This window comes from Pistacia vera, unplaced genomic scaffold (genome assembly GCF_008641045.1).
Source record: "Pistacia vera cultivar Batoury unplaced genomic scaffold, PisVer_v2 Contig653, whole genome shotgun sequence".
In the NCBI taxonomy this organism is placed as follows: Eukaryota; Viridiplantae; Streptophyta; class Magnoliopsida; order Sapindales; family Anacardiaceae; genus Pistacia; species Pistacia vera.
Genome location: NW_022196505.1, coordinates 504004 through 576092, shown reverse-complemented (window position 1 = coordinate 576092; position 72089 = coordinate 504004). Strand labels below are relative to the sequence as shown.

General features: G+C 35.1%; 2 protein-coding genes and 2 long non-coding RNA genes across 4 annotated transcripts; 2 read left to right on the top strand and 2 right to left on the bottom strand.

Annotated features, from left to right (window-relative positions):
• Positions 1-27969: 27969 nt before the first annotated feature.
• On the bottom strand, positions 27970-29808 carry LOC116111880. The gene is made up of 3 exons (XR_004125138.1): positions 29723-29808; positions 28161-28237; positions 27970-28076 (listed from the first exon to the last, which is right to left on the bottom strand). It is a non-coding gene; the product is annotated as an uncharacterized LOC116111880 (long non-coding RNA).
• Positions 29809-33645: 3837 nt separating this feature from the next.
• On the top strand, positions 33646-36876 carry LOC116111890 (serine carboxypeptidase-like 18). The gene is made up of 10 exons (XM_031398050.1): positions 33646-33895; positions 33983-34119; positions 35352-35428; positions 35524-35646; positions 35766-35868; positions 35971-36008; positions 36118-36219; positions 36357-36449; positions 36558-36710; positions 36781-36876. The coding sequence occupies exons 1-10, from the start codon at positions 33750-33752 to the stop codon at positions 36874-36876; spliced, it is 1068 nt and encodes a 355-aa protein (XP_031253910.1). The 5' UTR covers positions 33646-33749.
• A 109-nt stretch (positions 36877-36985) lies between these two features.
• Positions 36986-37731, top strand: LOC116111908. The gene is made up of 4 exons (XR_004125140.1): positions 36986-37000; positions 37112-37225; positions 37340-37394; positions 37489-37731. It is a non-coding gene; the product is annotated as an uncharacterized LOC116111908 (long non-coding RNA).
• A 17006-nt stretch (positions 37732-54737) lies between these two features.
• Positions 54738-55390, bottom strand: LOC116111889 (uncharacterized mitochondrial protein AtMg00810-like). The gene is made up of 2 exons (XM_031398049.1): positions 55291-55390; positions 54738-55078 (listed from the first exon to the last, which is right to left on the bottom strand). Exons 1-2 carry the CDS (start codon positions 55388-55390, stop codon positions 54738-54740), a joined length of 441 nt encoding a protein of 146 aa, XP_031253909.1.
• Positions 55391-72089: the final 16699 nt, after the last annotated feature.

Sequence of the window (72089 nt, the reverse complement as noted above, 5' to 3'; positions counted from 1 at the left end):
ACACACACAAGAAAACAAGTGTGAAGCGAACGGAAAACATCGGGGTGGTGTTTGCCGTAGGCACGCCGATGCTCAAGTTAAGAAGGCTAAATGAGGCTAATTTAGTTAGGATTAGGGAAAGAGAAGGTTACCAGAAGTCTAGTCGGAGACTACAACTACGACAGTGATACGAGGTTCCCAAGAGTGAGAACTATAGGTGTAATATTTCCCCCCTTGTAAGAGGGTTGACCTTTGTTTAAATAGCAACTGTAGGATCTTCGAGTCCTAGTACAACTATGAGTCCTTTGGAGGTTGAGGTTTAGTGAATATGAAGGCTTTTGATTCCCTCACCTTAGTAGGAGAGGAAGTCCTAGTTAGTCTAAGATACAGATCTTAGACAAGTTAGGATAGTAATGGATCTCTTCGGTAGAATCTGAATAGTACCGAAATAAGAAATAGGCAACCTTAGGGTCTAAATAAGCCCTAGGTCCAATAGGTGATCTTGGATCAAAGGGCCTGGGCCCAAACAAGTTGATGATGAGGCATAAACAAATCGGGGCCTTTACTGATTGGGCTCAAGCAGTGAGAAACAGGGTAGATGTGCTGAGCGGACCTAATATGCAAACTCTATTGCGAGCCCAATCAAAATTGGGTCATGGCTCCGAGCTTTATTGAAGGTGTCTTTGTCTTTGGGCCTATTTGGGCCGAGGATATTTTTTGGCCCTAACAGTTTGCCACCCACTCTCTAAGTTAAGGAATGCTTAGCTTAGAGAGTAGATGTTGCGTGGAGGTGTGCTTAGTCATCTTTCGTGACCGACTGGTTGAATATGTGAATGTGCTGCTTCTCTGTTCGCATAACCAAATAGCATAGTTTTTACTATAGGTGATGCACTCAGTATACCAGGCCGAGTGGGTGGGTGGAGGTGAAACACAAACATGCCTTTACTCGGTGTATCTAACCGAGTGAGAAAGTGGAGTTGACCTTGAAGACCTCGCCTGGTGCATCAGCTTATGGGACAGCATGAAAGAATCTGCTAGAGGTCCTCACTCGGTATGTCGAACCAGGTGAGAGGATATGCAAAACTTCCCATGAAGGTGTTCTCACTCAGTATATCAAACCGAGTGAAAGGATGTGCGAGCTATCCCATGAATGTGTCCTCACTCGGTGTATCGAACCAAGTGAGAGTATGTGCGAACTATCCCATGAAGGTGTTAGTACTCGGTGGAATACGTTAGGGTCATTTTGGTGGTGGTGCCTTCGGCTGATTGGTTGAATCCGAATAAGTAGGTGTATGCGCACTCCCAAGCAAGTGGCTAGTTCACTCAGTCGAGATGACCGAGAGGGTGGAGGTTGTGTTTTGCTTTGGCGATATTTGTCACGAGGTTGGAGAGCCAAGGTTACATAGTCAGTATGTCCGATGATGACTCCACTTGGTCGGGCGAACCGAGTGAGTGGTTAGCATCTCCATGGTGTATGCATGACGTGGCAATCGCGAACCCTAAATAGGTAACGTGAAGCTGAATAATTCATCTCTCAACACGTGTACGACAGAGATCTCTCTTCTAAGTTTGGGTGGGAAAATGGAATCACACTATTCGATGACCAATCGGAGGTTGCCACACGTAAGCTTTGATAGCTTTCGTCAATAAAAGTGTTGAGGCGACTGTTCGTTTCATTTCATTCTCCATTTCTCTCTTCTGTCTTCATGTTTTCTTCTTGTTTCAGTTTTTCTCTACAACAGTGAACAGATTCCAGGAACTTTGGCCATTTTCACAGTAAATACTCGCTTCCTTGTATTGTTTTTCGTTTCCTTTCTTCCTTTCTTTGTGTTTGTGGTACTTTTGAAGGGATTTGGGTAAGGTTCGGTAGATTTTTTAGGGGAGTTTGAAAAGGAGAAGGTGTTGCGTTTGTTTGGCTTGAACAGGGTAGGCTTGCTGGCAATTTTGATTCTTTGGTTTAGTGTTTAGGAGATTTTGTGTGTTTAGGAGATTTTGTGTGTTTAGGATAGATTTGGTGTGGTCTACATTTGGAGATTCTGGATTTTCTGGGTTTTTTGGGTTTAGGGAGGTCAAAAGATGGAATTGATTTATGTAGGCTTCCCATTCGGCTCATCTTGGTCTACTTGACCGGGTCGAGTGAGGTGGTTTGAGTGAAGAAGTTTGGCTTTGGTAAAGGCTAAGTCACGTAGATCGCCCCGTCTCCTAGGTCGAGTGGAGAAAGATCTGAACAGGGGGTCTTGAGGTAGTAAGTATTCGATCGTCCTGATTGAGCTGAAAGTTTCTTAAAGGCAAAGAGTTAGCTTGATTTCAGAGTCTGTCAGTCGATCGCTCTAGGCAAGTGGAGCTTTTGGAACTGAGGATACGATTTGGTATTGAAAACCCAATCGGTCGCCCGAGTTGAGTAGATAAGGAGTTGAATGTCATAGTCAGAGTCAGGCGATTCGAGTGGGGCAGAGATGGAAAGTTGGGAATGAATATGAGGTGGCCCCAACGATGGTAATGATGCCAAAGGGTGGAGGTGTTTCGGTCGGCATACCGAAGGGGGTGAAAGTGGCTATTCTTGGGCCGAGCGGTGCTGCTCTAAGTGACAACGATTCATATAGGCAAGGGATGAGTAGGGAAGACTCCAATGACGCCGATGATTCTGAAAGTTTTTCCTCCATCAGTAGTGGCTCCGAGGACAAGCCGAGTCAGCTTGGTAGCGGGATATTGAGTAAGGACTATTCGCCCTTGCTGAAGGAGAGTGATGTGTGGTGGATCAGGATAATATACCACATTCTGTAGTTCGTCGAAATTAGGGTGCCTAAGTCGTACAAGAGGGTTGATTGGGAGACAAAAGGTTGGGTGAGTGCCTACAAGAAGTGGTTCCATGACGGGCTAAGGCTTCATATTCCCCATCTTTTCTGGGAGGTCCTGAACCATTTTATGATTGCGTCGACTTAGATTATGCCGAATGGGTAGAGATTGTTGATGGCTTTAGAGGACCTCTGTATGCGAAATCAAGTGATGTTTGGGCTACACGAGTTGTTATACTCATATTTTCTGAAGGAGAATGACAAGGACAAGGGTCGGTACACGATCACTCTCTAGCACGACGGGCTCATCTCGTGACCGACCTCTAATTGAGTGACAAAAACTAGAAGGAACGCTTCATCTTTATAAGAGGTGAATCGGTCTTCGGAGAGAGAGGCCAGGGCGAGATCCCCTATACTTGGTGAGCGATTGGTAAGGAACTTAGTCTTTATTTATGCTTTGATTACTAAAGTCTTATTTTATTTCTCCTTTGCAAATCTTGAGTTCAATCGTGCCGGGCAGAGTGGGGACGGCTTGGACGTGCAAACTAGAAAGGTTCTTGCCATTCCTAGGGTGTAGAGGGATTGGTGAGTAGTGTTGGAGGAGGCAAATCCGAGGACGAGTCACCTGTGGGCTGGAGTTGGTGCGATTCAGCGAGGTATCCTTTTCCCTTCACTGAAGCAGACTTGGAGTATGTTGCTCATTCACTACTGCAATCATATTTTGTTTGGTAAGTTAAGGTTGTACCCACTAACTGTAGAGGAATTTACGATTGTAAAGAGGCTTATGAAGAAATTAATTGTCCCGAGCGTGAGTGAGTCCATCGTGAGACGTCGCGAGAAGCGAAAGAAGAACTCTTTAACTAAAAATGAGAGGAATGTGGAGGATGTGGTTGTGACTTTACCCGGACAATCGCCTGCACCCGGGGCTGGGTCATCCAAGACGGTGGTCTTGGATAAGGAGACTAAGATGCTTACTTTTAGTATCCCAACTTCTGCGTCAACCTATTCAGATGCCGCTTCCATGAGCAAGCTGGCCAATTCATTCCTGTTCCCAGCGAATAAAAGCTGACTGAATCAGATAAGCGCGGTTGCGGCTGTTGACTGGGGGGTTTCTTACGCTTTCCAAGTATGAGCTGGATTTTTATCTTACTATACATGTAGTGACTAAACACTGATCAAGTGGTTTTATCATGCAGGCTTTCACAAGTAGCCTGCATCTCAGGAAATCCATCATGTCGTAGGAGAAGAAGATACAGGACGTTTCTAAATCCAACACCAATCTATGACACAAAAAGGCTTTTATGTCGCAGCTCTTGTGCGGATTGTATGGAGGAGCATGTCAATGACCAGGTATTTGACCTCCTAGTCAGCCAAGACAGTTAGTTACAGAGGATGCCGATGACCAGGCTATAGGGACGACTGCTGGGGCTAGTGATAAGGTGACTGAGTCGGAGATGGGTGAGACGACTCGTACTAATGATGTGGGGCATGATTGTTGGGATTCATGCATTTTGGACATGGAAATGGAGAGAAAATGATGATCAAGATGATGGACATAAGGTAGAATACAAACCATTATAACATTACCATATTAATGTAAGAACATGATAGAAAATTACCAACTCCTTTTGCTATTAAAAGCTTGATGTTGAAACTTGGAGTCTAGATTCTTCAAAAGAGAATGAAGAAACTCAAAATGAAGTCCGCCCAAGCCAAAGATGAGAGAGCCAAGAGAGTGAGAGAGAAAGTGAGAGATTGGTTTTTGTTTCAATTGATTCAATTGAATTAAAATGGTATAAAACTTAATTTATATACCTTGAGCACAAAGTGTAATTTTAAATTGTTTTGGGAAGGCCTCAAACAATTTAAAATTAACTTGAGAATAATATTTATGTCAAGTCCTTGGTTTTATGGTTAATTCATAATTAGACCAAATTTTAATTCCATTAAATATTCTAACCCTTTAGAATAAAACCAATGCAATTTTGCCCCCATCATTGAATCCAATTCAATAATAATATTTAATAAATCCTTATTACCCTTGCTTAGTGGTAGCTATCCATAGATAATCATTTCTCACCAATACATTAATTTGGATGCAACCATTTACATACGAACATCATTAATCTAATTAATGATATGTATTACTCTCTCTCCTTGAGCTTGATTTTATGTGTGATCATTTTGGTTCACTGTGATCTAGCTGTGGGCCCAATATCTAATTTTGATATGTTTCGTTATAATTCTTTATAATCGAAACTCCTATTGATTATGGTAGACGTCTAGCAATGTTCTATAATCCCTAAACCACAATGAAGTGTAAACTCCAATGAACCTATTCTGATCGTACGTACCATGTAGTCAAATCCCTCCGTTATCTAATCTCGATTAAGAATGGTTCATGGTATGTCAAAACCTTTAACTTAATCTTTAATCGAATTGTCAATCAATACAATTGAACTCGTCAACATGGAGCTACTTTTCATCTGACATTCATTATACTCTAGCCAGAGATTTCCTTTTTCCAATGTTTATTGACATTCGTCTGGGAACTCGAGATTGGACTATTTTGAGTTAACGGATCCCATCTTGACCATCACTTGTCCTCGCACATGAATAACATATGAACAAACTGGCTTATTACACAAGACATGACTAGTCTCGTGCTTATACACCATATGAACCATATGCATCCTATGTTGAATCCAACCTTGATGTCTCAGGTCTAAGGATCAATGGTACACTAACACGATTCTACGATGCATCATTGACCATATCCATGTGATTCATCGTAATCGGTTATATTCGATAAACAGTTCACTAACCGTTTATCCATGCTAATGCCTTAGTGACATACCTCTTATAATCACCCACACTAATACCATCACATGATATTCAATGGAGACATTCAGCATGCCTACTATGCAATGTTATTGCCCAATTAACATTACTTGCATAGGGAATTCTTTCATGATTTGATCTTTTAAAGATCCGTGTCATTCGGACATTTCACATGCAATATTAAATATAATATAATATAAATGAAGCAGAAAATCAACATGTGAAATAAGAACACTTTCTTTTATTCATAATAAATTTACAAGATATAATGTCCTGAAACCAACAATACGATTGGTTCCTAGGACATACACTAACATGAATAACATATGACCAAACCGGCTTATTACACAAGACATGACTAGTCTCGTGCTTATACACCATATGAACCATATGCATCCTATGTTGAATCCAACTGTGATGTCTCAGGTCGAAGGATCAGTGGTGCACTAGCATGATCTTATGATTCATCATTGACCATATCCATGTGATTCATCGTAATCGGTCGTATTTGATACATAGTTCACTAACCGTTTATCCATGCTAATGCCTTAGTGACATACCTCTTATAATCACCCACACTAATACCATCACAGGATATTCAATGGAGACATTCAGCATGCCTACTATGCAATGTTATTGCCCAATTAACATTACTTGCGTAGGGAATTCTTTGATGATTTGATCTTCTGAAGATCCGTGTCATCTGGACATTTCATATGCAATATTAAATATAATATAATATAAATGAAGCAGAAAATCAACATGTGAAATATGAACACTTTCTTTTATTGATAATACATGTATAAGATATAATGTCCTGAAACCGACAACACGATTGGTTCCTAGGGCATACACTAACAATGATGCCTCTGAAGCTTATATTTATTTTTTTTCCTCCTGTATTTCTGGGGCCTGCGATGCCTTTTCATGGCGTATGTGCCTTTTTTGTACCTGATACTTAGCTGTTTAGGGCTTTTTTGTTTATCTGATACTTAACTGTTTGGGGCTTTTATGTTTCTGCTTGTGTTTCCATTTTATTGTTCTCTTCGTGGATGGATGGATTGATTGTTTGCAGATGTGTGGGGGTTGAACCCTCTTTCCTAGGTAATCGCCTCGTAGATGTATCATGTCTAGGCGAAACATTGTAGTTGAGACAACGTGGTCCGGTTCGAGTGCGTGAACCGATGCAGCCAGTTTGAGCTGACTGATTGTGTTTGTGATGTGGACGAAGCCAAGTGGCTAAGTTGCTAATGTCACTCGAAAGTGATTTTTATAGGAACATGTCAGTGTAAGTTATTGAGTTGTTTTTGGTCGAGCTGGGCCGACCAAAGGTGTAAATTTGTGTGAATTGTTAAGTCGGTCTGGGCCTATTGAAGGTGTAAGTTGATGAATCGGTCTAAGTCGATTGAAGGTGTGAGTTTCTGTAAATTGCTAAGTCAGTCTTAGCCAACTGAATGTGTAATTCGATGAATCAGTTTGAGCCGATTAAAGGTGTGAGCTTCTGTGAATTGCTAAGTCAGTCTTGGCCGACTGAAGGTGTAAGTTGATGAATCGGTCTAAGCCGATTGAAGGTGTGAGTTTGCATGAATTGTTAAGATAGTCTTGGCCAACTGAAGGTGTAAATCGATGAATTAGTCTGAGTCGATTGAAGGTGTGAGTTTGCGTGAATTGTTAAGTCAGTCTTGGTCGACTGAAGGAGTAAGTCGATGAATCGGCCTGAGCCAATTTAAGGTATGAGTTTGCATGAATTGTTAAGTCAGTCTTGGTCGACTGAAAGAGTAAGTCGATGAATCGGCCTGAGCCAATTTAAGGTATGAGTTTGCATGAATTGTTAAGTCAGTCTTGGCCGACTGAAGGTGTAAGTCGATGAATCGGTCTAAGCCAATTGAAGGTGTGAGTTTGCGTGAATTTGTTAAGTCGGTCTAGGCTGACTGAAGGTGTAATTTTGCTGATCATAATTTATTGGTTAGGGGCGTGAGGCCGAGTGAAGGTAAATTAGTCGGTAGTGTGGCCGAGTCGCTGTAAACTGAAGGTGAATGCTGCTATGTCATTGAATAGTTCTTTTATTGAATTCAGGCCACAAGGCCAATTGAAGGTGAGGGAGGTGGACATGCCCATTCATCATTTTTAAAACAAAAACAAGAATAAAGAATTGACGTTGAGACAAATCTTACTAAAAATAGTAGTGTTTGAGGTAAATTGCATTTCAACTATTGCTGATGTCCTTGTCCTCAGGGGTTTGAAGTCTGTAGGCACATTTTCCTACTTCTTTGGCGATCTTGTAAGGTATTTCCTAGGTAGGGCCAAGGTTGCCAGAGTTGATCTCCTTAGTATTTTGAAAGACTTTGCGGAGGACCCAGTCGCCTTGTTTGAAAGTTCTTACTCTAACATTACGGTTGTAGTGTCAAGCAGTCCACTGTTGGTAGATGGCATTGCGGATGTTTACTCACTTGCATAGTTCGTCGAATGTGTTCAAGTTGTGACAAAGGTTCAGGCTATTGGTTTCTTCATCTGACCATTGGAGTCTGGTTGAGGGGACCAATACTTCGGTTGGGATGACTGCCTCAGATCCATATGTGAGGGAGAAAAGGGTTTCACCAGTGGACGAGCAGGCTGTTGTTCGATAGGACTAGAGGACCCTTGGTAGTTCGTCTGCCCATGCGCCTTTAGCTTTCTAGAGGTGCTTCTTTAAAGTCTGCATGATTGTTTTATTTGATGATTCAGCTTGGCCGTTTGATTGGGGGTTGTGAGGGGTAGAGAAGTTGAGCTTGATCCCCCACATGTCACAAAAGTCTCTAAAGCCTAAGCTGATGAATTGGGATCCATTGTCGGTGACTATTTCCTTTGGTATTCCAAATTTGCAGATGACATGTTTCCAGATGAAGACTTTTACCTCTCAGTCTTTGACTTGGGCTAGTGCTTCAGCTTCGATCCACTTAGTAAAATAGTCGGTGACCGCCAACATGAAGACGTGTTGCCTGGGTGTGGTCAGGAGTTTTCCAACTATGTTCATCCCCCACTTCATGAATTGCCAAGGTGTGAGGGTAGAGTTGAGTCGCTCAGGTGGGAGGTGTGAGACATGGGCAAACCTTTGACAGCTATCGTATTTCTTCACATATGATGCTAAGTCAGTGCGTATAGTTGGCTAATAGTAACCAACAGTGATCACCTGATGAGCAAGGTTATGTCCTCCTGCATGGTTCCCGGATTTGCCTTCATGGAATTTGGCAAGAACGTACTTGGCTTCCTCTGACTTATGCATTTGAGGTAGGGGCCAAAGAATGACTTCCTAAGGAGTTGGCCCTCAATATGGTGAATCTTGCAACTTTTGCTCTTAGGTGGCTTGCTTCATTCTTGTCGGTTGGAAGATCATCCTGTTCCAAGTATCTGATTATTGGGGTCATCCAAGTGTTGGCTGGTTTGACATCTATTACTTCTTTAGGCTCTTTCGGGTTAGGCAACTTGCTCATTTGATGTTCTTTCCAGTCGGCTGGCCATTGGAGGAATAATAGTGGGATGGATGACTGGGAGGAGCCTTGAAGGGCTGAGCCGAGGTTGGCAAAGGCATCAGCATGGGTGTTCTTTACTTTAGGGACTTGGGTGATAGAGAATTCTTCGAAGGCTGATTGTATTTCTTTTACCAAGTTCTAGGAAGTTGTCATCTTTGAGTCTCGAGCTTGGTAAGTGCTTTGTAGCTGGTTGACTATGAGTTAGAATCAGACTTTACCTCCAGCTTTCTTACTCCAATCTCTTTGGCCAGAGAAAGGTCCAACGACAAGGGCTTTGTATTTGGCTTTGTTGTTTGTGCACTTGAACCCATACCATATGGCCCGCTGGATGATATCCCCTTCTGGTGTAATAAGTACAATGTCGAGCCACTTCCATTCACATTGTGTGAGCCATCCACTGAGAGAGTCCACTTTGAAGATGACACACTATTCATGCACAGTAACTCTTTTTCCGCCTAGACGATAGTGTTAGGAGTGAAATCAGTAATGAAGTTTGCTAACACTTAGGATTTGATGGCAGTGCGTGGTTAGAAGGATATATCAAACTCACTAAGCTCTACTGTCCATTGGTTGAGTCGGCTTAATAACTCTGGCTTATGAAGTATCTTCTTAAGTGGGAAGAAGGTGAGGACAACTATGGAGTGGCATTGAAAATATGGTCTGAGCTTCCTAGATATATGGAAGAGGGTGAATGCCAATTTGTCCAGCTGGCTGTATCGTGTCTTGGCATCAATGAGTGATTTACTTTCATAGTAAACTGGTAGCTACTTCGCATTGTCTTCCTAGACTAACAATGCTGAGATGGTTGTCTCCAAGACCGCCAGATAAGTGTAGAGCTTTTCCCTGAGCACGGGCTTGGAAAGAAGTAGGGGAGAGGTAAGTACCTCTTTAGCTACTGTAGGGCCTCTTCACAAGTGGGGGTCCACTCAAATTTCTTGGATTTCTTAAGTGTGGCAAAGAAGAGATGACACTTGTTAGCGGATTTGGAGATGAAACGGCTCAAGGCAACTACTCGCCCCGCAAGGCGCTAGACATCTTTGATGCAAGTTGGTGATGGTATGTTGAGGATAGTTTGAATTTGGTCAAGGTTGACTTCTATCCCACGCTGAGTTACCATATACCCCAAGAATTTTTCTGAGGAGACCCCCAATGAACACTTGGTTGGGTTTAGCTTCATATTGTATTTCTTTAGGACGGCGAATGATTGGCTAAGGTGGCCAAGGTGCTGCTCGGTCATAAGGGACTTGATGAGCATGTCGTCAATGTATACTTCCATGGTGTCTCCAAGGTGTTTGGTAAACATTCTGTTGACTAGCCGCTGGTAGGTGGCCTCGGCGTTCTTTAAGACCAAAAGACATTACTTTGGAGCAATAGGTTCCTTTCTGTGTGATGAAAGCTATCTTTTCTTGGTCGATTGGGTGCATCAAAATCTTGTTGTACCCTGAGAAGTAATGCATAAAACTTAGGAGTTCATGACTTGTTGTCACATCGACCATCATATCGATATGTGGGAGTGGGAATGAGTGTTTGGGACATGCCTTGTTCAAATCTGTGAAGTCTATGCAGACCCTCAATTTTTCGTTCTTTTTCTTCACAACCACCACGTTTGCTAGCCAATCGGGATAATGGACTTCTCTGATCAGTCCGTTACTCAACAGCTTGTTAATTTCTTCATTAATGACCTGGTTGTGTTCTGGTGCAAACTTCTTTCACCTCTGCTTCACTAGAGGGTGATCCGGATCTACGTGAAGGTGGTAAACGATTGCCTCAAGGCTGACTCCTGTCATCTCCGCGTGAGACCAGGCAAAGCAGTCCTAATTTTGTTTGAGGAAGTCTATAAGTCGTTCTCTTATCTCGGGCTTGAAGCGAAAGCCTATCTATGTCTTTCGGTGTAGGTGATCCAAATGTATCTACATTTCATCCAACTCTTCCATGGATAGTTGATCTGGCTCGGTCAGAAAGGTTGGATGGGACTGTAATTGCTATGAAGCATGACCTTTGCCTTTGAAGGCGTTCTTGTAGTAGTCTTTGGAGGCCTTAGGATCACCCTTGATTTCTCTTACTCCTATTTTGTTGGAAACCTGATAGTTTGATGAAAGGTAGATGGGACAGCTCGCATGTTATGGATCAAGGGTTGACTCAAGATGACGTTGTACGATGAGGGGCAATCAAGCACTAGGAAGATGGTTTGCTTGTTGACTTCGCTAGCATAGATAGGCAAAGTGATTTCATCGATGGTGAACTTCTACTCAAAACTGAACCCGACCAGGATGGTTGGCCTTCTACTGATGTTTGATTCATCCAGTCTCATGGCTTTCACTGCTTCAAGGAAGAGGATGTTTACCAAGGATCCCCCGTCTATAAATATTCTCTTGACCAGGATGTTGGTGATTTGGAGGAAGATGACCAGAGCATCGTGATGAGGGATGACTAAGGTGATTGGCTTATCGTCCTCAAACTGAATGAGCTGATTGAGTTGTTTGGAAGGTTAGTGTACCACTGAAGGGCTAGTTTAGAGAGGCTGGAGCCGAAGCTTTTACACATGCAGGCTTTCCTTAACGTTTGGGGTATTGAGGCAGCGAACATTCGTTGCTTGTATGAGGCTATGTGGTCATCTAGGTCGGTTGTGCCATTGTAAGGCTTCATGTTGGGGATGGTGAATTTGTGTGGCCTCTCGGCTAGTGCAATTGCATCCACAAAGGGTGAATCGGCATAGTTGTGAGGTTGACTCTTTTTGGTTGGGATTTGCACTCCAAGTATACGCCTCGTCATTGCCTTTATGTCGGTTAATCTTTTGGCCAATATTTGTTCTATGGGTGAGGCGGAGGCCACCAGTTTGGCTTGGTTCATCATATGACGCGTACTCAACATGTTTCGTTGTGTCAAGTCACGTGGGGTAGTTTGGTGGATCGTTCCATCGTGTGTCATTTGGTAATTTGGATCTCCATTCATTCCCTCGGGTTGGGTGGTTCCCACTGTGATTGATTAGGTGTTTCGACCTGCATGGATGGTGAGAGGGGTTATTTGGGAGTCGCTCGGTCTGTGGGGATGGATGGACTCAAGTGGAGTGGATTGAAGGTGAGGGAGTCCGCTCGACCCACAGGGATGAGTCGAGCCAAGTGGGGTTTGGGTAGGAATGATTGGTTAGAGATGAGGCGGGATGGCAAGGATAGGTGGCTCTTGTCGCGGTAGGCTTTCTATTATTTGGATGTCTTGATCTCATGCCTGTAGTGGGTCGATCGAAAGTGGCTCTGTTGGCAATTCTCGCTTAATTGGATTCAGAGCTGAATCGTCCACTAGCGTTGAATAGAATTGACGCGATCTAGTATCCAAGGCAGTCAGTCTGTGATCTAGAGTTTGGAGAGGCTCCATGGACAGAACCGATGCACGGAAACGATTGGATTGTACCTGACAAGGTTGAAGCTTAAGATCATAAAATTTACTCACCTTTTCTTTCAGGGATTGGTTTGCAGCCCGAATAGAGGCATTTTCGGTTCGGATGGCAGCGTTCTCGGCTTCTAATGTCGCCACCTTGTCCGAGTGCTATTGCATAAGGGCGGTCAGAGCTTCGAGTCTGACCTCGAGACCAGGATTGGTGTTAGCTAAATTTTCAGCCATAAAGAGTTTCCTTGCGAAGTAGGGTTTGAAAGACGAATGATTGCCAGAGGCCCCACGGTGGGCGTCAAACTATAGATGCAAAAAATCTATCGCTGTGGAAATAGGGTCTGATCCCATGAGGTTGAGGCCACCAGCAATCCGCTTTCTTGCACACGCAAGAAAACAAGCGTGAAGGGAACGGAAAACACCGGGGTGGTGTTTGCCGTAGGCACTCTGACGCTCAAGTTAGCAAGGCTGAATGAGACTAATTTAGTGAGGGTTAAGGAAAGAGAAGGTTCCTAGAAGTCTAGTCGGAGACTACAACTACGGTAGTGATACGAGGTTCCCAAGAGTGAGAACTAAGGGTTAGAAGGTGTAATGTGTGTTAGTGTATATTAGTGTATGCCCTAGAAACCATACGTGTTGTCAGTTTCAGAGCATTTTCTCTTGTATCTATATATCATAAATAATAGAAGAAAGAGTTCTTCAATTCATATATATAAATTGCTTCCTTTATTCAGTCATGCATTTAAAATAAAGTATGTATATGAATTGTCCAGATGATTCATTTAATCAGTAAATGAATTATCGAAAAGGGTTCCCTACGGAAGCAATATAATTTGGGCAACTATATTGCACAGTAGCCATATCGGATGCTTCCGAAAGATATCATGAGTTGATATAAATACGGATGACGATGATAATCATGTCACTGGGGCATTGGTATGGATTAGCGGTTGGTGAACTATTTTTCGAACGTGACCGAATAATGACTAATCATTTGGAAAAGCATGTAGTCAATGATTTATCGTTTGGTTATATCAGTGCACGATGTAGTCCTTTGACCTGAGACATTGTAGTCGGATTCGATACGGATGCGTATGGTTCATACGGTGTATAAGTACGAGACTAATCATGTTTCGTATAATAAAGCTTATTTGGTCATGCGTTGTTCATATGCAGAAACGAACGATAGTCAAAAGGGGATCCATTGACTCGAAAATATAGGATCGGGAGTACCGTTGACTCCATCCGGATTCGAGTTCCTAGATGAACGTTGATAAATGTCAGAAATCAGAATCTCTGGCCAGAGTCTATTATTAGTCATACAAAAGCAAGTTTGTGATGACGAGTTCCAGACATATTGATCGACGATTCAGTAGAAGATCGAGTTTAAGATTTTGATGTTTCATGAATTCGTGCTTGATCAGGATATTTCAATAGAGGGACTTTACCTGCATAGTACGTATGATCTGAAATAGGTTCGATGAAGTATTTCTTCATCGTGGTTTAGGGACTATGGCACATTGCTAGATGTTTACCATAGTCGTTGGGCCTCTGGACAAGTTTCTGGATTCATCCAGAACCGGCTCACGGCTAATCCACGGTGGACCTACATGGTCACACCAATAGCCTTGAGAAGTTAGAGAAGGATGAGAGAGAAAAATGATTATCCGAAGAGGGCTAGCACCTTCCGAGGGTAATAACGAGATTTCTATGGTAATAGTTACATAGAATATTGTTTATGACATTTTAAGGGTTAAAATGGTCAAGCAATAATTAATTATTATATCTTAAAGCGTTAAGATTAATGAGATGAACGAAAATTACCTTTTAATAGTTAAAGGGTAAAAGGGTAAATTTATGGGTTGTTAACGTAAACTAGTTTAGTTTACATGGACCCTTGAATAATATTGATTATTCAAAGGGTGACATAATAAATACTTGGGCTCCCTTTTTAAAATAAGATTTTATTGGGCTTAGAAGTGAAAAACAAATAATTGCAAAATTGCCCAAGTATATATAAATGCAAAAGGTTGCATTTTAGTTCATAACACACATTGTTCACTCAAAGCAAACTAAAAACTCTCTGTCAAAGCCACTGCCACTCTCTAAATCTCTCAAGGTGGTGTTAAAGTGTGGAGGTCTCATTACTTTGAGTCTAATCTTCATCAATCCAAAGCAAAGGAGTAAATATAATCCCTATTTCCAAGCTTTGTTTGAAAACGGTTTTTTGAATCCATCCTTTCATGCTTTCATTCTCCATTTCCACCACTCTTCATGCATGTTGTTCTTTCAAAGTGTCCTCCCTTGTGAGAGAGTTGGCCTCTGTTTAAATAGCAACTGTAGGATCTTCGAGTCCTAGTAGGATTGTGAGTCCTTTGGAGATTGAGGTTTAATGAATAGGAAGGCTTTTGATTCCCTTACCTTGGTGGGAAAGGGAGTCCTAGTTGGTCTAAGATACGGATCTTAGACGAGTTAGGATAGTAATGAATCTCTTCGGTAGAATCCAAATAGTACCGAAATAAGAAATAGGCAACCTTGGGGTCTAAATAAGCCCTAGGTCCAATAGGTGATCTTAGATCAAAAGGCCTAGGCCTAGACAAGTTGATGATGAGGCCTAAACAAATCGGGCCCTTTACTAATTGGGCTTAAGCAGTGAGCAACGGGGTAGATGTGCTCAGTGGACCTAATATGCAAACTCTGTTGCGGCCCAATCAGAATTGGGTTATGGCTCCAAGCTGTGTTGAAGGTGTCTTCGTCTTTGGGCCTATTTGGGCTGATGACATTTTTTGGCCCTAACAATGATATTGATGATTAAGACACGAGAGAAAATCATTTGCCATCCTATAGTTTCCAAAAGTCATAATTTTCGAGTAACTATGGACTATTCTCATTTCCCTTTTTTTCCTTTCTCCCCATCTTTTCCTTTTCTTTTCTTTTATTTTCTCTCCTTCGTTCTTTTCTTCTGCGCACACCGCCCCCCCCCCACCCCCCCTCCCCCCCCCCCCCCCTTTTTTCCTTTCACTCTCTCCCTCACCATGGGAATCACTACTAGCAAACTGAACTGATTGAAGATTTAGTTGATTTTTGTTGTTTTTTGTTGATGATTAAACTTGACTAATGTTGGTTATATGTTGATTCATGTTTGGTTTGTTCGATTATGGTTGTTTGGTGCTCGTTTATAGGTTTTTGTGGATAAAAAGATGGTTAGCGTAGAGGTTTAGCAACTTGAAGGGCTGGGCAAACCCGGGTATCCAAAATTGTTTTTGCCTTTAAATCGGGTACCCTTATAAAGGTACCTGAAAATCGAACCGATTTTTAGGGTACTTGGTTTTTCGGGTACTCGAATATTCGGGTCGATTTTTGGTTACCTGGTTTATGACCCGAATTTGTATGAACTTCCTTTAATTTTTATTTTTACATTGCAGATACAATTCCTTCCATATCTAGACTACAACTTTTAATTTAATACTTTAAACACTTAAGATTTAATATATATCAAACACCAAATGTTTTGCAAAAAAATACAATTCATAATTTAAAAAAAAAAAAAAAAAAAGAGTAATTAAAGTCTTTTACATTTGTTCCACCAAAAAGCGAAAAGAAAAATGTCTCTTACATTTAATCCACCAAACATAATACTGCAGCAGCAAAAACTTGTAGAAAATGGCAAAATGCTCTAGAATCACACTAGCAAAGAGCCAACTTCCAGCATCACTACCTCCCAAAAACCAGCATCACTACCATCAAAATCAAAACTGTAATTCAAACTTTACTCATCATTATAAGCTCAACCCATCAAACTTTACTCATCATTATAAGCAATTCAATTAAAGTAAGGGGTTAATTCATCATTTGAAAAAGGAAAAAGGCAATCAGATTGCATATTCTACCTTCCAGGGGCTTTACCAATACAAAGTGCCATAGAGATGGTCTAAATCATCAATCATGTAGATGACTATGACTACAAGTATTCTCTAATGCTATAGACGAAAATTCTACATAAAGATGGGAAATAACATAATATAAGTAATGGTACAAAATGGAGTCAATAAGTAAGATATAAGTTATAACCAAATATTAAATATTTGAAACTAAAGCAAAAGTTTTACCCAAATCAATTTCCAATAATTCTTCCAAGCTCTCTTCAATGAGGAATGGTGCACGCGTAGCCCGAATCCAATCCTATGCACAAATAAGAGCCTCCATTGTCTTAGGAGTAAGAGAGCTACGAAATGGATCTAATACACGACTCCCAGTACTAAAAGATGACTCGGATGCAACAGTAGAAACAGACATAGCCAAACATCTCGTGCCATCAAAGAGGGAATTTGATATCTTGCTGAATTTATCTTCCACCAACTCAAGATATCAAAGTTCTAGTCGTTCTCATCCTCAAGGCTTTCTCATGAAAATTTATCCAACTCAGATTTGGGCTCCAAAGCATGCCATCCAGCCCTTTGTTGATTAAACATAACCTTCATAAGGACTTCAAAAGCAACATTTGCATCAATAACATGAATCCCTTTTGCAACTTGAGATTGCTCACTTGACTGCGCACTAGGACTAGACTTACGCAAACTGTATTCCTCAAATAAAAAGAAAAAGTGTCATTCACTTTTTTTTTTTTTCAGCTTATCAACATTAAAAACATCATACGCATTATCAATAGCCCAATAAGCATATTCTAACTTGTGTCTAGGATCCAATACCCAATATTTATCATGTTTTGCCTTCATCTTAGTTGCTAGAAATGTAAGCCAGGATCATTACTATTACACCATGTATTAATCTTCAACCCAATGCCATATATCGCTTCCATGTATCCATTAGAGGCAACATAAAGAGAGCCAAACACACGTAGAGTTGTATCATAAAAAAATTTCAAAAAAGGCAACAAGTATCGAGTATAATCCTAATCAGTAAACGTAGGCAAACCCTTTGACCTTTCCCCGATAGTAATCTCATCTTTATACTTACGGTCTTGGATTTCCAATAACTCAAATGCTCTTTGAAATTTTAAAGCCACCTCCAACATCAAATAAGTGGAGTTTCATCTTATTTCTACATCAAGAACTAGAAGACTTTTAGTTCCAATTTTTCTTGCTCCACACATTTCTTACACCTTTGTAATCTCGCTAAAGAAGACCTCACATACCTCATTGCAGAACGAATTCTAAATATTAAGTCATCCAGCTCTTTTAACCCCTCTTTAACAGTTAGACTCAATAAATGTGCAGAACATCTCATGTGAAGAAAGTTACCATTCAAGATACTTCATTTCCAACATTCTAACCGATGCTTAAGATTAATGGTGGAAAAATGACCCGCCCGGCCCAATCCGTGGCTGGTTATGGGGGTTGGCGGGTCGGGCCTAACTCGGCCTGCCAACAACCCAGCCCGCCTCTTAGCCAAAAAGGCTGGCCCAACCCGGCCCGCCAACCATAACCCGATAGGTTATTATGCGGGTCGGGCCGAGTTAACCCAATTTTTTTTTTTTTTTTTCTTTTGTGTAATTGTTTTTAGTTAACTTTTCAAATATCAATAATTCAATTAAATTAATTTTTTTTGTTAACATTTCAAATATTAATTCAATTTTAATACAATAAAATTGTAATATAAGAAAAATTAGATTTATTCATTTATCAAAAAATAAAATAAGAAATTACAACAATTATTGCCTTGTTAAAAACCTTACCAAGAAAAACCCAATGGGACAAAAACTTGGTAAGGAAAAAAGAGTGCAATAATTGATAATTAATTTACAAGTTACAATTTACAAAACAATTAATTTGGGGGTTGACTATGACCTCCCTCATCCGTATCATCTATATTACAAAATTGAAATGATTCTATTAAATTATCGTCGACAACCTCGTATTGATCCTGATGGCGCGACCATTCCCAATCTTGAAGACATGTGAGGACTTCAATCATTTTTGGTGAAAGTTCAATCTTCATTTCATTTAAAATTCTTCCACTTGCACTAAATGTTTGTTTGGATGAGAAGGTTGAGACAAGAACAGCGAAAACATCCAAGGCAAGTCTTGACAATACCAGAAAAATACATTTTCTAGTTTTCCAATATTATAAGACATCAAAGTTGGCTCTTTGTTATGGATCTACTGGTAACACTTCGGGGGTTCCCAAATATTGTTGAAGCTCATTACTCTGTGACTGCATGAAGGACAGTACATTCGTTGTTGGTGCTTCTGAAGAGGAGGTTGTGCTTCGGATCCGTGTCCTCTTCGGCCTATTAAGTGCACTCCAGGAGTCGAAGTCTTCATTTGTTTCTTCTGATGCAACTTCCCTGGGACTATGTATTTTGACTCTTTGCTGGTTCCCATACTTGTTTTCATATTGCAAATATACCTCTACAAGACACTCTCTTACCTCTCCTAGTTGATTGACATATGCTTCATTTTGTAAATTTTCAGTTAATGTGTCTAAACCATTTTCTAAACCTGCTACTTTAATTCTAGGATCAAATATAGCACCTAAACAATAAAGAAAAGGAATGGATTTCCAATATTTAAAAAAAAAAAATTTCATTGCCTTTATTGGTCCCCCTAAAATTTCATTGTTTCTGTTTTTTTTTAAATAAATCTGAAATTTTTATAATTGTGTGTATTAACAATGAACTAATAGGATAATACACACCAAAAAATTGTAAAGTAGATTGGTAAAAAAATTTAAGAAAAGAATGAAATTTTTTAGCTATATGCCAATCATTTTCTACCAAATAATGAGGATCTCTATTATTTGCTACAAAATAACTAATTAAATTTGCATAAGGTAAACATGAATCAAGCATTAAATAAGTACTATTCCATCTAACAGGCATGTTTAATGCAAAAGTTTTAGGAGACATATTTGATTTTATACAAGCATCTTGAAATTGAGCATTTCTTTTATTACTACTAGTAATCCAAGCTAAAGAATCTCTAATTCTATTAATATTATCTTTAATTGTTTTCATATCACTTTTCACAATTAAATTAATAATGTGACATGCACAGCATTGGTGGAAAAACTTTAAATTGTCATAAAAAGGATAATTAATTTTAAAAAAATTTATAGTTATATTATTAGCACTTGCATTATCTAAAGTTAAACTTATCACTTTATTAATAACATCATAATCTTCTAAAACTTCAACAAATTTATTATAAATTTGTTGACCACTATGATCCACATCCATTAATCTAAATCCTAATAAAGATTTATTTAATTTACATTTGTTATCAAAATAATGACTATTCACACAAATATAATCTTGTTTAGCTCTACCACTCCAAATATCGCGGTTAGAGCCACACTAGCATGACAACTATGTATTTTATTTTTTAATTCTAATTTCATTTTCCCAAACAATTTTATTAAATCATTTCTAGTTGCAGTTTTAGAATAACTTTTAAATCCTGGAAAAATGAATTTTTAATAAACCTTTCAAAATATTTATCTTCAGCCATATTAATATGTTGATCAGTTGCAGTAATATATAAAGCTACTTGTTCCCTATATACATCAGAATTATAACCCCAAGTAGTACCCATATTAGTTATTTGAGTTTGATTGGTTTCTCTATTTTCATATTGAGTAATATGTTTATTAGCATGCCTTTTTAAAGTACTAGCACCTTTACTTGAATCAGCTTTATAAATATTTTCACATTACTTGCATCTTGCTTTCTTCACTTGAACTCCATTTTCTGAATCATAAAACTTATCGAAATGCACCCAAACGTCTGATGTGTGCCTGTCATCGGTTTCAACAGCAGTTGATGAACCCCTTCTGCTTGAGATGAAGTTGGACGAGGACGACGATTACGAGGACTATTTCTAGAACCACCGGGAGCTGTAGCAGCATGGGGAGGAATCGAGAGAATATTATGAGGTGTATCAGATTCTGAGATTGGGAAAGCGGGACTATTTGAATCTACTGCATTTATGTTAGTAAATTCAGGGGGACTAGGATAATAGTTTCCTTCATCATCGAAATTGATGGGATGGAAATATCTATCCATTGTAGTTAAAAAAAAAAAAAAATTGATATAGAAGAAATAAAAAATTAAAGAACGAGAATTGGAATTTGGAAATATGAATTGAAAATTGAAAAAACTAATAAAAATTAAAATGAGAGCAAATTGACAACAAAGAGAATAATTGAGAGATTTCAATAGAGATTAGAGAAAATGAGAGAATTTTGGATGTGAGAAAATATGAGAGTTTAGGGCCTATTTATAGAAAAAAAAAAGGGAAAAGAAAATGACAAAAAATACCCCTCAAACTGCTATAAAACGGCTATATTTCAAGGGTAAAAGGGGCATTTGCAAAATAAAAAAAATTATTAATTTTTTTTTCATTTTTTTTCGGCCAACCCGCCAGGTTGAAATCTCCCAACCCGGCAGGTTGGCGGGTTTTCTTGCAAAAAAAAAAAAAAAAAAAACCAACCCGCCGGGTTGCTATATAAAAACCCAGCCCACCCGGCATGGTGCATGCGGGTCGGGATCAACCCGGCCCGCCTATAAGGTGGTCTGAGTTGAACCCTCATTAACGCGGGCCGGGTTAGGGTTGACCCGCCTAACTCGGCCCATTTGTTCCACCTTTACTTAAGATAAGTTATTCCAACTTCATTAGAACTTGCATTTGCCAACAGTCACGGTGAATACCTTAGAAATACCCCAATCGATCAAACATTTCTCAATTGACTTGCCAATAGTTGAACCTTTATGACTGGTAATTAGACAAAAGTTTAAAACACTTTTGTTTAGTTTCCAATCATCATCAATAAAGTGAGCTGTAAGACACATGTAATTGAGGTTTTGGCAAGAAGTCCACGTGTCAATGATAAGACAAACACTATGAGAATACTTACTAAAATAATTCTTCAATCTCTCATCATAATAAATTTTCAAACAATCTCTAGTCAGAGTAGTATGACTAGGTACTTTAAACCTAGGTTGTGCAATACTCATCATTCGACGAAACCCCTCATGCTTCACTATCCTAAAGGGCAACTCATCAAGAATTATCATTTTAGCGACAACATCTCTAATCAAACCCTAATCAAATTTCCAAGCTAAAAGTGAAGCGAAGGCAGAAGTAGCTGCAACACCACTTGAGTGCTCACCCGAATGCTGTTGAAAGGCTAAGGTTCTTTGGTTCTTGTCCACCACATTGAAAGGGTATTTTTTACACCTAGCTAAGTGATTAAGTAAAGAAGAAGTACCACTTTTGGTTGGACAAGCAAGAATAGACCCACAATAGTTACATGTAGCTGTCATATTATCCTTATCCTCACAAGGGTTTTTAGTGAAATGGTCCCACATTTCTAAAGCATTCTTCATAGTAGTAGAACTCACCCATTTAGGAGCTGTAGTTGGTCGTGGAGGCATAGAACTCACATGAGTAGGAGTAGGACTCTCACCCTCTGTCATCGGGATCAACATATTAGTGCCACTACCAACCCCACAAGGAGTACTAGTATTTTCACCAATGGAGGACATCTAAAATAAATACAAAGGTGCCAAAAATATCCATAATTTCTGCTTCTTTACTTATTTATGCCTAAATAAAACATACTTTAACAAACTCTACTTAGAACATAATAGAACAGAACACCCCTATAATGGCAGGTTACAACAGTATTAAAGAGCAATCAACATCATTTAATTACCCAAAAACCAAACATCACCAATATTAACATAGCAATAGCCTTCATCCAACATACATAGTTAAATTGTACTCAGCCTAGATAATTTGATTGTCGGGAAGAAAATCTAAAGAAATTTCAAAATGACAACCACTAAGATGTATGTGTCTAAACTATAACATCACATAATTAAATGTATATTCTGGAAAAGAGAACTATAGAGCATAGGGCATGAATACAAATTGTTGAACAAAGCTTCAGAAGGCAACATAATTGACCTACCAGACGAAGCCTATTCAGCTTCTCTTTCGTAGATGTTAGAACTTAAAATACAACATATACTCAACAAACAACAATAGAACATTAAAAAGTTCAAAATAAGGAGAAAAAAAATTGTAAAGGCACATGTTTGCCACTAAATATACTAATACAAAATGAGTAGCTATCTGAAAAGATTGAAAGATTACTCTTCCAACACATGCCAGTAGGCTGAATTAACCAAACCACGGTAACCCTTCAAGAATCCAACTTATATATATATATATACAAGTAACTGAAGTAAACTGATGATGATTCAATAATCAAAATGTCAAACACTGAGGAAATCAAGAAGATGAAAACAACTGAGAATAAAAAAAAAAAAAAAAAAAAAAAAAAGATGAAAACCAAACCTTGAATTATACTAACACTGATGATGGAGTGATGGTAAAAACTCAAAAGTGAAGAAGCCAAGAAAATGTCTGATGATGAGAACCGTACGGCCTTTAGGAAGTTTTGAAGAAGAAATCAAGAAGATGCAAATTGGAGTGGAGAATTGGAGAGAAATTTATGGTTTAGACTTTTAGGGCAAAAATAATTTGGGGCTTTTGCCTCTTGAAATGAATACCCAATTCTTTTAAAATATATACTCGATACTTGAACCAAAAATTTGGGTATAGCATAATAACTACCGAAACTGACCCGAATTTTGAGGTATCCAAAAAATTAAGTTTGGTTCCGGTAACGGGTTTTTTTTGGCACAACCCTACTACCACCAACAAGCTGTGGACACACAACAACAACTGCAATTGTTGTGCGCGATCAATAGTCATTGGCTCATTGCTTTGTACACAACGGTAGAGCAACAATCTAGGGCAATGAAAAAAAAAAATAAAGATAAAAGACCTCAACTTCGTTGATTTTGAGAATACCCGAAATTAAAGAAGGGTAAGTAAGATTTTCGTTGATTCACCATGAATGTCGAAAATCAAACAATAAAGACTCGATGATTCACCAAGAATACCAAGAATTCATAAGAAACAACTCAACCATAAGTTAAACCAAATATTTAATTCAACCAAAGACTTATGCCTTAAAGGCTATAAAGACCTTTATTTATACTATAATTAACCTTAACTAGTTAGGAAAACAATAAACCAAATAATTAAACAAATCTTATTTTGTATGGAAAATATCTAAAACAACAAATCTAATTTAATTAGAACTACTAAAATAAAATAAGAATTTAGGAATAGGAAAGCGTAAATACAAGGAAATAATATAATTTTATTTCATAAAGAATTTTAATAATATATGCTCTGCATCATTCCTCCCAAGATGAAGGAAATTCGCCCTTGATTTTTTGTCTAGAACAACTCCATCTTTAACTTGCATTAATCAAAACTCTTCTAGATTTTTTCTTCAAGTGATATGCTTGAAGGAATTTAAATTTCCCAATCTTCGTCATAACATCCATCCAATCACTCCAAATGTTTAAAATAAAGTCACAAAGAAAAATTTCCTTCATCCTTGTCTTGTAGCTGTGATCATGCACATCTTCACAAATATTAATGGCAAAAGAATTTGTTCCGTAGCCATCCATGCTTACTTCAAAGCAATCTTCTTCAGGGGTGAGCATAGATAGCGGGTAGAACCGGAATCGGCGAATAGAACCGGAACCAGAATCGACACTGTGTAGGTAGGAATTGTTCCAATTTTTTGGAATCGACATTGTGTGGGTCCAGTTCCGATTCCTACATGTGTAGGAACCAAAATCAAAACCGAAACATTGGATGGGAACTTGTGGTGGGTACCCAGGATGGAACCTGCCTTTGGAACTTGGATTGAAACGAATATCAGTAAAGAATGGGAGGTCTAATGTAATTTTACATAAAAAAAGAATTAAAATGGGATTGACAGTGTTTTAAACTTTTAATGTTATATAAAAAATTTTAACAAATATATGTACATATATACTTCACCATATTAAAAACTTTAATATATATATATATATATATAATATGAAATTTTTTACATATAAAAAACTTTAATATATTATAATATTAAAGTTTTGATCAATTAAGTGTATAATTGGAATTAGAATCCAATTAAAAGAATTATTTTTGAATTAAATAGTATATTTGATATTTTGATTGAATAATATTTAGTTATTTACTTTAATTATTAAGTTTTAAGTATATCTATAGTAAATTAGTAATTAATTAATTATCTATCATAAACTAATAAACATTAGTACATTACTAGTTAAATGATTACTTGATTAATTATAACATTACATTATGCTGAGTGTTGGAAATGCAAATTTATTTAGTGATTTGGGGGTGAAACTATAAGGAATTTAAGGTTTAATGCATGATTTATGATGTAATTTCTTGCCTGTTTTGTTATCTTCCAGAATCACGGGTGTTGTGTGTGTTTTCAAGTATTCAGCTGCAAAAGAATTGATTATTCATGCTTGTTGTTTCTTTCCTTTTATGTTGTAGTTTGTTTTCTAGGGATTTGATGTAACTAATTGAAGGCTTGTGTTTTATTTTTATTCTATTTGTTTGATCTATTCTGTTATGTTCTAGATTCATTCATTGCATTTAATTCAATCTTTAGTTGATATTAGGGCCTAATCAACCTTGATGTTAGTTGATTGATTGTATGAGACAAGATTGTGTGTGGAATGATTAATTTGTAGCCCTGCACGGGTATAGATTGGTTATTGTCTTTAAGACCGTCTTGTGCTCAATGAGTTTTCATTACTAGACTAGGTTATACGCCACTAGCTAGTTTAGTTGATGGAAACACTAGGTTATTCCGAATGGCCACAGTAATACCTTAGAAACGAGAGACGTCGTGCCTATCTTGATTAGCTTTTGAAGTGGATGATTTGTGTCTATGCAAATTGATTCCTTTGTTGTTTAGACTAGGCTATACGCCACTAGCTATTTAGATGATGAAAGTACTAGGTTGAACCTGATAATGTACGAACCCTAGAATGGAGTGGGGAGAATGATAGTTTGATGGTGAACACGTAGCCTGATGATTATGATGGAGTTAGAGCCCTAGTATTCTTTGTATATGGTTGGATTTAGATTTACTTTAATGTCATTTAAATGTTTTCTTTATTTCAATTCTTATTACTTTCATCAAGGCATAGTTTCTAGGATTGCGAGAGCACCTCTAGTCTCAGTGGGATCGACCCTTACTCATGCACTATACTGCGATTGCAACTTGTGCACTTGCAAAGGATTAAATTTTGTATCTGTCACATTATAGTATGATTACTTAATTAATTATAATATTACATTATAAACATTAGTAATTTACGATATTAGTTCATTAGTTCATTATATGATTAGAAATTTAATTAATTATAACATTACATTATAGATTTATAGTAGTATAATTACTTAATTAATTATTATATTATATTATAAACATTAATAATTTACTACATTAGTACATTAATTAATTAAATTATTAGAAATTTAATTAATTATAACATTATAGATTTATAGTATGATTACTTGATTAACTATAACACTATATTATAGTTAAATTATTATTTAATTAATTATAACATTAGTTACATTACATTATAAACATTAGTAATTACAATATTATATAGTATGATTACTTAATTAATTATCATATTACATAATAGTTAAATGATTACTTAATTAATTATAACATTAGTTATGTTACATTATAAACATTAGTAATTATAGTATTATATAGTATGCTTAATTAACTATTACATTACATTATAGTTAAATGGTTACTTAATTAATTATAACATTATATCATAAACAATAGTAATTTACTATATTAGTACATTACTTAATTAAATGATTAGAAATTTAATTAATTATAACATTACTTTATATATTTATAGTATGATTACTTAATTAACTATAACATTACATTATAATTAAATTATTACTTAATTAATTATAACATTAGTTACATTACATTATGTTAATGTGAAAAATACACAAACTAGAGCGATCTGATTGACCTTGACGGAATCGGAACCGATGTGGGCATGATTACGAATAATCAGTAATGTATTGAATGTAAAAATAGTAATACAAAGGACAAAAGATTTTTAAAGTGGTTTGGCAAGTTGTAATCTTGAGCCTACGTCCACTGTTTTTCTTATTCGTTTTGAGAGCTTACAAGAAAATAATATAATTCCTAAAACAATTTGCTAACCCTTTTTCCATAGTTGGAAAGAGTTTACATACAAGTTTTTTATGAAGGAAATAGCAAAATTAAAGGAATTACAACTAAGATTGAAATGCAATTCCGATATCTTTCTGATTAAGCGCTAAGATCGCACTATTATTTATATTGATAAGATCTCTTCCGAAATATCTGGGATCTAAGCTTATCTGTGACTTGCTTGAACAACTATTGAGATTGGTCACGACTAGCTTGTGTTGGGTCGAGTTATATCTCGATGAGCTTATGCTGGGTCGGACTTGTGTTGAGTCGAATTGATTTTAGGTCAAACTATAACCTCACGAAATTCCGACTTTTCCAAACTTAATGGAAAAATCACACACAACACATTATAAAAATTACTAATTATAATATTATATAGTATGATTACTTAATTAACTATTACATTACATTATAGTTAAATAATTACTTAATTAATTATAACATTACATTATAAATAATTAAACATTAGTAATTTAATTGTCATGAATTGATTGAATTTAAGAGTTTCTTAGAGATTAGAGGATCTGTGAGTCACATTGGACACAAATGAATGATTAATCAAAAGTTGAAAACCACTAAATGCAGGTTTCCTAAATTTTTTAGGGGTGTATTTGTAAACTTTTAATGGTTTTTTTTGGTCATTTTTAAACTAATAGAAGGGTAATTGATATTTTATAGGGTACCCAAGTAAAGAATTGGAATCTGCATTTCAGGTTTCGGTTCCAGAAATCACTGGTTCCGGTTTCCTTTCCTAGGAACCGACCGGTTTCAGTTCCGGTTCCCCCAATCGTAGGGTACCCAAAACCGCTCACCCCTACTTTTTTTTTTGGTTACTAGGAGTGTTCAAACCAGCTTGTATGCACCTCGACTATTCCCCCAACTACCCTTACTTCTTCTTTAGGCATTAATTCTTCTCCAAGGAGTCCATCATCAAATTGTGATGGTTCATCATGATCATCAAAATAATCATTGAAGTGATCATCACCACTAAACTCAATTTCATCATCAACAATATTTTCAAACTCCTCTTCATCTTCGTTTTCTTGTCATTGATTAGAAGGCAATTGAGAACATTGTCTATACTTTTGAGCGGCCATTTGTTGAGTTAAGATCTCCATTTATTGAGTCACCTAGCTATTGTCAAAGCAATCATTTATCGAGTTAACATCTCCACAAAAAACAGATCTCTTTTAAGGAAATACCAACATTTTATATGATGTTCTTTCAAACAACATTTTCTATTCTCTAAGTTTCACAAAAAACACAAATAAGGATGAAACTAAAAAGCTAAAGAACTGAAGGACTCAAGTAAAATATAAGATTGATTTGCTGACTGTAAGTCTGAGATCTCGTAATCTGCTGGGTTTGTTGAATAGGAGTAACCAGAGCCAATTGGTGCATCTACAAATATTATACTCGCACTCTACAATTTTATCATTATCATACAGATTTAATTAATATCAATCCCTCACATTATACTACACTTATCAAGTTATAGATTTTGCACCTTGGTCCATGTGTGTGGGTATAAATGCAACGTTGGCAAACCTCCAGTGTAATCAGTTTCATCAAACTGTAGTGGACCTAAAAATATATTTTGACATGAGTAACATTGCATTAATTTATAAGATTAAACAATTAACAGGAAGAGGAGAGGTTTTGGAATGTAACACTTGTATCCTTATAATTGACAAACTGTTTGTGAAAATTAACGGTCATAAGGGTAAAATAGTCAACATAATAATAGATACAAGTTATTTGGTTGGGGTTATGTAAGATTACTGGGGGTTAAGTTATCTTATATTACTTGATTACCATGTTTAGTTGTCAAGTAATATAAGATGCCGGTAATCTTTGAATACCAATAGTGGTTATTATTGGTAATATTTGAGGTAATCTGATTACCTCCATTTTCTTAGGTATTCTAAGATTACCAGGGTTATCTTTTTTTGTTACAATTTTATCCCTTATTAATAAAAGTTTTGGACAATAATGCCCTTATTTTAAAATAAATTTACATTAATATCCTATCTCAATTTTACCCTTGTTTAATTAAATCTTTGGACAATAATACCCTTATATTTAAAACAATTTACAGACCACCACTGCAACCAAGCCACTACCACCACTGCCACCCAGCCACCACCGCCAACACCAAGCCAACCACCATGGACCGCCGCCGGAGTCCCTAAAAAAGAATGAGATTCGGTGGGAGGTTCCGGGAGGCTTCGATATGGCCATTTCCGGCTTTCCGACCAGAATAGATCTGGCCATTTCCGACCAGATCTAGCCTGATATGGCCGTTTTCGGGCATCAATATGGCCAGAAACAACCATATCAGAGTCTCTTGATCACGGTGAGCTACTCACGAGGACTTTCGGAGACTTTCGGCTGTGGTTTGCAGTGGCGGCAGGCAGCGGCAGGAGGTGGGGGTGATTTCATCATAAATTAAAGTTTTATATAAGTGAGGGTGTTTTAGCTAAATCTGAAATATTGGGGGTTAAAGGAAATTATTTAAAAATTAATAATAAAAATTATATTATATTAATATTTAAAAAGGGGATAATTTAGTAATTTAAATAACATACCCACCAATTCATTATCTGTAACCAAACATATTAATATAACATACCCACTAACTAACCAAACACATTTTTCTAAAGATTCCCAGTAATCTTCAAGGTAATCTATCTTTTCAGTTATCCAACATTCCCAGTAATCTAACATTTTTCCAACTAAACGCCACCTAAATGTCTTATCAAAATGTCAAAGTTTAACGTTTCTTAACCACCTAATATATTTAATATTTTAATAATTTGAGAAATATTAATATAATCCTTATTTCTTTTTTATTGTAGGATATATATATATAGATATTATATATATATATATAAGGACATATTCATCATTGTAACCTAGATTATGTGTTAGAATTAATATTTTGCATACATCCGCCAATTATAAAGGGGTAAGTATTCCATTCCTAAACCTGTGGATCTCTTTTTCTTTCACTAACATCAAAGGTGTCTATGTGAAATCTCAAAGAGACGGTTAAAATGAGAAAGATACCAGTTTGAAAGAGGAAACCATTCAAAGCAGCACAACCAGGGCCTCCAACTATATAATAAAGAAGAGGATCCACTTCAGGATTTCCTTGCACGTTTCTCACGAACAAGTAGAAAAGCTCTGAGCTCCCCACGCTAATATATCTGAGTAGTCATGCCCATAGCAGTTAGTTTAGTACTTCACTAATAAAATGTCATTCCGTCGTCAGTAGAAGAGAAGTATAGCAACAATAATGGCACTCACCCAGTTTCAAGACTGAACGGAAGAGTACCGGAAAATCCTGGTAGCGTCCGGACGATTTGGCCACAATCTGCATTTATAAAAAGAAAAACAAAGGAACAAACCAAACGTTTCAAGCTCCACCATTGGCTAAAATTTGAAGACATGATAATTGTGACAAGCAATTACTGTTTGCTCGAGCCAATCAAATTAGTGTAAACTGATTTAAAAAGTAACGTGGGAGACGAGACAAATGTAGGAAAGTTAGGTTGAGTAGAAAATTTGAAATGAAGCTCCCAACATACGGTCTAGTTTGGAATGGGGAAAAGAATATTGGGTAAGTACTGTAAGTCCACTCAATGTTTGAATTGTCTCCTAATCATTTAACTATATAATTAATTAAGAGATTATAATATAATATAATAATATTATTAATTAAATAATTATTTAATTATAATATAATATTTTAATTAATTAAATTTATAATCATTAAATTAAGTATAATATTAATATTTATAATAAAATGTTATAATTAATTATATAATTATTTAATTAAGTAATCATTTGTTTATAACATAATATTATAATTAATTAAGCAATCATTTAATAAATTTATAATATAATGTTATAATTAATTAAATTTCTAATAATTTAATTAGGTATTGTGCTAATGTAGTAAATTACTAATGTCTAAAATATAATGTCATAATTAATTAAGTAATAATTTAATTATATAATGTTACAATTAATTATGTGATCATACTATAATGTAATATTATAATTAATTAAGTAATTATATTATAAATCTTTAATGTAATATTATAATTAATTGAATTTCTAATCATTTAATTAAGTATTATACTAATGTTTATAATGGAATGTTATAATTAATTAAGTAATCACTTGTTTATAAAGTAATGTTACAATTAATTAAGTAATCATATTATAAATTTATAATGTAATGTTATAATGGACAAAGTGATTATACTATATAAATATTTAATGTAACATTATAATTAATTAAATTTTTAATCATTTAATTAAGTATTGTACTAAAGTTTATAATGGAATGTTATAATTAATTAAGTAATCACTTGTTTATAATGTAATATTATAATTAATTAAGTAATTATACTATAAATCTATAATGTAATGTTATAAATTTATAATTAATTAAATAATCATTTAACTATAATGTAATGTTATAATTGATTAAGTAATTATTTAACTAGTAATGTATTAATGTTTATTAATTTATCATATATAATTAATTAATTACTAATTTACTACAGATATACTTAGAACTTGATAATTGAAATAAATAACTAAATATTATATTATTATTCAATCAAATATATCATTTTATTCAAAAATAATTCTTTTAATAACATTAAAACACTTTTAATTGGCCTTAATTTCAATTATACACTTAATTAATCAAAACTTTAATATTAATATATTATAATATGTATTAAAGTTTTTTCTATAGTGTAGTTTATATGTAATAAGTATAATTGTATATTTATTTAATTATTTAAATTTTTTATATGTAAAATTACTAAACCCTCAATTCTTCATAGATATTTAATTTCAGCCCACGTTCCAAAACAGGATACCCGCTATAGGTTCCAAATTGGGTATCTGTTGTAAGTTCTTTTTTCTAGGTTTCAGTTCTAAAAAAAAATGAAACCAAAACTTACATGTACAGTATCAATTTTGAGTAGGTTTCAGTTATGATTCTAGTTCTATCCGCTACCCCTCACCCCTAGTTTGAATGCTCATTTTTTGCACTTTTTTTTCTTCATTACTACGTGCATGAGAATGTCCGGTTTGGTCAAAGTTGTTGAATAAGCTAAGCTGTACATACATCCGCTACCCATGCAGCTAACTATTTTTTATGATACACGTGACAAATATAAATATAGTCAAAACACCAAATCAAATTTCTGTGTCAATTATTTCAACATTTTACTACTCTTTATTTGAAATTTAATTACTAAATACATTTGAATCCATATCAACAAGATTTTAATATTCTTAGATAAGAAATTAATATGCAAGTGAGATTTGTTTTAATTCAAATAAATCATTAATAAGATATGAGTAACACTAATTCTTCTATTTTATAGTTAATTAAAAAAATTTTTTTTTCTAGATTATCACTCAATTCTTAATTTCCATCCAAAATGGTTATAAACTAAAAATAATAATAGTACATCTACAAATAATATTTTCAAATTCTTTCGTACCAACCGATCACATAATTTATATAGATATTATGTGGTCTATTTTTATATCTTTTTTCATTTTTATTGATTTAATGTTTTTGCATTATATAAATTTGTGTAGATGCAAAAAATCTACCGTCATGAAAATAGGGTCTGATCCCGTGAGGTTGAGGCCATTGACAATCCGCTGGACTTGCACACATGAAAGGGCAAACGTGAAGCTTCTAGAAAACACCGAGGTGGTGTTTGCCGTAGGCACTCCGACGCTCAAACCAGCGAGGCTGAAAGAGATTATTTGATAAGAATTAAGGAGATAAAGAATTACCAGGAGTCTTGTCGGAAGCTAAGACTACGGCGGAGGAGTCAGGTTTTTGGGAGCAAAAACTTTAGGAGCAAATATATGGTTTTGAATAGTGTAGATTGACTATGGGAGATTGCATGCCTAATGAGAGGGCAAACCTCTGTTTTTATAATGAACCCAAGGGGTTGGAATCTTAGTTAGTAAGACACTAAGTCCTATTTTGGGAGATAATCTCTATCATAAAAGAGATATAATTTTTTGACCTTATCAGATTAAGTTTAATAGTTTAAATAAGATTTGGAATCTTAATAGGACATCAAGTCCTATTTTGGGAGATAATCTCTACCATGAAAGAGATATGATTTCTTGACCTTATCAGATCAAGTTTGATAGTTTGAGTAAGATTTGGAATCTTAGTAGAAGAGGAAATAAGATGAGATTTTGATTTCCTATTTATAGACTGTTGCAGGCTAATGTACTGAAACCCAATTTAGCTTAACTTATAAGATAGCCCAACTCATAGAGTGGATGGTTCACAAAGTGATTTTAAGCGTAGGTCTAATCGGGATTGGGTTGAGACCTTAGATCAGGACATGTTTATTTCGTTATTGGGTCTCGTCAAACCCAAGACCATTTTTGGCCCTCAGAATTTGTATAGATAGTTTTCATATAACAGTACGCCTACAATCTTTCCCATTCTTTTAATGAAACATAAATATTTAACTCTTTGAGAAAAATATTTATTGAAATTAAAAAATATATATAGCTTTCAATTAGTAAAAATGTATGACAACCAGTCAATGACCATTGATTGGCCAGTACTGGCACGTGGATGTAGAATAATAATAATACCGTCTATTTCAAGTATCTAATCTTCGCCAAACCTTGGGTAACTGTTTAAAAAATGTCCGCTCCCGTGGTCCAGAAATTTTACATTATGTGTCTTCTCAGGAATGTCTGAAGCTGCAAGGTCTTCTGAAATCCTTATTTAATTATTGTGATATAGAAATCCTCATTTTTCTTGTGCGTTTTTAAAACTGCTGGTTAAGTTTATTCAAACCATTTACGTCCACACAATCGACCGCTACGTTGAGTTGACTTACAGTTATCCAATATTCCTTACCAGATTTTAATAAGAATGAAAGTTAGGAAATTCATCTTCTAATTTCCGACTCACACACGCACAATGAAAAGGAAATTTTCGTATATGTATAAATATACACTCACTTTACCAACGTAGACTTCATCATTTCACTTTGACATAAGATTAGCTCCTCGTTGTATGAATATCATGCCTTCAAATCATACCAAATTCTCAAGTTTGGTTTTGTTGTTTGTTTTTCTTTTTCTGAGAAATGCAGACTGTGGGCAAATTGTGCGGACATTGCCGGGATATACCGGTACTCTTCCTTTCAAACTTGAAACAGGGTAAGTAGTGAAATTTAATTTGGTCACTTTTTTACATTTGTGTAAAGTGAAGTAAGTTATTTTTTAAGAGGATTTTTGAAAACTCAGATATGTGAGCGTGGGGGATTCAGAGCTCTTCTACTTGTTTGTGGAGTCGCAAGGAAATCCTGAAGTAGATCCTGTTCTTTTTTATGTAGTTGGAGGCCCTGGTTGTTCCGCCTTAAATGGTTTTTTCTTCCAAACTGGTATCTCATTTATCCTCCTCTCTTATACATTCCAACATGGGGATGGGTTTATTTTTACAACCCCTTGAAGCACACTCAAAAGTTTTCAAAAACTATCGAAAATCCCCTTCTAAGTTATAATTATTGAAACCCTATTGTGATAAGAGGATTTTTTTTTTAAAAATAATTTAAGGGGAGTATTCAATAATTATAAGGGTCTTTTTTTTTTTCTTTTTCTTTTTTCTTTTTATAATTTTGAAAAGTTTAAGTGTGATAATGTTAGCTAAACAATCTTGTAAAGGGGTGTAGGAAATAAATCTTATTCGAATATATTAATAAATTACTATTTCCTTAATTAAATATGTTAGGTAAGTATGGTCAAATTTGGCTAGATGACAAAGGGTCTGTTTGGTTTAATATTTCTCATTATCCTATTCATACTATTTCTAAAATATCAGTTTATTTCTTTGTTATGAAAATATTATTATATTTTCTTTAACTATATTTTAAACCCTTTAAGTTTATTAATTTAACTAAACACCCTTAAAAAAAAATTTAGAAACTTACAAAAACACTCCCATCCACCCACATTTGCCAGATTTTAGCCACATCGTCGGAAATGGCCGGAATTTGATACAATGACGCACTACCGACTGGATCTGATCGGTAGTGCACCGATATATCATTTTTCGACCAGATCCATAGTAGATTTGGTCGAAAAGGCTATCTCGGTGCACCACTGTACAAATCCAGCCAATTGTGCGCCAATATAGTGACTCCGGCCACCCTCCGATGGTGGTGGCAGAAATTTAATGGGTGAGTGTGAGTGTTTTTGTAATTTTTAATATTTTTATTACAAGGGTGTTTAGTTATTTAACAAACTTAGGGGGTGTTTTTTAATTTTTAAATCCTACCTCGTTATTCTTACCCAACTCTAAAAATATTAAAAATTATATTCAAAATACTAAAACAAATGCATCTTAAGATAGAGTGTGATTTAGGATTATGAGAGCGTACTATTTTTATCATTATCATTATGTCACGACGTCGTTTTGTTGGATTGGTCAAATTTGGCTAGGTGACTTAGATAGAGTGTGATTTAGGATTATGAGAGCGTACTATTTTTATCATTATCATTATGTCACGACGTCGTTTTGTTGGATAGTGCTATGGGAATATATTAATAAATGCTTACATTCAAATTACAGATTTGCCCTAACTTTAATGATTACGACATATATTTTTTTATATAGGTCCACTACAGTTTAATCAAACTGACTATACTGGTGGCTTGCCATCATTACATTTGTATCCCTACACATGGACAAAGGTACCAAAATTTTAAGCTATATATGGCATTAATTTGATTAAAAAAAATCATGTTTTATGATTGTATAATGGTGATAAATTTTATTAATTTTGCAGACTGCCAGCATAGTTTTTGTAGATTCACCTGTTGGCTCTGGTTATTCCTATGCATCAACCGCTGCAGGTTTCGTCCTCTCAGACTCTAAGTTTGCAAATCAAACTTACAATTTTATGAGAACCGTGAGTGAAAGATTAATATAAAATTATGCTTAACTTGACAGAATTTTATGTTGGCACAAGCTCTCATAGATCTTAATTATATTGTGCATTTTTTTATTTTAATTTTTAATTGGAAGCAGTGGTTGAATGAGCATCCTCAATACATCCCAAACCGAGTTGTCCTTGCTACTGATTCTTACTCTGGTATTGTTGCTCCAATTGTCGTTCAAAAAATATTGGAAGGTAATTATTGAAGCCATTTTTTTTCATCAATTATAGGGGGTGTATATTTTTGCTATCAGTTTATCTAATGTGTCAATTATATATATATACATGGCATTGCAGATAATAAAGCCGGAGTTGAGCCATCAATAAGTATACTAGTAAGAATATATAAACTTATACTAATTCAGCCCTTTTGGTTCATTGTGCCAATTATGAATTTTAAATTAACGGTAATTTCTAATTATTTTCTGTGAATTAATTAATCAGGGATACATAAGTGGATCACCACATTCAGATCTTGAACTTGAAGTCAATGATGAAATGCCACAGGCTCATCAGCTGGGACTTATATCTAAAGCTATTTACGAAGTGAGTCATTGCATTTCAATAACTAAATCAACATTTTTTTTTTGTTATTAGGTCAATAATATCAATTACACTTTATATTTCGATCACTAATTCTAATTAAACATAAAATTCAATGTGTAATTAATTGCTTTTCACAGTCAGCCAAAGACTACTGCAACGGCTCTTACGTTGATTGGGATTCCACTACCATCAGTGCGGATTGCGAACAGTATTTGGAAATAATAGATAATGTATGATTGATGTGTGATCAAATTTTCTTCTTTCTTAAACTCAACTCCTTCCCTGTGATGTAAAATGTTATATACTGTATTAAGAAAGCGTTAATTTGAATATTATAGTTAACGGAACAAATAAATGGAGAAATGGTGTTGGCTCCCAAGTGTGCTACAATAAAACCAAAATCAGATAACGATAGAAGGAAGAGAAGATTTTTAAATGAAATTTCAAAACATTATCGCCTTCCACCTGGAGCAAATGACTATTGGTGCAAGGTAATCTTTATCATCAAGATTTAGCGCTTCTTGTTGATGTAATTGTTAATTTATATATGTTAATTTGCAGGATTTTGCTTATCTACTCTCTACTATATGGGCAAACGATAAAGGTGTTCAAAGTGCTCTGCATGTCCGAGAGGTATTAACATATATTCAAGAATAGTGGGAGTCAAAGAGTGGCGTAGGTGCAACCTTACCTTGAAGACTAACTATGATGTTGATATTGGGAGCAATTTTGACTATCACAAAAATCTTACAAAAACAGGCATCCAAGTTTTACTTTATGGGTAACCTTATTGGAGCTTTACAGATTCATCAAGATAATATATTTATCTTATATATAGCTTCTTCTTTTGCCCAGAATTCCTGCATAATAATATAATTGTAATTTTGTGCAGTGGTGATCATGATCTGGTTGTTCCACATATATGAACCGAATATTGGTTAACTGAACTCGATATAACTTTGGATGAAGATTGGCGACCGTGGTATGTTGGTGGTCAAGTTGCAGGGTAAGTTTATAAGTTTGCAGACTCCTTAAAATCTAATCTTTTCAACTTTCTTTAATTTGATGCAATATGACATTACATTCCATAATTATATATGCCAATGCATCTTCAATTTAGGTACACAATGAAGTATTCAAATTATGGATATCGACTTACTTATGCCACTTCAAAAGTAAGAACTAAGAACTATCTTTAGTTTCTTCAATTTGTGAGAAAGAGTTTTTTGTAAATTATTGAAGCTAATATTATGAGTAAATTTTATACAGGGATCAGGTCACTCTCCTACTGAGTGGAAAGGTAGAGAAAGTTATGAGATGTTTGAAAGGTGGATCCACTTTTATCCACTTTAGTTGGCTTCTTTACTTTCAAGATTTTCCATTAATGATCATACTCTGCAATGAGACTTTTTCTATTTATTATTGTTTTGCAAAACATTATGTTTCTGTAGTTGTGATTGCACAATTTGAATATTGTTAGTAATAAAGAGGTCGGTTGACCGAATTTTATTAGATTTTAGATACATAAACACTTGCACCATGATTATTTTGTAGTTGATGGATATGATATCAGATGTTTTTATAAATTTCAAAAAAATAACTTAGAAATGAAATTATGTGTTCAAGAGGGAGGTGAGACTATTGATTGGTATTATTGCCTAGAATTTGGAAATTAAAACAAAGAAGGTTGCCATTAGTCCCTCTTGTTATATTATATATCGAAACCTTATTATCATTCTTTTAATTACAATTTTCTTTATTACAGAATTTGCTAAATAAGACAAATTAAAAATTAATGATGTGATAAACCCTTCATTTATCATTCTAACAAATTAACTACATCAAAAACCTTCAAAAAGTCAGGGTGATTCTACATTCAAGCTTTAGTCAATTTTTTTTTCTTAATCTTGGAAATGTCTTAATGGTCGATGGGATCTTTTAAGGGGCAAAACCAATTCATATATTTTTTTTTCTTTTATTCATGCATGGAAATTGCATTAATAAAAATGTTGTGGATTTAATGTAATGAAAGTTATTATTGTAAGAATTATTCATCAAATGTGAATACAAATCAATGCATGAAATGTCAAATAATGAGTTACAAAAAACCAGTATAATATCACTGCATTCAGATCTTAATAACTCACATGTTAGTTTATAAAATACTGAATTAATAGTAAAGGGTTATACACAAACATGTTTGTGCCATAACTCTTGATTCTTGAATTTCTTAGAAAATGAACGTAAGTTTTTCCCAAAAGGCAGAGAGCGTACACAAGTCTTCATTTCTAATAACGCAAAACTGAATGATAACTTCCAAAATGGGTTTCAGTTATCTTATAGCATTTGGAAAGAGGACTTAGCCAATTTAATAATAGTTTATTGGACACTCTTATTAAAAGCCTAATAAACCCTAAGGCCTACACTTTGTTGTTAATTCATATTAATCAAATGAAGTGTAATGTGCTAAACTTTAATATGATCACATTAAACTCATTAGTATATCAGTGGACTATTAATTTACCTGGTTTTAATCAAAACTAACATATAATTAATGTAAGGCCACAATTAGGAAATTTTCCTAACATTCTCCCACTTGGGCAACATTAATTATTTTATTTTAATTTTAAGAAAAGAAAACAATTTTGACTCCCGGATAAACATAACTTTTTTAACTTTAAAGTGGCCTCTATTTTAAGAAAACAACATAGTCCAAAGATAACACTTCAACCAACAATCCAATCAATATGATTATCAATAATGAACCAAGACAATCTTTACATCTTACATCGACATAAGATCAATCCCAGATTACAATTACTAATAACCAAATTGCATGGATTAGAAATCTAGCAGTGTGGCAAGGATAACACCCCAACAAGTGATCAAAACATGTGTTGTTACCCTGTCACTCCTGATTAAAATCTCTCTTTAATCTTTATGCTTTTAAAGAAAAGCAAGAGACGTCTCATAGCTTCCAACGAAACTACACAGCTTTGGATGAAGCTTCACATCTTCCAATGAAGCTTCACAACTTCCAATGAAGCAACACAGAAGCTACTTAGCTTCCAATGAAGCTTCATAGCTTCCAATGAAGCTAGTATGTTTCAACAAATTATCTTGAGATACAAATATGAAACATACTTATACAACTGTCATTCTCAAGAGAAACCTTATTCTTGAGATACAATGTTATATTTCACCAAGCATATACAATTGTCATTCTCAAGAGAAACCTTATTCTTGAAACACAATGTTGTATTTCATCATCCATATGCGCATATGTATATGTATGCAAATAAATAAGAACTAATGATCATGATCAAAATAAAATGGCATAAGTCAACAAAAAATATGTCAAACTCCCACTAATCCAAAATATCAAAAGACCCTAAGACGCCCATGTTCTATACATGACGTTTAAAACCACATGTCTGGGTCATCTAGTTAAGGAATCAGCCAATATAAAATCAGTACTGATGTACTCTGCATCAATCCTTAAATGTTGATATTAAACTATCACAATAACTTATCATGAAAACAAAACCATATGCATTAGTGACAACAAAATACTTCCATACAGGAAAACAAGCAAATAACTCATATAAACAATGAGGTCAACAAACTTTAATCCAGCCTGTCACAACGTAAAATATCTTTCGCATGCATGTGACATTATATAATAACAATATCATATCATTTTTCATAATTTCATGGATCCACAAACACAGATATGATATCAAGTTTATTACAAATACAAATTATATCATGTAGTAGGTTGAAGAAAACTCCCACAACCAAGTGCATCAAAAACTCAAAACGCATATTATCACATGTATATAGAAATTAACAAGTTTAGCATTTTTGTTAATGAATCGACCATAATAGCCACCGTAGCATGCATTCAACTGTAATCATAGTTCTTGACCATACTAATGAGGACATAAAATATATGTAATACTTCAAGTATTTATGCGAGACAACCCCCATAAGCCATTTAAGACATATACTAAAACTTATTTAAAAAATAATAATAAGACATTTAATTTAGCTAGCTCACCATTTCTAATTACCTCTCAAGAGATTAGAAATACCAAATGTGAGCACAAAAAACAAATAGTCTAAAAAAAAATTCCTTTAATACCACTCAATGATCTATATTTAGAAAACCTCCCACTGACCTTAAAATATATATAAGCATAAATATGGAGTTTAAGGTCAAAAAATTCGTGATACAAAATCTTTACAAAAGGGCATTAGAAAACATAAGAGAAATGACATTTCTATGAAACATATTTACTCTTATGTGGAGCTCATAGCTAACAAGTTAGCCTTAAAGCATTTTAATATGCTTTTTAATCCCTTTAGCTTTAAACACTCATCTATAACAAATGAGTACAACTTTATTGAGGGAAAACGCAAGCTATCACAAACAATTAGATTTCATAGAATCAATATTATTCCTCTTAACTTCTAATAACAATAATATTAATGAGAATTGAAAACCGTCATTAAAAGCTTCCATATGAGATATTTAACTATATCAACCTTATCAACCTTTAATAGCTTTAATAATCTTTATGCCATGATACAAGGAAATAAACCTATAAAGCTTAGTATTTTCAAGAAAGCTAATGTACTAAACTTGAGTTTCCAAACAACTCAAGGATTAAAAGAAAAACTGGTATCTGCTAACTAGAAGTTTCTAGCCAATGTGAGAAAATACAGTTTTCAAAATAACATAGACAAATTTTTCTAGTCATAAATATTTCACCATACCTTTACTAGTGTGATTTTGTCTCTTAGCCATCTCAATCTGCTTAGGTGTACGAGACATAACAACTATATATGAATAATAGTTCTGTGTTCGTCACAATACTTATTACCTCAAAATTTCTTTATAACCTTTAAAACCTTCAATTAAAGCTTTAAACAAATACTTTGAAACTTTTCAAGACTCTTATATGAATCATAATATAAAAAAATATATATAGCAAAAACCCTCCCTTTAAAGGAGATAAAGGGATTGTCAAGAATAAACTAAAGTTTTATTTATCAGAAAAAGAAAACTTTTATATGCGACAAATTTTAACATCATTAAAACATGGTTTCAATTTTCAAAATTGCTAAAACAAGCATGAAGAAAATCTTCATCTTAAAAATTCACATTTTCTTGAACAAATTTCAGAGGTAGCCAAGCGAAAGAATTCAACTATATGTAGTGCATCAAAGGAGTTAAACAAATTAAGCACTACAGAAAATAATAAAAATAGAAAAATAATTTTCTTGTATCCTTCCTTCATACAAAAATGTACACCTTTTTATCCAGGGATCTCAATTTCAACATATTACCTTGATTCTCATTACAAGCAGATTGAGTCTTTAAGAAATCTAAATAAGGCAAAGCTAATAAGGACATTCGCACTTTTGTCAAGAACAAATTCTCTTCCCCTTGAAGACAAATATAAAGATCAATTATTAAATCTCATTTGTCTATTTAAGTGTTAAAGATTATCTTTAACTAATCAATTGCATGGGGAGAGTCATATGGTAAGATGAACAAGAAATAACTCAAAAGGAATATCAATACTATATTAATAATATATCACCATGGGTATTGTTCTCTTAAGTTAAAATATTGCACACTTACCTTATGTGTGGAATGCAACAAACAACTAAATCTAATAAATAAAACAATTAACAATAACGCCCAACTTTTGGATAATTAAACTCCTTTGGGACGAAAAATTACCTTGGCTACCATTGATTTATCCATGGTTTCACTATAAAATACATAAAAAAACCCTTTTGGGTAGATTACTGTATAAGGAATCAACCTTCCCAAATTAATGACAAAGAAATTTATGAGTATCAATAAATGGATTGCTTTGGCAATTATCATTTATCTCACCCATAAATCCTTCAAACATGAAATTCATGTACTTAACAACATGCACATAAATTCACTTTAATCATATTCCCACAAATGTACAACTATTCATGCATATATAAAACAACAATAATAAATAATTATAAAACATGAAAATTATGAAATGTCCTTATCAATAACATGATTATGGAACATTCTCAGGGCTGACTAATATCTTGATTCCACCACTTAAAAAAAAAAAAAAAAAAGATGCAACAGTTCAATATTACAAGCAACAAATAATTAAAATAGCTTTAGAAACTTTATAAGCTATTTTTCATAGGGATTCTCAGTGCATCACCATTAACCCCCATTTGGGCAGAGAAAAGGACATGCTATTAGTATCCCAAGTATAAAACTATAGGCAATAAATAATCAAAGTAGCTTTAAAACCTGATAAGCTACATCTTATAGGGAATCCTGGTGCATCATGATTAACTCCACTTTGGCAGAGAAAATGACATGCTATTAGGACCCTACACATAAGGTTATCAAAAATAACTAATGAGAACATATGACATTCAGAAGACTATCGGCTTTCTTGCGCAAATAAAACTTTTTAGGTCATAGTTCATCCTCCACTTAAGGGGAAAATGCATGTCAATTGTAAAATTATTCACTTATATGTGTATTAAATTTTTCAGGACCAATGCATTCACAAAATTCAACCTTATGCAACCTTTAATTTTAATACAAATAATAACCTACTTTGGCAGGAAATTATGTACATTAAAATTGAAGAATGTATCATTTTCCAAATGAATAATTTTACAAGTTTCAATGAATGCTCTACCTTAGCGAATAAACATTCTGACAACTCAAAAAATATTATCACGATACTGAGTAATATTGCCATAAACTAAAATAATGTATCGTTTATCAAATGAAAAATCTTGCAAGTTTCAATGAATGCATCACTTTGGCGATTAAACATTTTGACAACTCACAAAATTGTTCTAATGATACTAAATAATGTTGCCTTAAATATTAAGATTTATGAGATACACACTTAATTATCTCTCTAACAATCTTTAATTCAATAACCTTTTTTGGATTTTATTTCACGAGATATAAAACCCTATTATCTCTGACAATCTTAATTTGATAATTGTTCCAACCAAAAGAACAATAACTCCTCATAAATTATACTCTATATAATTTTTGCACGTAGATGGAGTATAACTTTAACAAAAATAGAGGGAAATATGATTTAAAGGTAATTTCATCTTCAACGGTACCAGAATAGGCTCATGCACAACCACATGCATCGAAAAATAGTCACACGCTCTCTCACGAGCCGGAAACATCACATCACGTGTCGACATGCCCCTATACATGCTCACGCGTGCTGCCACGTGCTGGAAGATCACCTTCACGAGTCAAAAAACATGATCACGTGCCTAAAAAGAGTCTCACGTGCATTCACGCACCAGAAACACCACTCATGTGCTTCCACGCGCCCATACACACTCTCACACACTAGAATATCACTTCCACGCACTGATAAACACTGCCACGCGCCTTCACACGTTAGAAAACCATACCCATGCGCTTTCACGTGCCACCACAAAGACACACACGCCAGCATGTGTCACCACGTGTTGTCACGCGCCCCACACGCACTGTCAACGACTTGGTTTAACTAGGTTGGGTTGACCTGGTTTTGGTAGGTTCAGGTTGACCCGAACTGACTGGATGGGTTAACTCGGTTTGGCCGAATCGGGTTAGCTCGCGTTAACCGGGTCAGGTTGAACCATGTTAGTCGGATCGGGTTAAACAACCCACTTTGACTTTTGAGAGTCGAGTTTGACCCAATTGACCAGGTCTATTGACCTGGTTTGATTTTATCGAGTCGGTTCAACCCTAATTGACTGGGTTGGGTTGACCTAACTAGGTTGGCTAACCCTAATTTAATAAATATAAAAAAAAATCCTAATATTTATAAAAAATTTTAGCCCCTAAAGGTTTGAACAATAACAATTTCACCCCTACGATCTGGAAAAATCCAGATCTGTATTTTTCGACTCCAACAATAAAAATTCAACCTTTTCCACCCTCCAATGGCTGGAAAAAGGCTCCCAAATTGCTGGGAAAGCCATTTATGGGTTCAAAACATAAAAGCCCCGATTTGGGTTTATTTATTCAAGAACCCAAATTTTCTTTATGAACTCTAAAATCAATTTTGATTTTGATCCCAATTATAACCTCAAAAATAAGATCTTATAAACTAATATGTGTGACTCTGATACCACATGTAATAATTATTCACCAAATGTGAATACAAATCAATGCATGAAATCTCAATATCAATGCATTCAGATCTTAATAACCCATGTGTTAGTTTATAAAATACTGAATTAATAGTAAAGAGTTATAGACAAACTTGTTTGTGCAATGACTCTTGATTCTTGAATTTCTTAGAAGAGGAGAGTCAGTTTTTCCCAAAAGATAGAGAGCGTAAGTCTTCCTTTCCAATAACGCAAAATTGAATGATAACTTCCAAAATGGGTTTTAGTTATCTTATAGCATTTGGAAATGTGACTTAACTAATTTAATAATAGTTTATTTGTCCTTTCCATTAAAGGCCCAATAAACCCTAAGACCCACATTTTTGTTGTCAATCCAGATTAATCAAATAAAGTGTAATAGACTAAACTTTAATATGATCAAATTAAACTCATTAGTATAGTAAATCAGTGGACTATCAATTTACTCGGTTTTAATCAAAACTAACATATAATTAATGTTAGCCGACAATTAGGAAATTTTCCTAACAATTATTTAAAATACATATATATTTTTTTTTTTTGAAAATAAGAGAAATAATGATAAAGTGTCTATATGTTAAATTGAACTTATTTTAATCTTGTTGAAAAGACAAGTAAAGTCGTTTGTAATTTAGGAATTTAAGAAAATTAAGAAAAAAAGAGGTACAGAAATGAAAGAAAAGAAGGTATATATGGAAAACTATAACAATAATTTATCTATTTTTGCATGAATTCTATGAATTATAATTTGTATATTTATTCTTTTGCTTAACCAAAAGTGTTTAGGGAGTTATAAAATTAAATTATTTAATAGTTTTAAGAGATATTTCATTCTGCAAAATTAAATTATTTAAATTATAAATTATAAACTTAAAATAAATAATAAATAATTTTTTTTCTTCCAATTCTCACTCAGATTGTAACCGGGTGAGCTACCCTCTACTTCCACTGCTGGTTCTATAAAATTCTCTTTCATGGACTCTGTGATAAAGAGTCATAATGGTTTTAAACTTTAATGAATCTCCTATAGAAATGCTAACTATGGAAACTATGACCCTTAATCAAAGGTAAGATCCATCCTTTATAGTTTTTTGTAAATTCGTGTTCAACTCTTATATTACATTTCCTCTTTCAGAAAATCAATATGTTTTTATTTTCAATTATATTATCGATTTTAATCTCTAAGTTTGTACAATTCTTAAGAATATTAATATTCCTTTAATAGGTTTGTGAATAAATTCAAGAACAATTTCTTAGGCTCTATTTAATATAGAATTTAAATATAATTTTTTTTTTTCAAAATAAGAGATATAACAACTGTTGAGTCAAAATGTTTTTTAAAACAGTTTTTGGATACAATTCTAAAAACTAGTGTAAAATCATAAACAATTAAAAATTGTTTTCGTAGTTTTCTATAGTTTTTAATCTGAAAATAGTTTTGAATATTATATCAAAAACTTTTTAAAATAATAAAAATATTAAGATACAACTCAAAATTTGAATTGTATATTAGTTTTAAAAATTATTTTTGGGTAAAAAATCAAACAAACCCTTAATTTTCCTAACCTGTTGCTTCTTATGCATTTCAACGTAAAAGGGTTTAATTAAACCTATGAAAAGTGTTCCAAGAATAATATAATTTAGTAGCACTTTGACTAGCAAGAACAAATGTCGTTTTAAGTCCAATTCCTTGGTACAATTTGTTTTTTTTTTTTCATTTGATAACTTATAATTAATTTTGAGTTATAAGCCATTAGCAAAGCAGCACCTTCTGTTGTTTTTTCATACAATTTGGTTATATGAGGGCTATTTCAGTAATTTTAATTCTCCAAGAGGTTGTTAAAGGCATAAAGGTAATTGTTGCCAAGTCAACGCACATGAGTTGAGTTTTGGTCATGGAGTCATACCGAGAACTGGGTTTCCAAAATCCTAGGGCAAACTAGCTCCTTATCTCTCAAGGGGGTAAAGAATAGAAACCCTGATTTGTATCAAGGACGAAGAAAGCGTAGTCTTGGCTGTTTAGTGTGCAAACCAAAACAAAGCAAACTCATTGAACGACTTTCGATTGGAAATAGAGATTGAAGAATGTGTATTTGAGTTGTTGGTGTTTGATGAATGGAGTTTGTGTGTGTGAATTTTGTTAAATGGAGAATCGATATGCAACAGTTATTATTTCTCGCTAATTATCGATGATCAATATAAGTTTATCGGTTGCTATCAGGCGATTCTTTCATTTGAACCTTGTGGTTAACTGTGCATGCAAGCCTCAAAACTCAAGCAACAAACAATGTTTCAATTTGTTTAAAAGAAATTGAATTTGGTGTTAACCCACAGCCCACGTGAACTTCTTCTTCTTCAATACAAAACACGCCTCAACAGGAAAAGATTCTTTCTGATCACTTGCAACCATTCTTCCAGTCCTCCCACACCACTTTATAAGAATGAATCAGATATTCATGTTACCAACATGACCAACGGTCAGTTACACATCATCAGCTTGATGTCAAGAAGGTGCTATGATGGTAAGTACATCACATCTCGGTACAGCTGGTACAAGCTGCCCGACTTCCTCACCGTCTCTAACACAGAAAACAAGTTCACAGTTATCAGCTGTAACCGTTTTGCTTTCATTCGAGGTCAAATCGATAATCGCAAGTATGAAACCGGGTGCATTTCGTTATGTGTTGCCAGATAGATATTCCTAAAGGGCTAAAAAAAATCAATTATACTGCATATCGCTTTGACAATGGGAGTCAGACTAATATTTCGGACCTCGATCGGTGCACCTATGCGTTTGTTGCTGAACAAACCAAGTTCAAATTCGAGCCCAGTTATATTTCCGATAATTTAACAGAAAACTTTCCTATGGTGCTTGATTGGGCTATAACTGGGAATGCCAAATGTGAAGAATGCAAAGAAAACACAGCGTGTAACACTAATGTAACACAATGTGCCAACCTATGAAAAGTGTTCTTGTTCAGTTGACTAATGTCCTCTATTTCAGAAACAATGTTTAGGCATGTAGCAAACTGTGAAACAACATATAAGATATGGCATACTCTAGAGATGCATTTTTAAACAGATCCTAAGGCTAGGATCTTGCACCTAAGGAATCAATTACAGATCACTAGAAAAAGAAAATTCTAGTATAAATGACTATGTGCTCAAAATGAAAGAAATTGTTGGATCCTTAACCACAAGTGGTGTGACGGTGATTGATGAGGAATTGTTATTATACTTGCTTGATGGACTTGGATCGGAATATGATGCAATGATAGCAACCTTAACCTAAAGTAATAAAATATCACTGCAAGAAGCACAATTCTTGCTGCATAAACATGAAATGAAGTTGGACAAACAACATTCAGCCTACATAGGCTTTCATGAAGCTGTTGCCTTCATAGCAAACAAACAATCTGTTAACTCACAACCTCAACCTACCATGTCAATAGCTAAAACCTCAGAACAACAACCAAATCAATTTTCACAACCTTTCTCTCAGAATTAGAATGAACCTAAGAATTCGTATCAATTTACCCCAAATTTCTAGCTGTATAATCCTAACTTTGGTAGAAGTAGAGGAAGAGGAAGAAACTTTTACAAACAACGACTCTTTTGTCAGTTGTCTTGAAAAGATAGTCATATAGCTCGTCAATGTTACCATCGTTTTGATACCTCATTTCAAGGAAATTAGAATCACATACCTTCTTTTGGTTTTGAGTATAATTCATCACCACAACCTACTCAGAACATGGCTCTTGCACAAGCCTATTTTGACAATACTCAACCTAAATATTCCAACTATTACTCAACCCAACCTTTCAGAAACTTAGCCTCAATGGTGTATCATCATGAACTCTCAGAATGTTGTACCTACCAACCACTCACCTTCTTAGATCAATTAATCACAACAATACTCTGGAAGTTTAGGGGCAAATCAACTAAAGTAGTATTCTAGAGCTAAACAATCCAATTTGACGGCAACTCCTCTAACAATATCAGATCCCAACTGGTTTATTAACTCCGGTGACACTCATCACATAACTACTGATCTACAAATCTCTTTATCAAGAACCAATACACTGGACCAAATCCTTACAAGTCGGAAGTGGCCAATGCCTTGATATTTCTCACACAAGTTTGACTGCTCTCCCCTCTTTTTGTGTTGACAGATCCTTACAATTAAAAAATAATATATGTTCGACAAGTGACAAAAAAATCTCCTTAGTATATCTAAAATAACCAGAGACAACAATGTATTAGTTGAATTTTCTACTGACGGATGTGTTGTTAAGGACAAGGCTTCACAGGTGGTTCTTCTTAAAGGGTTCGTGCACAATGGCTTATATCAACTTGATATTCCCATTGTAAATGGTGTAAGTCAACAAGATGTGTCTTCTCCTCCCGAATCCTCTCAATTTTTCCTATCACAAGTTTCCACCACTTCTTCAAAACCTCTTCACAAGCTAGAATCTACTCTTGGTTGTTTGACAATTTTATCCAGTTTCTTAGTCTCAAGCAATATGTCTGATGTAGTAGAAAATAAAACTCAGTCTTTAGTATCTGATAGTGAAGGTGATCTCTGGCATAGGAGGCTTGTTCACCCTCATTTTTCTGTCTTGAAATGTCTTGTACCAGAACTGAATATAAAGGATAATGTAGTAAATAAAACAAGTTTTTGTGAAGCTTGAAATATTGAAAACTTCACCAAAATTTGTTTCCACCCTCTGTTTCTCAAACATATAATCCTTTTGAACTGGTTTTTGCGGATGTTTGGGAACCTATGCCTATAGTTTCTACCATAGGATTCAGATATTACTTACTTTTTGTGGATGATCACACTAGGTATTCACTGATATATCCTCTCAAGTTGAAATCCGAAGTTACCAAAGTTGTTCAACAATTCACTCAGCTAGTGTCTCAACGGTTTAATAGCAAAATAAAGGTTTTTCAATCTGACTGGGGAGGTAAGTTTAGACACTTGGCTAAGTTCTTTGCACAAGGAGTTCATTTTTGCCATCGTTGCTCTCATACGCACCAGCAAAATGGTAAGATTGAACAAAAACATCGGCATGTGACAAAGATGGGGCTGACCTTGTTGGCACAAGCTTCCATGCCACTTTGGTTTTGGTGGTTTGCGTTTCACACAGTCGTATATTTGATAAATAGGCTACCTTCCTCTGTTTTGTCTAAGCAAGTCCCCTATCTTCTCCTTTTTCATAAAACACTAGATTATAAAGCTTTTAGAACCTTTGGCTGCCAATGTTTTCCTTTTATTAGACCATATCAGAAATACAAATTTGCACATCATACTAAAGTGTATTCTCTTGGGCTATAGTGCACATCATAAGGGGTATTTATGCCTAAATTCTAAGGGTAGAGTCTATACGGTGTAGAGTGTTAAATTCAATGAGGCTGTTTTTCCTTTTGCTATCAACTTTTCTATTGATAATCTTCCAGGTTCTGATTCAACTAGTATAACGCTGTCATCTCAGACCTAGCGGATTCCCACCATCACATCATCTTATCCTGATATTTCCAATGCATGTCAGTATCAGGATATTTCCTCTGGATCATCCACACCACCTAGTGTTCCTGTCTACAATTCCACTAACTCTTTGCCCATACCTTCATCACAACATGATCTTCCTAGGATTTCTACCTTGCCTGGAGCCTCTGCTAGTTCTCCAAACCACTTATCAATGCAACCTCCAATCACATTGGAAGTTGATCTTCAATCTTATCAATCTTGTGCTCCTTCCTCATCTGTACAACCATCTTCTTCCTCAGTATAGAATCTTCATCCGATGCTCACCAGAAGTAAGGCAACTGCTCTTCATCTCAGTTGCTCCTACTTCGCACACAGAACCTACTTATGTTGCCTCAACCTCAACTAATCCCCTATGGTTGAAAGCTATGACTAAGGAATATGAGGCTCTCTAAAAAAATCAGACCTAGTCCTTAGTCCCCTACACCAATGATATGACATTAGTTGGTAGTGGGCCTTTAAGGTGAAACTGAATGCGGATGGCAACCTTTAACGGTACAAGGCAAGACTTGTTGCCAAGGGATTTCATCAGACCCTTAGTATCGATTATTTTGAAACATTTTCTCCCGTTATCAAGGCTTCAACAATTTGTGTAATCCTATCTTTAGCAGTCTACCATCATTGGGATGTACAGCAGGTTGACGTGAACGACACCTTCCTCAATGGTGAACTCTCTGAGTTAGTTTACATGCCTCAACCTAGAGCTTTTTGGATTCATCTAAACCCCATCATGTCTGCAAACTTCATAAGGCACTCTACGGTTTAAAGCAGGCATCACGGGCTTGGTTTGACAAATTCAAAAGCTGCCTATTATAGAAAAAAAATCAAGAATTCCACCTCTGATTCCAGCCTATTCTACTACACTCAATACCCTATTATTTTTTATATACTAGTCTACGTTGATGATATCTTGCTAACTGGAAATGATAGCTCTCTTATTCAATAGGTTGTTGCTGACTTGGACACAACTTTTGGCCTCAAATTTCTTGGCTTTGTTCACTATTTCTTAGGCATTTCGATGATTCACATTGATCATGGATTGCAACTAAATCAGGACAAGTATGCTCAGGAAATCTTTCTAAAGTTTGGCATGCAAAATTGTAATTCATGTGCAACTCCAATAGTCATTGGTTCAAAATTACGCTTTGATGAAAGTCCTCTGTTTGAACAACCCACCACATATATAAGTCTCATTGGTGCATTACAATACCTCACTATGACTCGGCCTGATCTCTCCTTTGTAGTAAATAAGTTAAGTCAGTTTCTTAAGGCCCCAACCATCAATCATTGGCAAGCTTGTAAGCATGTTCTGCGCTATGTTCAAGGGACCCTTAACCATGGTCTCACTTTTCGCAAAGGTACCACTTTGCAGCTTGAAGGATATGCAGATGCTGATTGGGCCAACAGTCTCTTTGATTGCAAATCTACCAGTGGTTATTACATCTTCCTTGGTCCTAACTTGGTTCAATGGAGTTCCAAAAAGCAGCAAGTTGTTGCCTTATCAACTACCAAGGCTAAATACCATGCTTTAGAAAAAGCCTCCACTGAAATAGCGTGGCTTCAGAACTTATTTCAAGAACTTCACATTTCTATTCCGGGTATTCTAGATCTCTAATGTGATAACACTAGTGCAGGTGCCCTTGCCTCCAACCTCATTTTCCATGCACACACAAAACACATCGAAATTGATGTGCATTTTGTTCATGAAATGGTTCAATCCAAGCACTTGGTTGTACAATATATTGCCTCTTCTTTTCAAGTTGCAGATTTCCTAACCAAACCTCTGTCAGGTTCTCATTTTCATCTTCTTTGTGATCAACTCTGTATTTTTACTTCTCCATCTGAATTTGCGCTTGAGGGACAATATTGTCTCAAGCACAAGCATCAAATTCCAGATCCGAATAAAAAAATACTGAAGATTAAAATGTGTGGAGAAAGTGTTGATTTTGATTGAACTTGAGTTCCGGTGTTTTAGGCCTAAGGGACAAAAACTAAGTTTGAGCTCACTAAGATGAAGTTATGTGATGTGTTGAGTTCTGAGTTTGATCTGATTTTGAGTTCTGGGTTTTTAGGCCTAAGGGACGAAAACTGAGTTTGAGCTCACTGAATTGAAGTTCCTTGATGGTTTGAGCACTGTGATTTTTTTGAGTTTTTTGGCTTGAGGGACGATGTTAACTGTGCATGCAAGCCTAAAAACTCAAGCAAGAAACGACGTCGTTTCTATTTGTTTAAAAGAAATTGAATTTGGCGCCAACCAACAGCTCACGTGAACTTCTTCTTCTTCAATACAGTACGCACCTGAACAGAAAAAGATTCTCTCTGAATCAAAGGGTTCAGATGAAGGGTTTTGTGTTCGTTTCATTTTGTTATGAACGGTAGAGATATATTTTGACATGGATCAAAACAATTATGAGTATAAATTGTAAAGTGTAGCTACTGTTTTGTTAATAAGAAAAGCTTAACCATTTTTCCAGAAAATTCTTCTTTTACTTCTCTCTGTTTTCTGAGTTCCTGTTATTTACGTCGATGGCAACCGTTAGCAACAGATAATCCAATGTTATTTAGTGGGTTTTTCTTTAATGGCCGATAGCCAATCGATTTTTGCTATTGTATGAAGTATAATTTGGTCCTAAAGAGTGTCAAAATTGGGTAAGAGATCTTTTTTGAGACACTATTGAATCTAGGCGCTATCTTTACATGTAATCCCAAAATTGGGAAATTTAATATGATTCATCTAATTGTTTCGTCTAAAAGGCGTTTTAATTGGGCTTACTTAAGGCTTTAGTGAGTACTTTAATGTCAACTGACTTCTTGTAAGTTAATTGCCATATAAAATATAGTTTATATCTATTGAAAGAAGCTAAAATTTTAATTTTAATATTTTAAAATTTCAATATCAAAGACATTTTTATATTATTTTACAATTTTACTTCATTATTCGTTTTACATTTTTAGAACTCTTTTATATAACTTAAACTATAAAATCTCTTACATTTGTATGATTAAACAATTAATGATTTTTTTAAAAGAAAATTATATTATAATAATATCCATTCTAATAAAAACCAGTTATAGTAAACGACTTTAATCTCAAAAATATCATTTATGACATAATTTCTTACGTATAATAATATCAGTTATAGTTTTTGGATTTTTCACTTCAAATAAACTTCATTTTAGAGTAGAATTTTATTAGTTTATGGATTTGAAGCTTTCCAATGCATTTTTGCGTCGTATTTCAATTTCATTCCCAAACGCTAAAATTATGTGTTGTGATAACTGAGTCACGATCACATGATAACTTTACAATGCTATTTCGTGAGTTATTGAGATGTTATTGATACGCATTTCTCAATTGTTGGTATGTAGTGGGAAATATAATTTATTTTGTGAATTAAGCTAAATTTGAAAAACAAAAAGAAAATAAGGATGTGAATGTATACAGTTAGTTAGATAGTTGGCTGCATGGATAGCGGAAATTCTCATGCATGTAGTAATGGATAGCGTTATGTTTCATTTGTTTTCTTCCTTGATACAACATGATTACTTCTGTACAGACAATTCAACATTGAGTTGACTTACAGTTACCCAATATTCTTTGCTAGACCGTTTGTTGGGAGCTTCATTTTCAAATTTTCTACTCAACCTAACTTTCCTTTTTTTGTCTCCCACGTTACTTTTTAAATCAATTTACACTAATTTGATTGGTTCGAGCAAACAGAAGTTGCTTGTCATAATTATCATGTCTTCAAATTATAGCCAATGGTGGAGCTTGAAACGTTTGGTTTGGTTGTTTGTTTTTCATTTTATAAATGCAGATTGTGGCCAAATCGTCCGGACGCTGCCGGGCTTTTCCAGTACTCTTCCGTTCAGTCTTGAAACTGGGTGAGTGCCGTTATTGTTGCTCTACTTTTCTTCTACTGACGACGGAAGGACATTTTATTAGTGAAGTACTAAACTAACTGCTATGGGCATGACTACTCAGATATATTAGCGTGGGGTGAAGAATATGATGGAAATGTATAAATCATCGGTTGCTCATTTCACAATCTGATCAAGTATATGTATAGGCATGCCTTGAATATATCTAAGGCAAGACAGAAAAATAAGGATATTATGCCTATTATATTACAGGCTAGAAGGCAAGTGTCAAAACCCAAAAAGGAAGTCCAATCAAAACAATATATTCTACACTCCCCCTCAAGTTGGAGCATGAAGATTCGTAATACCCAACTTGCCAAGTAACATTCGAAATTTGGTTGCCCTCAAAGCTTTGGTGAATATGTCAGCTAGTTGTTTATTTGTTCTATCTCTTGCGATGTAATCTGCTTGCGTTGAAATTACAGTCCATCTCGATGTGCTTTGTTCTCTCGTGAAAAGCTGGGTTGGTTGCAATATGTAATGCAGCTTGGTTGTCGCAAAGTAAGGGAGTCGGTCGGCATTGTGCTACCCTTAAATCCTGTAATAGCCAATGCAACCAATTTACCTCACTCATTGTGGTTGCCATGACATGATATTCAGCTTCAGCGAATGAACGCCCAACCACTAATTGCTTCTTTGCTCGCCAGGATATTGGTGAGCTTCCGAGTGTGATTAAATAACCTGTCGTAGACCTTCTAGTCATAGGACAACCGCCCCAATCTACATCATAGTAAGTCTTGAGCCATAATGACCTTGACGACATGAGTAAAAGTCCTTGGCCTAGCACTCCCTTCAAGTAGCGTAGCACACATATTTTGGCAGCCATATGTGCATGTCTTGGGCCGTGAACAAACTAACTCAAAGTGTGCACTACATAACTGATGTCAGGTCTTGTGACGGTCAAATAAAGCAACCTTCCAATAAGTCTCTTGTAGTTCATGGCATCTACCAACTCACCTTGCTTCTCCGTGGATAGCTTATGGTTCAACTCCATGGGCGTAGAACACGGCCTATAGCCTTGCATGCCACTTTCTTCAAGTATATCTAAAGTATACTTCCGTTGACTAATGACAATGCCGGCCAAGGAACGCGCCACCTCTATACCCAAAAAATATTTTAATGGCCCCAAATCCTTAATTGGAAACTTTACCCTTAGATACCTCATGACATCCTCAATTTTCGCCTTACTATTTCCTGCAAGCACAATATCATCAACATAAATCAATGCCACAACAAACATTTCATCATCCTCATAGGTAAATAGCGAATAGTCCACTTTTGATTGGCGAAAGGTGATATTTATGAGAGAAGTAGTGAACTTGTGATGCTAGTTCTGGAAGCTTGGCGTAGACCATACAAAGACTTTCGTAACCTGTATATACACGTATCTCCCTGTTGAGAAAAACCTTGTGGGATTTTCATGTACCCCTCCTCATCTAAATCACCATGCAAAAAGGCATTGCTGACATCTAGTTGATGAATTCCCCATTGTTGGATAGCAAACATAGTAAGAAGACATCATACAATAACCAACTTTGCAACCGGTGCAAAAGTCTCATAAAATCTACTTCTTCAATCTATGTAAACCCCTTTGCTACAAGTTCCGCCTTGTACTTGTCAATGCTCCCATCTGGCTTGTATTTAATTTTGAAAACCCATTTTGAGTCTATGGCCTTCTTTCCTGGTGGCAGGTGCTCTAAGGTCCAAGTACATGTGTCTTCAAGAGCTTTGATTTCATTTTCCATCGCCTCCCTCAAATGCTTATACTTCACTGCCTTTGAAAAAGACTTTGGCTCATCATAGGATGTAATGGCTGCGAGGAAAGCTTTATGTGAACATGAAAATCTTTCACAAGACACAAAATGTGACAAGGGATACTCTACCAAGTTCACTGACTGTGTGGTTTCCCGTGACTGTGCAAGAGAGGGTGATAGCTCAGTCTCATAATCTTCGAGATGCTTTGGCTGGTTTCTAGTTCTCTGCACTTTATGGCCTAATTCTTGCTCTGGAATCCCTATATCTTTGGGAAATGTCTGATTTTCATTAGTACGCAAGTGTGACATTTGCTCTTTACTCCCTTTTGCATCTGGCTCCTATAATTCAATTTCTGCATCATGTCTAAGACTAGGCCCTGATGTCAACTCTACATTACTCTTAATACTTGGGTTCTTATCTACACCCATGCTTATCCCAAATTGGGCTACATCATGTGACTCTCCGACTTTGCATTCTATATGCGCTTAAGATGGCTCCACTAATGCAACCTCCCAATCTAATTCTCTTTGCTCCATCTCATAACTATCTATGGCTTCAAAATCATTTCTTTTATAAGGGAACACATCTTCAAAGAATGTAGTATCTCGTGACGTATATATTTTGTGACTCTCTAAATCATAAACCTAGTATCCCTTTTGCCCTATGGGATAACCAACTAAAATACAAGGTCTCCCCCTCATTTGAAACTTATCCTTGTGTTTTGTGTTGTCATGGGCATAAACAAGACTCCCAAAAACTCTTAAGTGATCAAAAGTTGGCTCTTTTCCTTACATGATTTCATAAGGGGTTTTGTTACCTATGACTTTCGAAGGCAGTCTATATATTAAGTAAACCGCTGTAAGCACACAGTCTCCCCAGAATAGTATCGATAGACCCGCCTGAAATCTTAAAGCCCTTACCGTATCAAGGATATGCCTATGTTTTATTTAAAGTAGAGAAAAGTTGAAGAAAACCAGTAAAGCTAACTGGTTCGAATGTGTATTGATTAAGTGAGTAAGGAAGATAAAGATTCTGTTTTTATACAAAGAATCTTAGACAAAGTAAAATAGTACCGTATGACAATTATATTTGTGCCTAATTAGAATTTTGCCTCTATTGATTATTGGTCAACATTCCCCCTCAAACCAAGCTGCATACATCTATTTGAAGATCACACTTGATTTTTCTTTTTACTTGAACATTCCCCCGCAAGCCAAGCATACTGGAAGAAGAATTGAGAAAATCTTGTTGTCCTCTGAAAGCTTCTGAACTGATCTGAGAATTGAGGCATCAATTCTACGACTTCAACAAAAACATCTTTTGTGCAGCTATAGAATAAAATAGTACATAAGTGGCACAACTTAATAATGAAACAGAACACAACACTAGCTTCAGATTGAAACATTACTAGCAGCATCACTTCACAATACTAAAGCACCAAAAACACAACAGCACCAATTAGTAATACTGGAGCATTACTACTGAAGCATCACAGTAGCATCACTTCAATAATGAAGCACCAAAAATAGAACACAACGGTAATTCCCTTCATAGCAAATCTCCTCATAAAATAGTTCTATAATAACATAATACAATAGCAATTCACTTCACAAACTAGTTTTACAATTACTGATGCATTTCTTCTTTATTGATTACATTAAGCTTTTGCCGTAATTCTGCAAATTGGGAAGCAGACAAGGCCTTGGTCAAAAGATTTGCAATTTGTAGTTTGGATGGCACATATTGTATAGCCACCTTGTTAGCCAACACCTATTCTCTTATGTAATGGGCATTTATTTCTATATGTTTGGTTCGTGCATGGAATATTGGATTAGATGCCAGGGCAGTGACACTTACATTGTTGCACCAAATGATAAGTTTAGAAGTTATAGGTATGCCCAACTCAGCAAACAAACTTTGTAACCAAGCAACCTCTGTTCTAGTTTGAGCCAAAGCCCTATACTCAACTTTAATGGAAGATAAAGCAACTACTTTTTGCTTTCTTGAGCTCCATTGAATTAAATTTGGACCTATGTACACACAATATCCACTAGTGGATCTTTTATCTTCCAAATTACTTGCCCAATCAGCATCAACGTAGCATTCAATGCTTAAACTTCTTGCAGGCTTAAAATATAACCCATGATGCATTGTTCCTCTAACATATCTCATAATCCTTTTGCAAGCCTACCATTGTAAATTAGTGGGAGCTGATAACAATTGACCGAGTTTGTTAACTAGAAAGCTGAGATCAGGCCTGGTAAGAGTGAGGTATTGAAGTGCTCCGATTGTGCTACGAAAAAGACTAGGATTCTCAAAAGATTCACTATCATTTGAAGCCAAATTTGTACCCACAACCATAGGTGTACAACAAGTGTCTACATCTAACAATCTGGTCTTAGTTAATAGGTCAGACACATACTTAGCTTGCTTCAAATGAATGCCTTTGCAAGTTCTTATAGCCTCCAATCCAAGGAAATAATGTAGTGAGCCAAGAGTCTTGAAAGCAAATTGATCATTAAGCTCTTGCATCAGCTGAGTAATGTAGGTTGGATTGGACCCTGTCAAGAGTATATCATATACATACACCAACACATAAGTGAGACAAGAATCTTGCTTAAGGATAAAAGGACTAGAATCTGAAATAAAGTTCAGAAATCCTTTGCCAAGCAAGGCTGTTTTCAATTTGTCAAACCAAGCCCTTAGGGCTTGTTTAAGACCATATAACGCCTTTTGCAATTTGCATACATATGTAAGCTAAGAAGAATCTTCAAACCCAATCGGCTACCGCATGTATGTTTCTTCATTTAAGGTCCCATTCAGAAATGCGTTGTTTACATCAACTTGTTAAACATCCCAACCATTTGTTACTGTCAAAGTCAGAATTATCTTGATTGTGTTGGTTTGACTACAAGACTAAAGGTTTCAAAGTAGTCAAAACAAGGGGTTTGTTGGAAACCCTTGGCAACTAACCTTGCCTTGCACTTTTATAATGTACCATCAGCATTGAACTTGGTCTTGATCACCCATTTGTTTCCTACCAAATTCATATTAGGAGACACGGGAACAAGTGTCCAAGTATTGTTATGAACCAGTGCATCAAACTCAGTTTTCATGGTTGCTTTCCAGGCAAAACTAGCTAAGGCATCTAATACTGATTCTGGTTCTAATTCAACTTGATACTGTGTAGAAGCAATAATGGGAGTAGAGGATACATTTTGTGTAGTAATAGAAGCAGTAGGATAATCATTATCAGTGCAGGTTTAAGCAGAAGTTATGGCTACAACTTTTGCTCTTATCAACATAAGATGAGTGTTTAATGCTAATGGCTAAGTGGACTATGAGTCTTTAAAGAATTTAGACAATGTAAGATCCACTTCAAGTGAGCAAGATGAAGGTATAATGTGTGATGGTATAATTGGCAGAGATGAAGTTTGGAGAGATTTAGTTGAAGGAAAACTGATAGAGGAAGCTATGTTTGTAGGTTGTGTGGTTGTGTTTTCAATTTGCCTCAAAGGTGGAGAAATGCTTTAAGTGTGAATGTTTGGTTGACTCTTAGGTAAAGGTGAAGAAAGATTTTTAGGTTAATAATTTGGTTGTCTCTTGGGAGGTTTTGTAGGTAAAGGGGAAGATTGTGTTACAGATGCAGAGTTAGAGTAATGATCTCTTGTTGCATTATTGTTAGTGGACTTGTTTTCAGGGCTAACTGTTGTAGAGGGACCAGGAGCTGCACCAGAGGAAGTAGGATGAATAGCAACAAAGGGAAAGGAATAAAGAGATTATATGTGAGACTCTTGTAAAGTATTTGGTATGGATGAAGAGCAACATGAGCCTTGAGAAAAAAGAAACTCAGACTCATTGAATTTGACACTTGGATTGATAATGAGTTTACCATATGGTTTTAAACACCTATAACCCTTGTGAACAAGACTATACCCAACAAAGACACACTTGACAGAGTGAAAATCAAACTTATTGGCATTCTACATGCGAAAGAAAGCAAAACAAGTGCAACCAAAGACTTTTAAGGTATCATAAACGGGTTGATGATTAAATAACTTTTGATAAGGTGACATGTGACCAATTGTAGTAGTCGACATCCTATTAATAAGGAAAACAGTAGTATCAAAGGCTAGCCACCAAAAACGTAGGGGCATAAAAGCATGAACAAGAAGGGTTAATCTTGTTTCTACTATGTGCCTATGTTTACATTCACATCTCCCATTTTGTTGATGAATGTAAGCACAAGAGTATCTAAAAAAAATGACTAATTCAATAAGGTAAGGTTGCAATGCAATGCACTCTCTTCCTTGGTCGAATTGCAAGCACTTGAGTTTGTGACCGAATTGCCTTTCGGCAAGATGATGAACTTTGATGAATACATATTTTATTTCTACCTTTGTTCAGAGAGGAAACAACCATGTGTATCAACTAAAGTCATCTAGGAATTGCACATAATATCTAAAGCCCTCAACTGAAGGTAAGGGTGAAGACCCCACACATCACTATGTATTAACTCTAGAGGTGCAGTGGATGTAGAGGAGGATGAGGGCAAACTAGTAAGGTGCAATTTTCCCATTTGACAAGCATCACAAAATTCAGGAGCAAAAGTAGAATTAGATTAAGATTGATGAACGACATTTTTTAGTAAAATGGCAAATATTTTGTGCAAAATAAGAGAATGTGGATACCCTAGTTTATTGTGCCATGTCATATGGGTATTAGGAATGGTATCAATAAGAAAGTAGTAGGTTCCAAAATCAGAGTCATCATTTTTGTACTTAAAACTTTTATACTCAGAACTGTGCAAATCAGGAGAGATATTAGAACTTTTCTTAAGAAAATTCAAGTCTTTATTATTGAAGGAGTTGTTACATTCTATAAGACTTTGAGCATTAGGATTACTAGTGCCAGTAATAAGGCACTGTGACTCTACATTATTAGGACAACCTGAATTGGACTTAGAACAAGACACACCAAGATTACAGCTCTCATGATTACAGAATTTAGAGCATGGTACATCAGACCGAGACATGTCAGTATTAGATTTATTTTTTCTAAACCATATTTGACACACGATTACAAGACTCAGAACAAGACACATTAGACTGAGATACGTAAGAACTAGACTTATTTTTACTACACATATTTGAGCAAAAAGCACCAAAATAGGGCATGGCAGAATTGGATGAACAAGACACAACAGATTTGGGTGAGATGTTTAACTAGTACAAGCCTCCTTTAAGTTCCCCTTGCAGCAATGTTGCCTTCGTTAATTTTTCCTTAACAATACAACAATCAACATTAAACTCTACCACTAAATCATTATCCTTGGTAAACTTAGAAATGCTTAGCAAATTTTTGGTGATTTTGGGCACACATAAGATATTTTTAAGAAGTAATAATTTGGAATGAAGAACGCTAGGTAAGTGAGTACAACCAGTATGAGAGATGTTGAGAAACTCACCATTGCCCACTTGAAGTTGATTTGCATCATCATAACTCTTGCTAAGACTCATGTGACTCAGGTTAGCAATTACATGATCTGTTGTGCCTGAATCCATGTACTACAAAAGGTTAGTAGGGGTACAAGATGTGGCAAGAAGAGAGTGTTGAAGTTGCTGATTGTATAAGGGACCAGAACCAGGTTTGGAACCAGGGAGTGATGTTTCTGAGCTAGCAACTACAACAAAGGCTTGACTTCCTCCTGCCAATTGTTGATTGGGAATACTTAACAAGGAAGTTCCAGAAGTGTCAAAACTCTGATGAACAAATTGTGGTTGCTACTAGTTCTAAGAGAAAGTGCCAATAGGTATAAACGATGTAGGAGACTATCCAAACGCTGTAATTGTCCAAATTGCTGAGATTGAGAGTTCACAAAATGTTGAGGAGGCAGATAATTGTGGGAGTACATATTAACCAAATGTAGCTGAGAAGGAGCCTGATGTGGAAAGGAGAACTGTGGTGGTTGTGAGCTAGAGTAGGCATTATTAAATGAACATTATAAGTTGCATTGAACCTGTGATAACATTGCAGAGCAAAGTGTCCTAGCTTATTGCAAAGTTGACATATTAGTTTATTTCTGCCACAATTTCTACCTTTGCCTTTGTCATATTGCTAAAAGGGAGGTCTTTGAGTAACCATAGAAGCATTAAAACTTGGTTGTGAATGATTTTCGACACCAACATTATAAGCAATAGTGGTTAGTGTTGCATAATTTTGTTCATAGTGTGGATTTCCTAGTGAAACTAGTGAAGGAATGGGAATGGAATTGTGTGCAGGTTTTTGTAGTGGGTTATAAGTATTTTTGGTATTGAGGTGGGGATTGGAGGAAGAGTTGGTATTAGTGACATTAGTAAGAGCTTCAGTAGTATGGAGTGATGCCACATTTGTAGAACTTTTATACATATTAGTGGTGTTAAATTTTTCTAGCCTAAGCTCATATTTTTGCAGTAAGAACTGAGCTTCCTGCAATGTTACGGTATCGACTTTGGACTCAAGTCTAGATGTCAAATTGACAATCACTGCGTCATATTCAGGTCCTAGACCATCCAATACATATTGTAACAAGTCCTCATCTGGCACAATCAATCCACTGGCAAACAAACTTTCTGCAATTTCCTTTATTCTTTTAAAGTAATCACTAATGCTCATATTACACTTCTGAGTGGTTTGTAACAGGTTTTTAAGATGTAAGGCTCTGGCCTTGGAATCATTGAGAAATTCAAGATATAGAGCATTCCAAATTTCAATAGAGAACCTACATTTCGATACTATTCCAAACATACTTTCAGAGATGGAAGCTAATAGCCAACTCATAAGAAACTTATCTGTGCACTTCCATAGAATGTAAGCAAGATTCACCTTATTACTAACTGAATCATCACTTAACTTGAGTTCACCTCTAATTTGCCCTAATTCATTTTCAATATCTGAGTTCGACAGAAGGAAAGGAAACAGGCAGGGAACTTTACTGAGAAGATGGTCCTCTAGTTCATGTGATCCTATAGCAAAAAGAACTTGAGAGCTCCAAAAGCGATAATTGTTTCTTGTGAGCTTTGGACTGATAACTTGCAAGCTCGAAGGCAGAGATGAGGTTGAATAAGTCACAGACTCTTTTAGTAAATGAGAGGTTGATTGATCAATTGATTCTCGTAGAAGTTCTTCCATGCTGTTAAACGAATGTGTGGAACCAGAATCAGTCGCCATTAACGTTAGTCAATGCTCTGATACCAGTTAAGGTAGAGAAAAGTTGAAGAAAACCAGTAAAGCTAGCTGGTTCAAATGTGTATTGATTAAGTGAGTAAGGAAGATACATATTCTGTTTTTATACAAAGAATTTTAGACAAAGTAAAACTGCATCGTATGACAATTACATTTGTGCCTTATTACAATTATGCCCTTATTGATTTTTGGTCAACCGTTTTCTCTCTACCACACCATTCTGTTGTGGTGTATCATTACAGGAGGTTTGTAAAAAGATTCCATAATCTCTATAATAATCAAGCATATGGGTCGATTGAAATTCTAAACCATTATCCACTCTAATCTATTTAACCTTGTGCCCAAACTATCTCTCTATCATATTGCAAAACATAGGCAAGATGTTGCGAACTTCAAACTCATGTTTCATCAAGTATACCTAAACACCTCAACTATAATCATCGACTATAGACAAAAAATAGTGTGCCCCTGAATATGATGGTGTTTTGTAACTTCCCCTATATCACAATGTATGAGTTCAAAACATGAAGTTGACTTTACTAAGCTAAGAGCAAAAGTTAGTCTAGCATGTTTTGCCTTTTGACATGAATCACAAAAAACAAAATTATCAAAACTAACATTATTTGAATGTTTCTGAATATGACGAATCTTGCCAGTGGAGGCATGTCCTAAACGTTGTGCCAGAGCTCCGAGTCTTTTCCCTTGTCAATTGATAAAGTCACCGCCCTCTTTCACATTGGCTCCAGATGATATAAGCCATCACGGTGCTAGCCCACGCCAATCAGACTCCTTGTAGGTAAGTCCTGTATCACACAAAATTTTGGAAAGAATGTCAATGCATAATTAAAATCCTTGTAAGTCTACTAACAGACAATAAATTACAGCTGAATTCTGGTACACTCAAAACTTTGCATATTTCAATTCCATTAGGCAATTCTGCCCTGCCAAAACCCTTCACTGCCACACTATTTCCATTGGAGATCTTCATCAGTGGCCCTCCATCATCATTACTCACATCTGTCAACATCTTTTGGTCACTAGCTATATGCTCAGTGGCTCCTGAATCAATGGTCCAGGTATTGTCAAAATATATCTTATCGGCCATGTTTACCGTTGGCTATTCATATGATGTCTCCGTTTCTTTGCCCAAAAACTTTAACAATTGGGCATATTGTGACTGTGTGAGCCCTGGTAGCACCACTACATTACTTGAGACTTGTGCTGCATTCGGTTGTCCTCTTGACAGTCTGCAGTCCTCCTTATCAATGCCTTTGTCTTTAGGACCTTTCCTCCATCCCGGGGGATACCCAATAATTTCAAAACATTGGTCTTCGGTGTGCCCAACTTTTTGACAATGGCCACACTTTGGTTTCTCCCTTCTTCTTGTGCATTGCTAACCCCTTCCTTCTTCGTTTTTCTATCTCTAAAGTTGAAAAGCAATAACTTCCATGGTCGACCTCCTTGCTGCAGAGACTTGCTTTTGTTGTTCATCTTCCACCACTAGGTGATAGGAACTTCCAAGGCTTGGTGTAGGTTTGGTATTAAGGATCTGTGTTTTGATGGTGCCAAATACTTCATCTAGTCCCATCAAGAAATCATACAATTTTTCTTTCTCCCTTACTGCCACGAACTTTGTCACAACTCTGCATGTACATCCTTGACAGGTGCATTGTGGGAGGGAGATATTGATTGCATCTCATCCCAAAGGCCTTTGAGTTTGTTGTAATACCCTGCTACCGACATCTTTTCTTAGTGCATTTCCTTGACCCAATATGTCTGACAGATTTGCCCAAATCTCTCTTGCTATCTCAACATGAGATACACTTCCTCTTACCTCTCTGCTAATGGCGCTTCTCAACTATCCTTTCACCATCGCGTTGCAGCAATCCAACTCATCAAAACGTCAAAGCCAACTGTCGGCTTAAGTATCGTTCCATCAATGAATCCTATTTTGTTTTTGGCCCACAACGCATTGCTCATATCATCAACCCAAGTGCTATAGTTGGTTTCATTGAGAAGTTCACTCACAAATATTTGTCCTAGACTGTCTGAGGGATGTAAGCAGTATGGGGACTGTTAGGAATCGATCAACCCAGAGCAACGGAAAAACAAAATTTAAAGGATAAATCGATTCCTTTAAAACCCAAAATCAGAGTACAGATTATATAGTTACTGTGCTAAATCAAAAATCTACAGAAAATATAAATAATCCACACAAGGATAAAAAATATTACGCACGTTTGGAGGCTCCTTCACTTTGTCTCTGATTTGGATTCGCTACCGATTCAAAATAGAATCGAACGAATGGTGATCCACATGAAGACAATCCGAAGAACCAAAAAGGGATTTGCTATATCCTCTTTGGCTTCAAGAATCAACTTGAATCAAAGGAAATCTTTGATTCAATAAACCAAGGGTGGCGTGATAGAGTGAAAAGGGAGAGAGGGCAGCCATTTCTTTCAATGATTGAATAATAATGAGATTATGTCATTTTCTCTTAACACACACATGCACTTATATAGTGCATGTTTGAAAACCCTAATCCTCTTAGGAATAGGATTAGGCTCCAACCCAAATTACCCCTTGTGTCCAAACAGTCTCAATTTGTATTTCATTTTAATTATTATTATTGTAATTAAAATCAATTAATATATTTATCAAATATATTAACATTTAATAATAATAATAATTCTTTTAAATATACGCATACATATATTTAAATATAACTTACTTGATTTAATATTAAATCCAGGCAACAACCTCAACAAATCTAATTGCACTATGAGATTACCAAAATACCCTTTCATCCTAAAAGATGAAAGTTCCCCTTAGACAAACTGATTCTCAAATTATCTTCTATGTGTGTGACCCGTAAGCTCCTCATCATATCGATAATGAGTAGTATCGCGATTAACACCAATTAATCGTCTCATTACACACAGACCAAGATTGGCCCCTAACAAGGCATCATGGCCACCCGATAAATTCAGATTCATCAAAATAGCTATCTATCAACGATATGGTTACTCTGCAATCAAATCTTTTCACCAACTGTCATCTCATCGAGACTAAGGTACAAAAATAGTGTCAACCTCTGTTACTCTCAATATGTTTGTATTCAGTTATTGGACCAATGACCGGAATAATAAATTATATTGAGCAACAACTCAATCCCACTGTGGCCACGGCTTTAGTGTCATTATCATTTACTAAATTGTGCAGTGAGATAACTTCTCTTGTACCCGGGAGTGATGAATCCTCTGTCGATCCACTATAGTCTCGATACACTCCTTGATGCAGCCAATCACTACCGTATTGACAACTCTGAGTAGAATAGTGTTGGGCTAGTGTCAAACTACACCAATCGATGCACAAGGAGTCTAAAGATCACATGCATCACCATTCGTTAGAGGATTTGTTTCATAGACACTAGGGTTACCATCTATATGGAATCTTCTAATGGGTCAGTCTAATGAACTTGCCTACAGCAAGCACTCATGTGTTGCGCTAGGTTGTCAGCAAACAACCTTGACAAGCGAGATCAGTCACTGTCTTTTGACAGGGTCGTTCAACACTATGATAGCCTTACCATATTATCTATGTCCTTGGTCAGAGTAATACTAGGGCTACAAACATTTCTAGAATGGTCACCATATGTGATCATAGGGTTCTCACTATCAATATTTGAAACACTTGATACCCTTGTCATGGTTCTACCATCCTAAGGACATATATCAATACATACATACATGATTTACACGATATAGAATAAAATGTATTTTATTGATCAATTAACATTATTACAAAGAGTCAATTCTATAATAATTGATTGGCTTTAGGGCACCTACTCTAACAGGGAAGTCACATCCATACCCAATGATCCCTTCATGGTGGTTATGATCTAGTTGTCGACTGCCTTGTAGTCGTTGATCTTGTTATCACTATCCTCGCCATTGTTGTTCTTCGTCATGATTTTGGTTGAAGAAGATAATGGTCGATGAGGTGTTTAAGGTATCAAATGCTCTAATACCATGAAGAATTTGATGGAAATGTATAATTCATCGGTTGCTCATTTCACAATCTGATCAAGTATATGTACAGGCATGCCTTGAATATAACTAAGGCAAGACAAAAAAATAAGGATACTATGCCTATTATATTATAGGCTTTAAGGCAAGTGTCAAAACCCAAAAAGGAAGTCCAATCAAAACAATATATTCTACATCGGGAGCTCAGAGCTTTTCTACTTTGTTCGTGAAGTCGCAAGGAAATCCTGAAATGGATCCTCTTCTCTATTATATAGTTGGAGACCCTGGCTGCGCTACTTTGAATGGTTTCCTCTTTCAAACTGGTTTGTATCTCATTTACCCGTCTATTCTTGAGGTTTCACGTAGACACCTTCGATGTTTAGTGAAAGAAAAAAGAGATCCACAGGTTTCAGAATAGAATACTTACCCCTTTATAATCGACAGATTTAGGCAAACTATTATTTCTAACACATAATCTAGGGTACAATGATGAATATGTCCTTTTTTTTTTTCTTTTATCCTACAATAAAAAAAAAGGTTTATATTAATATTTCTCAAATTATAAAAATATTAAAAAATGTTAAACTTTGGATAAGACATTTAGGAAATAAATAACTTGTATCTATTATTATGTTGACTATTTTACCCTTATGACCATTAATTTTCACAAACAATTTGTCAATTATAAGGATGCAAGTGTTACATTCCAAAACCTCTCCTCTTCTTGTCAATTGTTTAATCTTATAAATTAATGCAATGTTACTCTTGTCAAAATATATTTTTAGGTCCACTACAGTTTGACGAAATTGATTACACTGGAGGTTTGCCAACGTTGCATTTATACCCATACATATGGACCAAGGTGCAAAATTTATAACTTGATAAGTGTTGTATAATGTGAGGGATTGATATTTAATTAAATCTGCATGATAATGATAAATTTGTAGAGTGCGAGTATAATATTTGTAGATGCACCAATATGCTCTGGTTACTCCTATTCAACAAACCCAGCAGATTACGAGATCTCAGACTTACAGTCAGCAAATCAATCTTATATTTTTATAAGAGAAGTGAGTGAATCATGTTATTTAAAATGAGCTTAGCTTTCTAAAACAGCCCATGCATATACATATAGAGTTTTGTGTAATTTTTGAATTCAATATTGCAGTGGTTAAATGAGCATCCCCAATATATAAAAACCGACTTTTTGCTGCTACGGATTCATATTCTGGTGTATTTGCTCCAGTTATCGCAAATAATATATTGGATGGTAATTTCCCTACTAATGAATCAAGTAATTTCATTCTTTTGTTGTTTGATTTACCTAATTATTCATGGCGTTGCAAGTAATAATGCCGGACTCGTGCCCACAATAAATCTAGTGGTAATGATCAACACTCGGTTGTTTAGCCTGTTTGGTTGCTTATAAAATTTCTATTTCTATATGAATGAAACAGGGGATTATAAGTGGATCACCACGTATGAATGGTAAAGAAGAACAAAGTTATCAAACACTATTAGCTCATAAGCTTGGACTTATATCCAAGAGTATTTTTAATGTCAGTAATTACCAATAGGCTTGAGCGTGCCTAGTCGGTGTGGGACTCCAATACTTTCCCTCACGGTCAAGCTCATATGTTCTGTCATGTTTGTTGATGAACCTCATGGTTAAGTCCATATGTTGAGTCATGCTTGTTGATGGAGGTAGTTGCTGGCTTTAATGCCTCACCCGTTGGTTAAGCGCTCAACTCAACTGAACTTAGCTCTGATACCATAATAAAATTTGAGGTAGGCCTGACTCCTTACCCTATAAAGCTTTGTTCAATAGGAGGATTAATCCCTCTTATAAACCAGTAGGCTTGAGTGTGCTTAGTCGGTGTGGGACTCCAACAAACTCTATTAATTTTAGAATTATTAAATCTAAACATAATATTTAATAGTTGGCTATATCACAGTATGCCAGAGAGTATTGTAATGAGACTTACTTCCATACATATACCAGTACAGGGAGTGCTGAATACCTAGAGAATCTTGAAGTAGTCGATGAGGTATTATCAATTTTTCTTTTAATTATTTTCTCAAACTCACAAAATTTTACATATATATTTGGGTAAGCATTATCTTAATTTTGTAGTTAATTGAACAAATAAATATGGAAATGGTGTTGGCTCCCAAGTGTAGCACAATATCACCAAAATTAGATGATGGAAACAAGAGGAGATCTTTGAGACAAACTGACTATTGGTACAAGGTTCTCATTCTCTTTCTCTCCATTTTAGAGCTACTGGTTTTGTTAATTTATATAATTTTGATTCTAATTAATTAATTTTTATGTTATCTTGCAGAATTTTGGTTATCTACTCTCTACTATATGGGCAAACAATGAAGTGTTCAACGTGCTCTTCATGTCGAGAGATATTTATTATATTAAAATTTAAGAGGTTTATTTCATACAGCCCTTGTTGGATCATTTAATCTAGGGTTAAGCACGGGTAGTAGGTAGAATCGAAATCAGAATCAGAATCGAAACCCACTCAGAACAGACATTGTGTGAGTAGATTCCGGTTCCATATATATATATATATATATATATATATATATTTGGGAATTAACACTGTGTGATTTCGGTTCCGGTTCCTACATGTGGAGGAATCGGAATCAGAACCTAGGAAAAGAACCTGAAACAGGTACCCGGTTTAGAACTTGCTTGAAACTGAGGGCAGGTACCTAGTTTGGAACCTGCTTGGAAATGAGGGCGGGTACCCGGATTGGAACCTTCTTAGAACCGATAGTGGGTACTGTTTTGGAACCTGGGCTGAAACGAAATATCTGTGAATAATGGGGGCCTAGTAATTTTACTTATAAAAAATTTAAAACGGAAAAAAAATTAAATTTTACAATAACCTAATTAAAAATTTATACAATTATACATATAAACTACATCGTATAAAAAACTTTAATATATTATAATAACCTAATCATATATATATATATATATTACTGTATTAAAATTCCTTTAATATATTATAATATTAAAGTTTTGATTAATTAAGTGTATAATTGGAATTATGATCCAATTAAAAGTGTTTCAATGTTATTAAAAAAATTATTTTTGAACAAAATAGTATATTTGATTGAATAATAATATAATATTTAGTTATTTAGTTCAATTACCAAGTTATAAGTATATCTATAAGTAAATTAGTAATTAATTAATTATATATGATAAATTGATAAACAATAGTGCATTACTAGTTAAATGATTACTTAATTAATTATAACATTGCATTATAAATATTAGTAATCTATCACATTAGTAATTTAGTACATTACTTAATTACATGATTAGAAATTTAATTAAGTATAATATTACATTATAGATTTATAGTATGATTACTTAATTAATTATAATATTATATTATAGATTTATAGAATGATTACTTAATTAATTATAACATTCAATTTTAGCATAGTTTTGGTTCTAATGAATTAATTTTTATGTTAATTTGTAGAATTTTGGTTATCTATTCTCTACTATATGGGCAAACGATGAATGTGTTCAATGTGCTCTTCATGTCCGAGAGGTATTTATTTGATTAAAATTTAAGGGGTTTATTTCATACATCCCTTTGTAGGATCGTTTAATCCCAAGTAAGTTTACGGAAACTATTAAAAACTCTTCTATAATTATGGAAACCCCACTTGGGACTGGGGTTTTTTTTTTTTTAAATAATCTAAGAAGTATTCAATAATTATAATGGAATTTTTAATGGTTTTCAAAAAAATTGAGTATGTTCATATTAAATAATCCCACAAGGGTATATAAAATAAACACAAAATTCAAGTGGGATTGAGAATATGTATAAATATCAGACTGAAAATTTTCATTGCTAATAGTAGGGGTGTTCGGTTCCGGATACCTTGTACTTTTTGAAGGAACCGGAACCAGAACCAGAACTGACGGTTCCTTGAAATTTAGAATCAGAACCGGAACCGATGGTTCTGGTTCCTAGGTACCCAAAACCAGAACCTGTAACAACGGTTCCGGTTCTAGTTCTGGGTACCCTGTAAAATTACAATGACCCCTTAAAAGTTTTTAAAATGGGAAAAAAACCCTTAAAAAATTACAAATACCCCCCCACTTGGCACTTGTTAACAAAAATAAAATTACAAATTATAAATTCAAAATTACAAACTCCATCACTTTGTAAAGGTAGATTCTCAAAAGTCAAACCAACTTACTTTAAATATTATGAAATATAAATATAAATGTATTCACATTACTTTTTCTACAAAAGTTTTTATTAAGCCCCTAATATTTAATTTTATTTTATATTAGTCTCGGTTCCTGGTTCTTGGTTTTGGTTCTAGTTCCTAACTATAGGAACCGGAACTGAAATCGTATAGTAACGGTTCCAAAAATTTGGAACCGAAACCTACCCATTGACGATTGGTTCTGGGTAGGAATCAGAACTAAACCTAGGGTATTCACCGGTTTCGGTTTCAATCGGTTCTTTTGAACACCCCTAGGGAAAAATAAAAGAGTGGCGGAGGTGCAATATTTTACATTTTATGAGGCTCATATGATTGTGATGTCGACAGTTCTTTTGACTATCATAAAAATCTTACCAAATCAGGCCTACAACTTTTAATACAAAATTCCAGCAAAATCTTTAGTTGCAACTGAAAGGGTTGTCTTGTCGAATTTGGTTCATTAGTAAAGGTATAACTATTCAGAATTTTTGTTTTTTGAATTATATTTTAGATTAAAATAAGTTTGTAATTTATGATACTGAATCTTCTATTTAGGTACACAATGAAGTATTGAAATTATGGATATCAATTGATTTACGCAACTCTCAAGATAAGAAAGTTGTTTATGTTAATCACAATTTTTTGGAGGAGTGAAAGAAAATTGAAGCTAATGTTAAAGAGTATATTTTGTATAGGGATCAGGTCACTCTCCGATCACTCTCCAACTAAGTGGAAGGGAAGGAAACCTATGAAATGTTTGAAAGGTGGGTACATTTTTACCCACTTTGGGCCGTTTGGATCGGCTGGCGTTTATTTTGTAAAATTCTAGTATTTAGTTTGAAAGTAATAAAATATTACGGTAATCTTTCATTGTAAATAGTATTTACTATTAGTAATATAAGGGGTAATCTTATTACCTTGTTAAGGGGTGTTATTAAAACCAA

Coding starts and splice junctions, on each gene's coding strand:
- LOC116111890 (XM_031398050.1), top strand. CDS start 33,750: ATGAATATCATGCCTTCAAATCATACCAAATTCTCAAGTTTGGTTTTG. Junction 33,896..33,982: donor CCTTTCAAACTTGAAACAGG/GTAAGTAGTGAA, acceptor TTGAAAACTCAG/ATATGTGAGCGTGGGGGATT. Junction 36,220..36,356: donor TATCTAAAGCTATTTACGAA/GTGAGTCATTGC, acceptor TGCTTTTCACAG/TCAGCCAAAGACTACTGCAA.
- LOC116111889 (XM_031398049.1), bottom strand. CDS start 55,390: ATGTTTGCTATCCAACAATGGGGAATTCATCAACTAGATGTCAGCAAT. Junction 55,079..55,290: donor GTACATGAAAATCCCACAAG/GTTTTTCTCAAC, acceptor TTGTGCTTGCAG/GAAATAGTAAGGCGAAAATT.